At 43.7% G+C, this 70084-nt stretch overlaps 4 protein-coding genes across 35 annotated transcripts; 1 reads left to right on the top strand and 3 right to left on the bottom strand.

Moving 5' to 3' along the window:
- Window positions 1-24332: 24332 nt before the first annotated feature.
- Window positions 24333-30054, bottom strand: LOC139829806 (uncharacterized). 14 transcript variants are annotated; one of them, XM_071821944.1, is made up of 13 exons: window positions 29519-30053; window positions 29143-29301; window positions 28582-28643; window positions 28122-28346; window positions 27878-28006; window positions 27603-27708; window positions 27150-27223; window positions 26553-26789; window positions 25710-25847; window positions 25499-25593; window positions 24948-25187; window positions 24770-24876; window positions 24333-24649 (listed from the first exon to the last, which is right to left on the bottom strand). In XM_071821944.1, the coding sequence occupies exons 1-4, from the start codon at window positions 29912-29914 to the stop codon at window positions 28337-28339; spliced, it is 627 nt and encodes a 208-aa protein (XP_071678045.1). In that variant the 5' UTR covers window positions 29915-30053; the 3' UTR covers window positions 24333-24649; window positions 24770-24876; window positions 24948-25187; window positions 25499-25593; window positions 25710-25847; window positions 26553-26789; window positions 27150-27223; window positions 27603-27708; window positions 27878-28006; window positions 28122-28336. The 14 variants fall into 14 exon arrangements, with proteins under 14 accessions (XP_071678045.1, XP_071678053.1, XP_071678049.1 ...); XM_071821952.1 differs by having other exon boundaries at window positions 24333-24595; XM_071821948.1 differs by adding an exon at window positions 26438-26509 and having other exon boundaries at window positions 24770-25187; window positions 26578-26789.
- Window positions 30055-30452: 398 nt separating this feature from the next.
- LOC139829803 (uncharacterized) lies at window positions 30453-36381 on the bottom strand. Of its 10 annotated transcripts, XM_071821936.1 has the most exons (14): window positions 35833-36379; window positions 35457-35615; window positions 34896-34957; window positions 34436-34660; window positions 34192-34320; window positions 33917-34022; window positions 33463-33536; window positions 32891-33102; window positions 32751-32822; window positions 32023-32160; window positions 31812-31906; window positions 31260-31499; window positions 31082-31188; window positions 30453-30961 (listed from the first exon to the last, which is right to left on the bottom strand). In XM_071821936.1, the coding sequence occupies exons 1-4, from the start codon at window positions 36226-36228 to the stop codon at window positions 34651-34653; spliced, it is 627 nt and encodes a 208-aa protein (XP_071678037.1). In that variant the 5' UTR covers window positions 36229-36379; the 3' UTR covers window positions 30453-30961; window positions 31082-31188; window positions 31260-31499; window positions 31812-31906; window positions 32023-32160; window positions 32751-32822; window positions 32891-33102; window positions 33463-33536; window positions 33917-34022; window positions 34192-34320; window positions 34436-34650. The 10 variants fall into 10 exon arrangements, with proteins under 10 accessions (XP_071678037.1, XP_071678034.1, XP_071678035.1 ...); XM_071821933.1 differs by lacking the exon at window positions 32751-32822 and having other exon boundaries at window positions 32866-33102; window positions 33917-34105; XM_071821934.1 differs by lacking the exon at window positions 32751-32822 and having other exon boundaries at window positions 32866-33102; window positions 33917-34094.
- A 385-nt stretch (window positions 36382-36766) lies between these two features.
- On the bottom strand, window positions 36767-42659 carry LOC127307382 (uncharacterized). 7 transcript variants are annotated; one of them, XM_071821929.1, is made up of 13 exons: window positions 42144-42659; window positions 41768-41926; window positions 41208-41269; window positions 40749-40973; window positions 40505-40633; window positions 40230-40335; window positions 39776-39849; window positions 39179-39415; window positions 38336-38473; window positions 38125-38219; window positions 37574-37813; window positions 37396-37502; window positions 36767-37275 (listed from the first exon to the last, which is right to left on the bottom strand). In XM_071821929.1, exons 1-4 carry the CDS (start codon window positions 42537-42539, stop codon window positions 40964-40966), a joined length of 627 nt encoding a protein of 208 aa, XP_071678030.1. In that variant the 5' UTR covers window positions 42540-42659; the 3' UTR covers window positions 36767-37275; window positions 37396-37502; window positions 37574-37813; window positions 38125-38219; window positions 38336-38473; window positions 39179-39415; window positions 39776-39849; window positions 40230-40335; window positions 40505-40633; window positions 40749-40963. The 7 variants fall into 7 exon arrangements, with proteins under 7 accessions (XP_071678030.1, XP_071678026.1, XP_071678028.1 ...); XM_071821925.1 differs by having other exon boundaries at window positions 37396-37813; XM_071821927.1 differs by having other exon boundaries at window positions 36767-37221; window positions 37396-37813.
- Window positions 42660-43652: 993 nt separating this feature from the next.
- Window positions 43653-49227, top strand: LOC127307380 (uncharacterized). 4 transcript variants are annotated; one of them, XR_007855452.1, is made up of 7 exons: window positions 43653-45240; window positions 45339-45507; window positions 45850-46462; window positions 46601-46682; window positions 46766-46877; window positions 47262-47344; window positions 47453-49227. XR_007855452.1 is itself a non-coding variant. In XM_071821924.1 (7 exons), exons 2-6 carry the CDS (start codon window positions 46213-46215, stop codon window positions 47325-47327), a joined length of 411 nt encoding a protein of 136 aa, XP_071678025.1. In that variant the 5' UTR covers window positions 43653-45240; window positions 45339-46212; the 3' UTR covers window positions 47328-47344; window positions 47453-49227. The 4 variants fall into 4 exon arrangements, 1 of the variants encoding a protein (XP_071678025.1); XR_007855451.1 differs by having other exon boundaries at window positions 45614-46462; XR_007855453.1 differs by having other exon boundaries at window positions 45339-45718.
- The last annotated feature ends 20857 nt before the right edge of the window (window positions 49228-70084 follow it).

Here is a 70084-nt window from a genome sequence, read left to right as displayed (position 1 = left end):
TTCAGGATCAGGTTCAGCAGGTCCACCGTTTCTTCGACAAATGCTATAAAGTATTGAGAATAATCTGGAAGACGATGTTCCCATTGAACGGGGTTCCTCCCACATTACTGACATTAATGTCTGAGTTTGGGAACATCATGAAGATCCGAAGGTTGATCCGTTCGCAAGTTATTGCCGGGGCTCAGTCTGCTTTTGCTCTTCTTTTGGCAAAACATCCAACCATAGATCTGATAGCCGTCGTAAATGCTGAAGGTGATGTAAATCATCTTTTCGACAAGGCTTTTATCCCTTCTTGCATTGTAGCCGATAAGCTAGAACATAACTCAAAGGTAGACGAAAAGATTGCAGAGGAAGAGTCCTGAAGAAATCTTTATGCTTAAACAATTTACACTCGTTGCACCCGAATATTCGGGTGTGCTTGACCTGATGGGAATTGTATATATGTATAACCTTTTTAACTGCATGTAAATGACGTTGGCTATTTTCATTAAGTGGGGTAAATCTTAATTACCCGTTGCACATCTGTATTACAATGTATACATATGTTTTGATGGGGTTTGTTGCATAGAAATCAAAAAAATTCCTACCGCAAAGATGAATAAATCCAAGATCTAATCTATGGAACACCCAAGATCTAATCTACAAGATCGAAGCAACGAGATGGAGATGAGACTAACCCTCGAAGATTCCAAAGCTTACGAGATTAATCTCGTTGTTGGTGTAGACGATCGTCCCCGGTGCTGCAATCCGGCAACACTTCCGTACTAGGTCACGTGTATGGTGTCGATGATGCCCTTCCTCTCCCCGTTCTAGCGGGCAGCGGAGGTGTGGTAGATCTCCTCCAAGTTCTAGCAGCACGACGGCGTGGTGGTGGTGGTGGAGGAAGAAAAGCTGCAGGGCTTCGCCTAAGCCAGAGCAGCTTATGGTGGAGGAGAGAGGCGGCCAGAGGAGGGGACAGTGGATGGGATGGTGGCCGGCCACGCCCTCCCCTCTTTATATAGGGGCCAGGTCGGTGGGGTGGCCCCCTTTCCCATCTAGGGTTAGGGGGGCGGCGGCCAAGTGGGGGGAAGAGGGATTTCTTCCCCCCCAAGTTGATCCCCCTAGGGAAACCCTAGGGGTTGGCCGGCTGGGCCTTGAGGGGCATGTGCCCCTGGCCCATTAGGCTAGGGAGCACCGCCTCGGCCCATGCTAGGCCTCCTAGGGTCATGGGCCCACTGGTGGGACCCCCGGAACCTTCTAGAACCTTCCCGGTCATCCACCGAAAAAATCCCGAACTTTTCCGAAACCTAGAAATCAACTTCCCTTATATGAATCTTATTCTCCGGACTATTCCGGACCTCCTCATGACATCCTGGATCCCATCCGAGACTCCGAACAAACTTCGTCTCCATACCATATTCAAATCTACTTATGCGACATCGAACCTTAAGCGCGTCACCCTACGGTTCGCGAACTATGCAGACATGGTCGAGACTCCTCTCCGAGCAATAACCAATAGCGGGATCTGGAGATCCATAATGGCTCCCACATATTCAACGATGACTTAGTGATCGATTAAACCATTTACATACGATGCCGATTCCCTTTGTCACGCGATATTTTACTTGTCCGAGGTTCGATCATCGGTATCTCCATACCTTGTTCAACCTCGTTACCGACAAGTACTCTTTACTCGTACAGTGGTATGTCATCTCTTATGATCCAATCATATGCTTGCAAGCTAATCAGACGACATTCCACCGAGAGGTCCCAGAGTATATCTATCCGTCATCAGGATGGACAAATCCCACTATTGATCCATGTGCCTCAACTCACACTTTCCGAATACTTAATCCCATCTTTAGAACCACCCATTTACGCAATGGCGTTTGATGTAATCAAAGTACCCTTCCGGTGCAAGTGATTTACATGATCTCATGGTCAAAGGACTTAGGCAACTATGTATCGAAAGCTTATAGAAAATTGAACTTAATGACTTGATCTTATGCTATGCTCATTTGGGCGTGTGTCCATTATATCATTCAAATAATGACATAACCTTGTTATTAATAACATCCAATGTTCATGATCACGAAACCATGATCATCCATTAATCAACAAGCTAGTTATACAAGAGGCTTACTAGGGACTCCTTGTTGTTTACATAACACACATGTATCAATGTTTCGGTTAGTACAATTATAGCATGGTATGCAAACATTTATCATAAACACAAAGATTTTATAATAACCACTTTATTATTGCCTCTTGGGCATATCTCCAGCAGTCTCCCACTTGCACTAGAGTCAATAATCTAGATTACATTGTAATGTACCTAACACCCATGGCATTCTGGTGTTGGTCATGCTTTGCCCTAGGGAGAGCTTTAGTCAACGGATCTGCAACATTCAGATCTGTGTGTACTTTGCAAATCTCTACTTCACCATCTTCGATGTACTCGCGAATCGAATGAAAACGCAGCTTGATATGCTTTAGCTTCTTGTGTGACCTTGGTTCCTTTGCATTGGCGATGGCACCCGTGTTGTCACAATAAATGACTAACGGGTCCAATGCACTAGGAACCACACCAAGCTCAACAATGAACCTCTTCATCCATACCGCTTCCGATGAAGCCTCTGAAGCCGCTATATATTCAGATTCTGTTGAAGATTTCGCCACCGTGCACTGCTTGGAACTGCTCCATCTTACTGCCGCACCATTCAATATAAACACGTACCCAGACTGAGACTTAGAGTCATCAGGATCGGTGTTCCAACTTGCATCGGTGTAACTGGTTACAACGAGCTCTTGGTCACCACCATAACAAAGAAACATATCCTTAGTCCTTTTCAAGTACTTCAGGATATTCTTGACCGCTGTCCAGTGTTCCATTCCTGGATCACTCTGATATCTGCTGGTCAAACTAACAGCATGTGCGATATCCGGTCTAGTACACAGCATGGCGTACATGATAGAGCCTATTGCCGAGGCATAGGGGATCTTGCTCATCCTCTCTCTTTCATCTGCCGTAGCCGGACCTTGAGTCTTACTCAAGACCTTACCTGGCAACATAGGCAAGAGCCCTTTCTTGCTTTCATCCATTCTAATCTTCTTTAGAATCTTGTCCAGGTATGTACTCTGTGAAAGGCCTATTAGGCGTCTTGATCTATGTCTATAAATCTTGATGCCTAAAATGTACGCTGCTTCACCAAGGTCTTTCATTGAAAAAGACTTATTCAAATAACCTTTAACGCTGCTTAATAGTTCTATATCATTCCCAATCAATAATATGTCATCTACATATAATATCAGGAACGCTATAGAGCTCCCACTCACTTTCGTGTAAATACAGGCCTCACCATGAGTCTGCACAAACCCGAAGTCTTTGATCACTCTATCAAAGCGTCGGTTCCAACTCCGAGATGCTTGCTTCAGTCCATAAATGGAACGCTGAAGTTTGCATACATTGTCAGCATTTTTAGGATCGACAAAACCTTTGGGTTGTACCATATACAACTCTTCCTCAATATCACCATTAAGGAACGCCGTTTTGACATCACTCTGCCAAATCTCATAATCGAAAAATGCAGCTATTGCTAACAAAATCCTCACAGACTTTAGCTTCGCTACAGGTGAGAAAGTCTCATCGTAGTCAACTCCTTGAATTTGTCGGAACCCCTGCGCGACAAGCCGAGCTTTATAGACAGTAATATTACCATTAGCATTTGTTTTTCTTTTGAAGATCCATTTATTCTCGACAGCCTTGTGGCTATCAGGTAAGTCTACCAAAGTCCATACTTGGTTATCATACATGGATCCCATTTCGGATTTCATGGCTTCTTGCCATTTGTTGGAATTTGGGCTCATCATCGCTCCTTCATACGTCGTAGGGTCTTCATCATTGTTATCCACAATCATGACATTTAGACAGGGATCATACCAATTAGGAGTGGTACGTTCCCTCGTCGATCTACGAGGGTCAGTAGCTTCATCGTTCGAAGTTTCATGATCATCATCATTTGCTTCCTCTCCTATCGGTGCAGGCTGCGCAGGAACTTCTTCCGGCACTGCGCTACTCTGATCTATGAGAGAAGGTTCATCAACCTCGTCGAGTTCTACTTTTCTTCCAGTCACTTCTTTAGTGAGAAACTCCTTCTCAAGAAAGGATCCGTTTTTGGCAACAAAGATTTTGCCTTCGGATCTGTGATAGAAAGTATACCCAATTGTTTCTTTAGGGTATCCTATGAAGATGCACTTCTCCGCTTTGGGTTCTAGCTTGTCCGGTTGTAACTTCTTTACATAAGCTTCGCAACCCCAAACTTTAAGGAACGACAGCTTAGGTTTCTTCCCAAACCATAATTCATACGGTGTCGTTTCAACGGATTTAGATGGTGCCCTATTTAAAGTGAATGCGGCTGTCTCTAATGCATAACCCCAAAACGATAACGGCAAATCGGTAAGAGACATCATAGACTGAACCATATCTAAGAGAGTTCGATTGCGACGTTCGGACACACCATTGCGCTGTGGTGTTCCCGGCGGTGTCAACTGTGAAAGTATTCCGCATTTCTTTAAATGCATGCCAAACTCATAACTCAAATATTCGTCTCCACGATCAGAACGTAGAAACTTAATCTTCTTGTTACGTTGATTTTCTAATTCACTTTGGAATTCCTTGAACTTCTCAAAAGTCTCGGACTTATGTTTCATAAAGTAAATATACCCATATCTACTCAGATCATCCGTGAAGGTTAGAACATAACTATAACCACCGCGCGATGCTACACTCATTGGTCCGCACACATCGGTATGTATGATTTCGAATAAGTCTGTAGCTCGCTCCATTGTACCAGAAAATGGAGTTTTAGTCATTTTTCCCATTAGACATGCTTCGCATCTGTCAAGTGACTCAAAGTCAAGTGACTCAAGAAGTCCATCGGAATAGAGTTTCTTCATGCGCTTCACTGCAATATGACCAAGACGACAGTGCCACATATAAGTGGAATTATCATTCAATTTAATTTGCTTAGCATCAATGTTATGAACATGTGTATCACTACTATCGAGATTTAACAAGAATAAACCATTCATCTCAGGTGCATGGCCATAAAAGACATTACACATATAAATCGAACAACCATTATTCTCAGACTTAAACGAATAACCGTCTTGCATTAAACAAGATCCAGATATAATGTTCATGCTCAACGCAGGTACCAAATAACAATTATTGAGGTTTAAAACTAATCCCGAAGGTAGATGTAGAGGGAGCGTGCCGACGGAGATCACATCGACCTTGGATCCATTTCCAACGTGCATCGTCACCTCGTCCCTCGCCAGGCTTCGTTTATTCCGCAGTTCCTGTTTCGAGTTACAAATGTGAGCAATCGAACCAGTATCAAATACCCATGCACTACTATGAGAACCATTAAGATAGACATCAATAACATGTATATCAAATATACCTTTCTTCTTGACGTGGCCGCTCTTCAGATCGGCCAAGTATTTGGGGCAATTACGCTTCCAGTGCCCCTTCCCCTGGCAGTAATAGCACACAGTCTCAGGCTTAGGACTAGCCTTAGGCTTCTCAGGAGGCGCCGCAACTTTCTTGCCGCCCTTCTTGAAGTTTCCCTTGTTAGGCTTGCCCTGTTTCTTGAAACTGGTGGTCTTGTTGACCATCAACACTTGGTTCTCCTTCCGTATCTCTACTTCAGCAGATTTCAGCATGGAGAAGAGTTCAGGTAAATCTTTGTTCATGTTCTGCATGTTGTAGTTCATCACGAAGTTCTTGTAACTTGGTGGCAGTGATTGAAGGACACGATGAATACCCAGCTGGTTAGGGATCATCGATCATCCCCAAGTCACTGAGCTTCTTCGCGTGGCTGGACATGGCGAACAGGTGCTCACTAACGGAGCTGCCCTCTTCCATCATACAGCCAAAGAACTGTTTCGAGGCCTCATAGCTCTCCACGGCCGCATGAGTTTCAAAGATAACCTTGAGCTCACGCATCATCTCACAAGGGTCGTGGTGCTCAAAACGCTTTTGGAGCTCTGCCTCTAGGCTGCACAGGATGGCACACTGAACTTCGGAGTACCGAGTCACCCGAGTCTCGTAAACATTCTTTATGTCCTCGGATACTGCTGGAGGTGGTGGGGGACCTAGCGGTGCATCGAGCACATATTGCAGGCTTCCACCAGTGAGGAAAATCCTCACATGACGGAACCAGTCAGTGAAGTTGCTACCATTTCTCTTAAGCTTTTCTTTCTCTAGGAACTGGTTAAAATTGATGGAGGGGGCGCCATGATCTACAACATATTTGCAAAGAGTTTAGACTAAGTTTATGATAAAATGAGTTCAATTTTAATTCTTAAATTAACTAGGTGAACTCCCACTCAAAACAACATCCCTCGAATTGTCTTAGTGATTACACGAACCAAATCCACTACACCAAGTCCGATCTTCACGAGAAAAGATGTAGCTTCAAAGGCGAACACTCAAAGTGTTCATCATATCATTCATATGACTCATGCTAGGCTCGTCAAGGCAGCCTTAGTATCCGCGTGTGCAAATCTGGCTTGCACCCGTTGTATGCACATGTAGAGTCTATCACACCCGATCATCACGAGATGCTTCGAAACGACAAGTCTTAGCAACGGTGCATACTAAGGATGAACACTTTATTATCTTGATATTTAGTGAGAGGGATCATCTTATAATGCTACCGTCGCGATCTAAGCAAAATAAGATGCATAAAAGGATTAACATCACATGCAATTCATAATATGTGATATGATATGGCATTTCTTCTTGTGCTTTTGATCTCCATCTCCAAAGCACGGACATGATCTCCATCATCACCAGCATGGCGTCAAGGTCAGTGGCGCCGCTTCATGGTTGTCCACCACTTATATCTACTATAACAACTACTTGAAGTAAAGCTATTACATGATGAATAGACACGCAGGTCTTTAACAAAAATTAAAGACAACCATTAGGCTCCTGCCGGTTGCCATAATACAACAATGAACATCTCATACATCAAGTATAATCATCATCACATTATGGCCATATCACATCACCAAACCCTGCAAAAACAAGTTAGACGCCTCTAATTTTGTTTGCATATTTTACGTGGTTTAGGGTTTTCGAGTAAGATCCAATCTACCTACGAACATGAACCACAACGGTGATACTAGTGTTGACAATAGAAGTGCAAATTGTAATCTTCACTATGGTGGGAGAGACAGACACCGGCAAAGCCACTTATGCAATACAAGTTGCATGTCAAGCGTGGAGCAAGTCTCATGAGACGCGGTCATGTAAAGTTAGCCCGGGCCGCTTCATCCCACCATCCCGCAAGATGCAAAGTACACAAACTAAAGCAACAAAAGCATCAACGCCCACAAAACCATTGTGTTTTACTCGTGCAACAGATCTATGCATAGACATGGCTCTGATACCACTGATGGGGTTCGTTGCATAGAAAACAAAATTTTTCCTACCGCAAAGACGAATAAATCCAAGATCTAATCTATGGAACACCCAAGATCTAATCTAAAAGATCGAAGCAACGAGATGGAGATGAGACTAACCCTCGAAGATTCCAAAGCTTACGAGATTAATCTCGTTGTTGGTGTAGACGATCGTCCCCGATGCTGCAATCCGGCAGCACTTCCGTACTCGGTCACGAGTACGGTGTCGATGATGCCCTTCCTCTCCCCGTTCCAGCGGGCAGAGGAGGTGTGGTAGATCTCCTCCAAGTTCCAGCAGCACGACGGCGTGGTGGTGGTGGTGGAGGAAGAAAAGCTGCAGGGCTTCGCCTAAGCCAGAGCAACGTATGGTGGAGGAGAGAGGCAGCCAGAGGAGGGGACAATGGATGGGATGGTGGCCGGCCACCCCCTCCCCTCTTTATATAGGGGCCAGGTCGGTGGGGTGGCCCCCTTTCCCATCTAGGGTTAGGGGGGCGGCGGCCAAGTGGGGGGAAGAGGGATTTCTTCCCCCCAAGTTGATCCCCCTAGGGAAACCCTAGGGGTTGGTCGGCTGGGCCTTGAGGAGCATGTGCCCCTGGCCCATTAGGCTAGGGAGCACCTCCTCGGCCCATGCTAGGCCTCCTAGGGTCGTGGGCCCACTGGTGGGACCCTCGGAACCTTCTAGAACCTTCCCGGTCATCCACCAGAAAAATCCTGAACTTTTCCGAAACCTAGAAATCAACTTCCCTTATATGAATCTTATTCTCCGGACTATTCCGGACCTCCTCGTGACGTCCTGGATCCCATCCGAGACTCCGAACAAACTTCGTCTCCATACCATATTCAAATCTACTTATGCGATATCGAACCTTAAGTGCGTCACCCTACGGTTCGCGAACTATGCATACATGGTCGAGACTCCTCTCCGAGCAATAACCAATAGCGGGATCTGGAGATCCATAATGGCTCCCACATATTCAACGATGACTTAGTGATCGATTGAATCATTTACATACGATGCCGATTCCCTTTGTCACGCGATATTTTACTTGTCCGAGGTTCGATCATCGGTATCTCCATACCTTGTTCAACCTCGTTACCGACAAGTACTCTTTACTTGTACCGTGGTATGTCATCTCTTATGATCCAATCATATGCTTACAAGCTAATCAGATGACATTCCACCGAGAGGGCCCAGAGTATATCTATCCATCATCAGGATGGACAAATCCCACTATTGATCCATATGCCTCAACTCACACTTTCCGAATACTTAATCCCATCTTTATAACCACCCATTTACGCAATGACGTTTGATGTAATCAAAGTACCCTTTCGGTGCAAGTGATTTACATGATCTCATGGTCAAAGGACTTAGGCAACTATGTATCGAAAACTTATAGCAAATTGAACTTAATGACTTGATCTTATGCTACGCTCATTTGGGTGTGTGTCCATTATATCATTCAACTAATGACATAACCTTGTTATTAATAACATCCAATGTTCATGATCACGAAACCATGATCATCCATTAATCAACAAGCTAGTTATACAAGAGGCTTACTAGGGACTCCTTGTTGTTTACATAACACACATGTATCAATGTTTCGGTTAATACAATTATAGCATGGTATGCAAACATTTATCATAAACACAAAGATATTATAATAACCACTTTATTATTGCCTCTTGGGCATATCTCCAACATATTTATCGGCAGCAAAATGTTTGAGTGATCAGCTCGTGTTGCAGGTTTTGCTAAACCTGTTGTATGTGCAACTTTTGCTTTCAACCGACGTATGACTTGACAGCAGCTCCCGAATAAATCGGTGAAACTAGACCTGTCGATGACCCTGTCGTTCGTTAGTACTTATGTAGTTTAAAGTAACGAACATAGGTCGTTTTTGTATGTGTTTCATGATCCTTGCTATCTGCGGCTCTCTTATATTCTCGAGGCGTCTGTAGCAAAGTAGAAAAGGCGAAATTCCCACCGATTTTGCCTCGTAGCACTCGTAATTTCAGAGGCTTTTTAGAGTGCAATTCTGGGGGTTGTTTCAATTAGACCAGTGTTCGCTATAATGTACGAACGAAAGGTCTTTATAATCTTGTTCAGGTACCCCGAATTACTGCAATACTTCAGAAAAACAAAATTTGAGTCTTCATTAATAACATAAGTAAGAACTAAGGGGCTAAAATGGGCCCTTATTAAAAAGCAAAAAAGCTAAAAATAACGACACCCATCCTTTTAAGCGAGAGGAGGGTTCTTCTTATCTTCGATCTTATCTAGCGTGCCGATGGCTTTGGATGCATTACTGGCATCATCAGGGGTGCTTGCAACAAGTGTTGTAGTTTTGCTTCCTTCGATAATGACTTTGCCACCAGCTGCCGAAGGTTCTACTGTCGAAGCTTTCAGAGCGAGATCGCTCGGTTTCTTCTTCAGCTTTTTGATGCGTTCGTCCTCCTTATCATCGAGTGTTGCTGAATTAGAGGGGTAGTCATCAATTTCTTTCTTCAGTCCGAACTTGGCAGCAATCTTCTGAAACTCTCGATCACAATTATCTGAGCGTGAAAAACTTCCATAGACTGTGATGTTTGTTCCATTTTTCCCAGGCATCTTGAGCTTGAGATATGCATAATGTGGCACAACCATGAACTTGGCATAAGATGATCTCCCGAGTATAGCGTGGTACTGTGATTCCTAGTTTACTACTTCAAACTCGATCTTTTCCTTCCTGAAGTTGTCGGGTTTCCCAAAGACAACGTTCAAGTAAACTTTGCCAAGAGAGTACGCCGGTAAAGTGGGGAGAATCCCGTGGAAATAGGTATCTGTTTCTTCCAGCATCCTCATCGTAATTCCCATATTTTTAATTGTGTCGAGGAATATCAGGTTTAATCCGCTTCCACCGTCCATGAAGACCTTGCTCATGTTGAATCCTCCAATTTGTGCTTCAACTACCCTGGCGGCATGTCCTGGCTTTGGAATTGTCATCGGGTGGTCCGCTCTACTGAATAGAACGCTCTGAGACGACCAGTCGATGTATTCAGGAATGTTGGCCATGATACTCTCCGCCAAGTTTATCTCCTGGGTAAGCTTCTTCATCTCCCGTCTCGAGACACCAGTTAGATGGATCATGATCATTTGTCCACGTGGTGGCGGGAAAGACTCGTTAGAGTTGCGAGACTGGACCTGCTGAACTTGGTGCTGAGGTGGTGGTGGTGGTGGTAAATTCTGCTGCTGCTGCTGCTGGATAAGCTTCTGCATCTCAATGAACTGTCGACAATCCCTGAGCAAGTGACTCGACTTTTTCTTATTGTCCTTAGGATCAAAGTACGCGTGCAAGTAGCAAGGAGCGTTTATCTGTTCGACAAAGGGCAACTCAGGGGTCCTTGGGGGCCATGGTTTGTAATTGCCACGGTTCCCAGAGTTACTCCGATTGCCGTCCTGTTGATCGTCTCGCCTGTCATAGTACCGATCATCTCGTCAATCAGAATATCCCGCAGCTACTAAGTTATTGTCGTCGTAGCTTCGGTCTTTTCTCTTCTTGCGACGATCCCTTCGGCCACCCGAGTCATGCCTCGGCTGATAATCGTCTTCGTCGTCACTGCGTGGTCGTGGCCTTCGTACGCTGTCCTCGCCATCAGCCCAACTGTTGGCGATTTCCATTAACTTAGTTATGGTCTTTGGCTTCTTACGTCCGAGCTCCTCTATGTAGGTTTCGCGTCGAATACCATCGCTGAAGGCGTCGATTGCTCTGTCGACGGAAACGTCCTCGGCAGCGTTCAAGAGCTTAGTAAACCTCCCGATGTACGCGCGCATCGACTCCTTTGGTTTTTGCTGGCAGTGCCGTAATTCGTTGATTCCGACAGGCCTCTTGTATGTTGCTTGGAAGTTCGTGACGAAGGCATCTACCAAATCATCCCACGACTTAATGGACCCCTTCGGCAGGCCTCTTAACCAGGCTCGTGTCGAGTCCTTGAGGTAGAGTTGTAAGCACTGCATTGCCGCTATTTGGTTTCCTTTGTGCAAGATCATAGTCTGCAGGTAGTCATCTATCCAAGACCTCGGCTCCTGTTGTCCGTCGTACTTGGCAGTGTCAATGGGGGTAGCTTTGAACCTTTTGGGTGGCATAGTCCCACGAATCTTGTAGCTCAAACAATCAGCTCCCCTCATCTCGCCATCGTACTCCTGACTTTCTTCGGATTCATCGTTGTCGTACTCTTCCCTTGCAGCTCGTCGTCGCCTGGCTCTGTCGATTCTACTCTGGGTGATTTCATCTCAGGCGTCCCTTGAGCGGTGCTTCGAACCGCTGGCTTGAAGCGTAGATTTATCTTTTGGTGGAACTAGACTGTTTCCCAGGATTGCTAGGCTTTCCAGGGCACCCCGATGGGCTTGAGCCATGGGACCTTCGGGTGCTGGTTGCTGGTTGATAGGTATGCCGTAAGATTGGCGGTTGTTCCCTCGACAGTCTTTGGCCTTAACATACCCGCTGTGTCTGTGGTCATGAAGGACTTGGTTAAATTTGACGTTATTTCCCTAGCATCCTCTTCCGAGAGTTGGGACAGCCTTGATCGATGTTTTCCTGCGCCTTGGCTGCTTCGAGACGCACTTCTCCGTGAGCCCCTCCGTCGTTCACTAGATTGATCCGCCGCTAGGAAACGTCGCTCGAGGGTGGCTTGCTCGTTTGACAGTCGCTGCCAATTTTTCTCCAAGATAGTGCGATATGCATTGAGGGTCCAAATAGAAGTTCCGGCGGGGAGTGGCTGATACGTCTTCGACGTATCGATAATTTCTTATGTTCCATGCCACATTATTGATGTTATCTACATGTTTTATGCACACTTTATGTCATATTCGTGCATTTTCTGGAACTAACCTATTAACAAGATGCCGAAGTGCCAGTTGCTGTTTTCTGCTGTTTTTGGTTTCAGAAATCCTAGTAAGGAAATATTCTCGGAATTGGACGAAATCAAAGCCCAGGGGCCTATTTTCTCACGAAGCTTCCAGAAGTCCGAAGGAGAGACGAAGAGGGGCCACGGAGGGGCCACACTATAGGGCGGCGCGGCCCCCCCCCTTGGCCGCGCCGGCCTGTAGTGTGGGGCCCCCGTGCCGCCTCTTGACCTGCCCTTTCGCCTATAAAAAGTCTCCGTGACGAAAACCCCAGTACCGAGAACCACGATACGGAAAACCTTCCAGAGACGCCGCCGCCGCCGATCCCATCTCGGGGGATCCAGGAGATCGCCTCCGGCACCCTGCCGGAGAGGGGAATCATCTCCCGGAGGACTCTACGCCGCCATGGTCGCCTCCGGTGTGATGTGTGAGTAGTCTACCCCTGGACTATGGGTCCATAGCAGTAGCTAGATGGTTGTCTTCTCCCCATTGTGCTATCATTGTCGGATCTTGTGAGCTGCCTAACATGATCAAGATCATCTATCTGTAATTCTATATGTTGCGTTTGTTGGGATCCGATGAATAGAGAATACTTGTTATGTTGATTATCAAAGCTTTGCTTATGTGTTGTTTATGATCTTGCATGCTCTCCGTTATTAGTAGATGCTCTGGCCAAGTTGATGCTAGTAACTCCAAGAGGGAGTATTTATGCTCGATAGTGGGTTCATGCCTCTGTGAATCTGGAGGAGTGACAAGAACCACTAAGGTTATGGATGTGCTGTTGCCACTAGGGATAAAACATTAGTGCTATGTTCAAGGATGTAGTCACTAGTTACATTACGCGCAATACTTAATGCAATTGTCTGTTGTTAGCAACTTAATACTGGAAGGGGTTCGGATGATAACCTGAAGGTGGACTTTTTAGGCATAGATGCAGTTGGATGGCGGTCTATGTACTTTGTCATAATGCCCAATTAAATCTCACTATACTCATCATGATATGTATGTGCATGGTCATGCTCTCTTTATTTGTCAATTGCCCAACTGTAATTTGTTCACCCAACATGCTGTTCGTCTTATGGGAGAGACACCTCTAGTGAACTGTGGACCCCGGTCCAATTCTCTTTACTGAAATACAATCTACTGCAATACTGTTCTACTGTTTTCTGCAAACAATCATCTTCCACACAATACGGTTAACTCTTTGTTACAGCAAGCCGGTGAGATTGACAACCTCACTGTTTCGTTGGGGCAAAGTATCTTGGTTGTGTTGTGCAGGTTCCACGTTGGCGCCGGAATCTCTGGTGTTGCGCCGCACTACATCCCGCCGCCATCAACCTTCAACGTGCTTCTTGGCTCCTCCTGGTTCGATAAACCTTGGTTTCTTTCTGAGGGAAAACTTGCTGCTGTGCGCATCATACCTTCCTCTTGGGGTTCCCAACGAACGTGTGAGTTACACGCCATCAAGCTCTTTTTCTGGCGCCGTTGCCGGGGAGATCAAGACACGCTGCAAGGGGAGTCTCCACTTCTCAATCTCTTTACTTTGTTTTTGTCTTGCTTAGTTTTATTTACTACTTTGTTTGCTGCACTAAATCAAAATACAAAAAAATTAGTTGCTAGTTTTACTTTACTTGCTATCTTGTTTGCTATATCGAAAACACAAAAAAATTAGTTTACTTGCATTTACTTTATCTAGTTTGCTTTATTTACTGTTGCTAAAATGGCCAACGCTGAAAATACTAAGTTGTGTGACTTCACAACCACAAATAATAATGATTTCTTATGCACACCTATTGCTCCACCTGCTACTACAGCAGAATTCTTTGAAATTAAACCTGCTTTACTGAATCTTGTTATGCGAGAGCAATTTTCTGGTGTTAGTTCTGATGATGCTGCTGTCCATCTTAATAATTTTGTTGAATTATGTGAAATGCAAAAGTATAAGGATGTAGATGGTGACATTATAAAATTAAAATTGTTCCCTTTCTCCTTAAGAGGAAGAGCTAAAGATTGGTTGCTATCTCTGCCTAAGAATAGTATTGATTCATGGACTAAATGCAAGGATGCTTTTATTGGTAGATATTATCCCCCTGCTAAAATTATATCTTTGAGGAGTAGCATAATGAATTTTAAACAATTAGATACTGAACATGTTGCTCAAGCTTGGGAAAGAATGAAATCTCTGGTTAAAAATTGCCCAACCCATGGACTGACTACTTGGATGATCATCCAAACCTTCTATGCAGACTAAATTTTTCTTCACGGAATTTATTGGATTCAGCTGCTGGAGGTACCTTTATGTCCATCACTCTTGGTGAAGCAACAAAGCTTCTTGATAATATGATGATCAACTACTCTGAATGGCACACGGAAAGAGCTCCACAAGGTAAGAAGGTAAATTAATCGAAGAAACCTCTTCCTTGAGTGATAAGATTGATGCTATTATGTCTATGCTTGTGAATGATAGGACTAATATTGATCCTAATAATGTTCCATTAGCTTCATTGGTTGCACAAGAAGAACATGTTGATGTAAACTTCATTAAAAATAATAATTTCAACAACAATGCTTACCTAACAATTCTAGTAACAACTATAGGCCATATCCTTATAATAATGGCAACGGCTATGGTAATTCTTATGGGAATTCTTACAACAATAGTAGGAGTTCACCCCCTGGACTTGAAGCCATGCTTAAAGAATTTATTAGTACACAAACTGCTTTTAACAAATCTGTTGAAGAAAAGCTTTGGAAAATTGATATACTTGCTTCTAAAGTCGATAGTCTTGCTGCTGATGTTGATCTTTTGAAATCAAAAGTTTTGCCTAATGAGAATCATCATAATAAAATTACTACTACAGCAAATGCCATTCAAGTTAGAATTAATGAGAATATAAGATTAATGGCTGAACTGCGTGCTAGGTGGGATAGAGAAGAAAATGAAAAACTAGCTAAAGAGAAGAATATAGCTAAAGTTTGGACTATTACCACCACTAGTAATGCTAATGCTACACATGTTGCTGCACCTCCTACTCATACTAATAAAAGAATTGGTGTTAGCAATGTTTCCACTTCGAATGCAAAGCACGAAAAACTGCCTGAAACTGCTAAAACTGCTGAAACTGCCTGTGATAAAGCTGCTGAAATTTTTTCCAACATTGGGGATGATGATCCCATTGCTTTAGATTATAATGGTTTGAATTTTGATGATTGCCACATCTCTGAAGTTATAAAGTTCTTGCAAAAACTTGCTAAAAGTCCTAATGCTAGTGCTATAAATTTGGCTTTCACGCATCATATTACAAATGCTCTCATAAAAGCTAGAGAAGAGAAACTAGAGCGTGAAGCCTCTATTCCTAAAAAGTTAGAGGATGGTTGGGAGCCCATCATTAAGATGAAGATTAAAGATTTTGATTGTAATGCTTTATGTGATCTTGGTGCAAGTATCTCTGTTATGCCTAAGAAAATTTATAATATGCTTGACTTGCCACCGCTGAAAAATTGTTATTTGGATGTTAATCTTGCTGATCATTCTACAAAGAAACCTTTGGGTAAAGTTGATAATGTTCGCATTACCATTAACAATAACCTGGTTCCCGTTGATTTTGTTGTCTTGGATATTGATTGCAATGCATCTTGTCCCATTATATTGGGAAGATCTTTTCTTCGAACTGTTGGTGCTATCATTGATATGAAGGAAGGTAATATAAAATATCAATTTCCTCTCAAGAAAGGTATGGAACACTTCCCTAGAAAGAGAATGAAGGTACCTTTTGATTCTATTATGAGAACAAATTATGATGTTGACACTTCATCTCTTGATAATACTTGATACACACTTTCTGCGCCTAGCTGAAAGGCGTTAAAGAAAAGCGCTTATGGGAGACAACCCATGTTTTTACCTACAGTACTTTGTTTTTATTTTGTGTCTTGGAAGTTGTTTACTACTGTAGCAACCTCTCCTTATCTTAGTTTTGAGTTTTGTTGTGCCAAGTTAAGCCGTTGATAGAAAAGTAAGTACTAGATTTGGATTACTGCACAGTTCCAGATTTCTTTGCTGTCACGAATCTGGGTCCACCTCCCTGTAGGTAACTCAGAAAATTAAGCCAATTTACGTGCATGATCCTCAGATATGTACGCAACTTTCATTCAATTTGAGAATTTTCATTTGAGCAAGTCTGGTGCCATTTTAAAATTCGTCAATACGAACTGTTCTGTTTTGACAGATTCTGCCTTTTATTTCGCATTGCCTCTTTCGCTATGTTGGATGAATTTCTTTGATCCACTAATGTCCAGTAGCATTATGCAATGTCCAGAAGTGTTAAGAATGATTGTGTCACCTCTGAATATGTCAATTTATATTGTGCACTAACCCTCTAATGAGTTGTTTCGAGTTTGGTGTGGAGGAAGTTTTCAAGGATCAAGAGAGGAGTATGATGCAACATGATCAAGGAGAGTGAAAGCTCTAAGCTTGGGGATGCACCCGGTGGTTCACCCCTGCATATATCAAGAAGACTCAAGCGTCTAAGCTTGGGGATGCCCAAGGCATCCCCTTCTTCATCGACAACATTATCAGGTTCCTCCCCTGAAACTATATTTTTATTCCATCACATCTTATGTGCTTTTTCTTGGAGCGTCGGTTTGTTTTTGTTTTTGTTTTGTTTGAATAAAATGGATCCTAGCATTCACTTTATGGGAGAGAGACACGCTCCGCTGTAGCATATGGACAAGTATGTCCTTGGTTTCTACTCATAGTATTCATGGCGAAGTTTCTCCTTCGTTAAATTGTTATATGGTTGGAATTGGAAAATGATACATGTAGTAATTGCTATAAATGTCTTGGGTAATGTGATACTTGGCAATTGTTGTGCTCATGATTAAGCTCTTGCATCATATGCTTTGCACCCATTAATGAAGAAATACATAGAGCATGCTAAATTTTGGTTTGCATATTTGGTTTCTCTAAGGTCTAGATAATTTCTAGTATTGAGTTTGAACAACAAGGAAGACGGTGTAGAGTCTTATAATGTTTTCAATATGTCTTTTATGTGAGTTTTGCTGCACCGGTTCATCCTTGTGTTTGTTTCAAATAAGCCTTGCTAGCCTAAACCTTGTATCGAGAGGAAATACTTCTCATGCATCCAAAATACTTGAGCCAACCACTATGCCATTTGTGTCCACCATACCTACCTACTACATGGTATTTTCCGCCATTCCAAAGTAAATTGCTTGAGTGCTACCTTTAAAATTCCATCATTCACCTTTGCAATATATAGCTCATGGGACAAATAGCTTAAAAACTATTGTGGTATTGAATATGTAATTATGCACTTTATCTCTTATTAAGTTGCTTGTTGTGCGATAACCATGTTCTTGGGGACGCCATCAACTATTCATTGGTTGAATTTCATGTGAGTTGCTATGCATGTTCGTCTTGTCTGAAGTAAGGGCGATCTACACCGAGTTGAATGGTTTGAGCATGCATATTGTGAGAGAAGAACATTGGGCCGCTAACTAAAGCCATGATCCATGGTGGAAGTTTCAGTTTTGGACAACAATCCTCAAATCTCAAATGAGAAAATTATTAATTGTTGTTGAATGCTTAAAGCATTAAAAGAGGAGTCCATTATCTGTTGTCTATGTTGTCCCGGTATGGATGTCTAAGTTGAGAATAATCAAAAGCGAGAAATCCAAATGCGAGCCTTCTCCTTAGACCTTTGTACAGGCGGCATAGAGGTACCCCTTTGTGATACTTGGTTAAAGCATATGTATTGCGGTGATAATCCAGGTAGTCCAAGCTAATTAGGACAAGGTGCGGGCACTATTGGTACACTATGCATGAGGCTTGCAACTTATAAGATATAATTTACATGATGCATATGCTTTATTACTACCGTTGACAAAATTGTTTCATGTTTTCAAAATCAAAGCTCTAGCACAAATATAGCAATCGATGCTTTTCCTCTATGAGGACCATTCTTTTACTTTCAATGTTGAGTCAGTTCACCTATTTCTCTCCACCTCAAGAAGCAAACACTTGTGTGAACTATGCATTGATTCCTACATACTTGCTTATTGCACTTATTATTTTACTCTATGTTGACAATATCCATGAGATATACATGTTACAAGTTGAAAGCAACCGCTGAAACTTAATCTTCTTTTGTGTTGCTTCAATATCTCTACTTTGAATTATTGCTTTATGAGTTAACTCTTATGCAAGACTTATTGATGCTTGTCTTGAAGTGCTATTCATGAAAAGTCTTTGCTTTATGATTCACTTGTTTACTCATGTCATATACATTGTTTTGATCGCTGCATTCACTACATATGCTTTACAAATAGTATGATCAAGATTATGATGGCATGTCACTCCAGAAATTATCTGTGTTATCGTTTTACCTGCTCGGGACGAGCAGAACTAAGCTTGGGGATGCTGATACGTCTCCGACGTATCGATAATTTCTTATGTTCCATGCCACATTATTGATGTTATCTACATGTTTTATGCACACTTTATGTCATATTCGTGCATTTTCTGGAACTAACCTATTAACAAGATGCCGAAGTGCCGATTCTTTGTTTTACTGCTGTGTTGGGTTTCAGCAATCCTAGGACGGAAATAAACACGGAATTGGACGAAATCAAAGCCCAGGGGCCTATTTGCTCCCGAAGCTTCCAGAAGTCCGAAGGAGAGACGAAGAGGGGCCACGGAGGGGCCACACTATAGGGCGGCGCGGCCCCCCCCTTGGCCGCGCCGGCCTGTAGTGTGGGGCCCCCGTGCCGCCTCTTGACCTGCCCTTTCGCCTATAAAAAGTCTCCGTGACGAAAACCCCAGTACCGAGAACCACGATACGGAAAACCTTCCAGAGACGCCGCCGCCGCCGATCCCATCTCGGGGGATCCAGGAGATCGCCTCCGGCACCCTGCCGGAGAGGGGAATCATCTCCCGGAGGACTCTACGCCGCCATGGTCGCCTCCGGTGTGATGTGTGAGTAGTCTACCCCTGGACTATGGGTCCATAGCAGTAGCTAGATGGTTGTCTTCTCCCCATTGTGCTATCATTGTCGGATCTTGTGAGCTGCCTAACATGATCAAGATCATCTATCTGTAATTCTATATGTTGCGTTTGTTGGGATCCGATGAATAGAGAATACTTGTTATGTTGATTATCAAAGCTTTGCTTATGTGTTGTTTATGATCTTGCATGCTCTCCGTTATTAGTAGATGCTCTGGCCAAGTTGATGCTAGTAACTCCAAGAGGGAGTATTTATGCTCGATAGTGGGTTCATGCCTCTGTGAATCTGGAGGAGTGACAAGAACCACTAAGGTTATGGATGTGCTGTTGCCACTAGGGATAAAACATTAGTGCTATGTTCAAGGATGTAGTCACTAGTTACATTACGCGCAATACTTAATGCAATTGTCTGTTGTTAGCAACTTAATACTGGAAGGGGTTCGGATGATAACCTGAAGGTGGACTTTTTAGGCATAGATGCAGTTGGATGGCGGTCTATGTACTTTGTCGTAATGCCCAATTAAATCTCACTATACTCATCATGATATGTATGTGCATGGTCATGCTCTCTTTATTTGTCAATTGCCCAACTGTAATTTGTTCACCCAACATGCTGTTCGTCTTATGGGAGAGACACCTCTAGTGAACTGTGGACCCCGGTCCAATTCTCTTTCTTGAAATACAATCTCTCGCAATCGTTCTACTGTTTTCTGCAAACAATCATCTTCCACACAATACGGCTAACTCTTTGTTACAGCAAGCCGGTGAGATTGACAACCTCACTGTTTCGTTGGGGCAAAGTATCTTGGTTGTGTTGTGCAGGTTCCACGTTGGCGCCGGAATCTCTGGTGTTGCGCCGCACTACATCCCGCCGCCATCAACCTTCAACGTGCTTCTTGGCTCCTCCTGGTTCGATAAACCTTGGTTTCTTTCTGAGGGAAAACTTGCTGCTGTGCGCATCATACCTTCCTCTTGGGGTTCCCAACGAACGTGTGAGTTACACGCCATCAGTGGCGTGTTGTTAAATATAGCCGCCCGAGCTGCTACCCATTCTTCCTCCGCGATGGTGTAATCGCTGTCGTTGTTGCTAGCATTGTTTTCAAAGTTACATCGTCTGCTAGAGCGGGGGGTTCGATCTCCTTCTTCTCCTCCGTTTGCCATGTTTGTGGCATAGATTTGATGATGGGCCGTTTTCCAGGTGGTCATCTTGGCGGCGCTTTTGATGCTTTCCTCTCCCGACGAGTATCGGGTGCTGCAGATGAATGGGGTGTCACTCGATCCCAATCCGTGCTTGGTGTCGCAGTTCAAGCAGTAGTATGAGGTCATATCTGACGACCCAGAGTCATCGGGTCCAGTCGACATTAACGATACCGACCGAGGCGTCGATGGTGGGGACGAACTCATCGAATCCGTTAAGTCGGCTGAAAGATCAATCGATGATGACATGATCGACCCTGCTGCCGATGGGGACGATTTCCTTGCCGATCTGGGGACGAACGGCTCCAGCAGCAAAAGAACTCCTTCTGCGTTGACATTGCAGTGGACGCTTCCGATCGTCATGCCCAGATTTTCTTGCAAACCCGAGAAAGTCGAGCGAGATGAATCGTTGTGCGGGGTGAACTCATAGGAGCCGAATCGAATCGGGCTCCCCGAGCTTGGTGATGCCGGCGGTGTTGATGATGCTGCCGACGACATGGCCGGATCTGCCGATTACGAATCTTGTTCCAACAGGGTTCCCACAGACGGCGCCAATTGTCGAGGGTACTCCTCGGCAATGCCCTCCATATGGGGCTTAGGGTTGATGGAATCCTGTAGGCTGACACGAGACATCGGTTATCAAACAAGCGAGGAGAGCGATTTACCTAGGTTTGGGGCCCTCGATGAGGTAAAACCCTTACGTCCTGCCTGTCTGATCTTGATTATGAAAATCTCGAGTTACAATGGGGTGCCGAAGGTTTCGACTATGATCTCGTCGAGAGTCTAAGTTCTGCAGGGACCTAGCTCTAGACTATGGTGTTTATGGTTGCTAAGATTGCGTGTGTCCTCGGCAGCCCCTCTCCTGGCCCTTATATTTGGAGCCAGATCTCGAGAGATCTGTCCGGATACGACTAGGTTACAAAGATTCCTAGTTCTAAACTTTCCTTTTATTCTTCGTCTTCTTGCCTTGCTCTTCAAGAATCCACCTTGTGAACCGACGCTATGGCCCACCTAGCCTTCGGGTGTCTTCATGGGCCTCCGATTGGGCCGCAAGGGGTAATACAATAGTAGTTACCCGAAGGGTAATGCCCACGTCAACTCCCCATCTCCCCTCCTTTATATTTGACACCACCTCTTAGGGTGGAATCATCACCACCACACCACACTTCTTTTTCTTTCTTCCTCCATTCTTTTGCATGGACCCATCCTTTCTAAATTGGGATTTCTATTTTCGTGCCCCTGGTTCGTTAGTTGTACTCTGTTTTCCCCAGTCCCTTAGTTTTTCCTTAGTTTTCCGCTCCTCTAGTTTGAAACACGCACAAGTGCTGGAACAGCCGGTAGCCGTCAGGTCAGAGGCCTTGACCGTTTGTCTGACCGGGTGGGGCCGCACAGGGGCAGCTCCTCCCTGACCGTCTCGTGCTGACGGGTAGGTTCAGGAGACACGTCGGAGCAGCCATCCATCTATCGCTGACGTGTGGGCCGTTTTATTTCATGATTTTATACGCGGTGCTGCCAATGACAAATGGGGCCGCTCTATAGGGCTGCCGCAGCCAATGACCAGTGGGGTCGTATATTTTTCAGGAAAAGACATATATTTCCGCTCTGTGGGCTGCCGCAGCCAATGACCAGTAGGGTCGTCTATTTATTTAGAGAAAATCATATATTGCCGCTCTGTGGGGCCTCTGCAGCCAATGACCAGTGGGGTCGTATATTTTTCAGGAAAAGACATATATTGCCGCTCTGTGGGGCTGTCGCAGCCAATGACCAGTGGGATCGTCTATTTATTTAGAGAAAATCATATATTGCCGCTCTGTGGGGCCTCCGCAGCCAATGACCAGTGGGGTCGTATATTTTTCAGGAAAAGACATATATTGCCGCTCTGTGGGGCTGCCGCAGCCAATGACCAGTGGGGTCATCTATTTATTTGGAGAAAATCATATATTGCCGCTCTGTGGGGCCTCCGCAGCCAATGACCAGTGGGGTCGTCTATTTTTCAGGGAAAGACATATATTGCCGCTCTGATATATGTCTTTAGAGAATATCATAGAGAGAAGCAACAAGTTCACTAATTAATTATTCTTAAGCTAGACCGGAGAACCGCTGGCAGATCCTTCCCCACCGTCGGACGGAGCAGCCATCGCCGACGCCTCGTCGCGCCGCCGGCTCTGTCCCCCGGCGGCGTCGGACGGACTGCGGCGCTGCACGTCAACCACGGCTCCAGCACTTGTTTCGTCCGCACGCATTGTACCCACCGCAGGAAAGTCCGCCGCAAGAAGATCCGCCGCCCACGACGACCGGGATTTTTTCCGCGCACCAATTGGTAGTATAGCTTGGTAAGACCTCCGCTTCTGCCTCCCCCGCCCCCTAATCGATTTGGTTCTCGTAATTTATTGGAGTTTGCAGGTACGAAATAGTCCTCAATGTCTGGTCGTAGCGGGTACACCGGCGAGGGTGGGGATTCGATCATGTCGTGGCCACGTTCTACTTCTCCTACCTCGTCGGAAGTGCAGGTATCTAGCTTCAGCTCTCTGTACTACCGTTGAATTTGAAGTGCCGCCATGGCCTGTTGGAGTGATTTCAGTTGTTCTTTTTTCCATTATTGTTACAGTTAGCCAGGCAAGCCGATGATCCATGGTACATTGCATACCAAGATGAATCAACCCAGTGGTGTAGCCAGAGGATGGATTTGGAGGAGAAGGTGGCCAATTTAGGTGATGAATTGGCCCGTAAAAACCTGATTATATTCGAGCTGAAGCGTACTGTGGAGGAAGAAAAGAAGAATTCAGAGCTTATTCGCAAGGAGAAGTTGAGAGTTGAGACAGATCTTGCCGTATTTGATCAAGTGGTAGAAAATCTAGAACATGAACTTAAAGTGATGGGAGAGGAGAAAAGTAGATTCATCTGGGCAGTTTTATTAGGTGTCATCCCTGTCCTAGCAGTTATGTGGTTCTGGTAGACGATTTAGTATAGAATTGTTATTCAGTAGATGTCTCTAACCACTGTATTTTGTTGTGGCTCTAAGCACTGTATTTTGGCGTACAATTTCCTAGTTGTGCTAAGTAATGCGCACGATAATTTTAGCATGCATGAACATTTTATAAAAGTGAAGGGATCCCAAAAGTGAAAGCATGTACCAGCCTCCGGATCAAATACATATCAATATCTTCTCAATCAAGTTGGGATAGAATTCAAATCATACATACGGATGTACATGGACACATCAAGAACGTGAAGAAGCTTTTTTTGAGATGGAGGTAGTAGTTCGAACAATTTTATCCCAATTGGAAATTGAAAAATACAAATTTATCATAATTTATCCCAACTAGTGGAATGCCCGTGCGTTGCCACGACCCTTAAATTACTTTTTCCTCACAACACGTGTCGAACACAATATATGAGAAATATGTGCACACTCATGTTAATATATTATTTCAAAACTGGTCAAATTTATGTTGGGTAGATTTGCAATTAGAAAAAGTATAGTATATTTCAATGCCATATGTATATAAAGCAACAATCTATCTAATATAACCAACATAGTGCATCGTGAATTATTATCTTCTATGAGACAGTAACGGCAATCCTTCCTGTTTAATTCATCTCTGTTTAATCGAACACAAAATGGTTGGTAGTTTAATTCGTGCAATAGCAAGCAGCTCACGGAGCAATTCCTCTCAATTTCTCCGAGACAATCTTGCTCTCATTTCTTCTAAGACACATCTTTGAATCTCTCAATGTCACGTGCATACCAACATGGAGAAACAGACGCACCAAACAGCACTCAAACTCTCCCATTTCATCTTCATCCTTTGAAACGTCATGTTGGAGATATACTCATAAATCACTGTAACCTAACATATTGGAAAACAAATAGACTCGCAGAGATTGGTCCTGGGTGGCCACTTGAATGATTTCCTTTAGGATTCAAAGACGGGTGGTCACTCTGCATATCATGAGGAAACCTGTTGAACACCTTGCTTCTAGGTTTGGAAGATGAGCTTCCTCTTCCGTCGTCTGTCCCACCACCACACCTTCCGGCCCTGCCCCCGAGGAATCGCATTGCCAATGTGATTGTGCATAAGCTACAAATACATCTATCGAACAATAATAATCATACCATTATAACACGCGGAAGGGATGAGAGGTCAGCTAGGCAACATTGCAGTGATGAGATTCATGTCGCTGATGGGAAAAATGAAAGAGGAGAACTGTACCGTTTTAGGCGGTGGCGGCGTGGTGGCATCACCAAGTGCTCCAGGTTGAGAAGTTAGGATATTTCACATTTTCATCTGACATAACGCAGGCGGTGCCGATCCTGAACCTGCTGCCAGAGAGTGCCTGCATCACTTGTGCAAACTACAGAGTACAAAAGTCTGATCGACAAGGGTGTACCTCATCTGCAGCTGGACATACGGCCTGCTCATAACTCCCAAATGGTTTCACTTTCTGAACATACCGCTCTCTGTTCTGGAGGAGAAGCTGCCTATGCTCAAGACCTCACTGACGAAAACGAAGGATTCCTCCGCCAACGGCTTGGATAAACAGCCTCACTTGTACGCCGTCTGCAGGAGAGGCAACGACTCATATAGCGCCGTCCAGCTTCTCCACGAGAAGGGCTTCCACTCCGCAACCCTGCAAGACTTAAATATTTTATTTCTGCTACATTTACAAAATACATGGTTCCATATTTCTCATGAAAAAAAACCACATGCATCTCCTGTCTGAAGAAACCACAAGGATTCTAATAAATCCTAGCAGACTAATTTGAAGGTGTCGTCATCACTTTTGATTGCCATCATGTGAGCATTGCTTTAAAAATCAGATGCATCAAGTAAAATTGCACATCTACTTTTTCCAGAGATTCATTCATGGCAATTAAACCTGGATTACACATGTGCTTTTAGGCGAGAACAGAGTGCTTGTTAAAGCAAGTATTACCATACCTTGATGGGAATGCAGTAGGCATCGAGGAAAGTAAATATGAACCTGCCACAAGAACAATCCAACTACCGAGCAAACACAAATCTGCATTTGAGAACTGAGAGAAAACAAGTAGAAGGTTAAGTAAAATAAGAGTTCATGGTTTCGCAGAAAAAGTATAATTGGGAGTAGAAGCAAAACCCAAGACCTCAATCACAATTAATGCGTGCATACCTCCAACTTCGGTTTGGTCTCCATCGGCGACAAAATAGAGCACAAAGGAGATCGTCCGTGATGATGGGCTGAAAGCCTGATGAACTACTTAGCCGACAAAGATTCACACAAACTCGTATAAATTTGCCTCCTTCTTTCCTATAAATTTACAATCACAAGGCGATATTAACAATACACGCAAAAAAACTATCTGGGGAAATTATTTTTTGCCTCTTAGGTGTAACTTCAAATTACACACAGTATCATTACTAACCTGTGACTACATATTTAGCAACATTAAAACTGATGAAGTTGCAATGAGAAATAGAAAGAGTAGTTGTTCACTTTGAAATCGTGTAGAAGAACCAGCCAATATTGAGGACATCATGTCTCAATAAGCACACTACCAGAACCAAAAACTTGGTGCAGATTTAACTTGAGCATGGCACATGTAACATGTGTACCATACACATGCCATTTTTCTGTCTCGTCCATTGAGTTTGCCCACAATTAATTTGCAGTTCACATATTTTATTTTTGACGGATAGGAAGGAACTTCAGTAAACCTGTGGCTTCCTACATATAAGGTTTGATACAGTACTTGGTAATGCCCGAGTGACACATTTAGCCTACCGTTAAAAATAAGTAATGGAAACTTAAGGACTTATCCTGGGTGGATGGGACTTCAAATTGAGTTCGTTCGGTATAGAATTATCAATTTAGTAAGAGAATACGAAAGAAAATTGAACCTGAAGTGCATCTTCTTGTGAACACTGTATTTGATAACAACAAGTGCACCTTTAAATAATGTGGTTCTGAAACTGAAAGTGTAAAGACCCAATTACAATATGCCACTATTCATACCAAAATTGGAGGAGTGGGTACTGACTGAGCAGGACGTTAACGCCGAGGTGGTAGCATCAGATGAGCCAGTGAATGCTGTTTTGCTGGTGCTACTAGAGCCTTGAGGTCGGTTGTGATGTCGAGGTCGGAAGAGGAGAAGCGGGGATGTTGGGATTACCCAGTGGCGACCACATCCTTGCCACCCCACCTCCGATGTCATGTGCCGGGCAACAGCCTCTCCGGATGTATTCAGATGTACTGCAATAGGTAGATGCTCCTTAGGAGAATTGTCATCATTATTAAAGCATCATGCTTTCAAGATATCATAGTTACAAGAAAATTAACACTAACATGATGCTGTGAACGAATGCAGAAAATGAGCAATTGAGCACCATTAAACCCAAGAAAATGCATAGCGTCTCGAACATTTAACATTACAATTTTCCGTTCCAATGTTTCTGGATTTCTTAACTTTGAACAAATCTGCAACATATTTGGATATTGTTTGTTGTTCTGGGTTCCCAAGACCATAGTTTGACCTAGTCCCACAAGATATATATCAAATTCCTTATCACAACGCATGAAGAAAATCAGTATGCATATTTGCAACATTCTTACCTATCAAATGCCGCAGGAGCAAATAACTGGTCATTATCAATTTTTTCAGATGTGAGTCGCTCCAACTGCTCTACCTGCAGGAAACAATCATTGTAACAAATTTCAGTGCCCATCTGCGAACCTGTGACACATAATGCTCACAGCAGGACCTGATACGTAGCTATCAATTTCAGTCATGTGCATGGCACGGCAATGACATGATATGCTTATAGCAGGATGTGCTATCAATTTCATTATGTTCCTATGAATTGCGTACACATAGCATGGGAAAGGGACATTCACAAACAGAGAAACCCATCAGAGACATGAACTGGGAGGTTGTTCAAATTAATTGGGATAAATTGGGGAAAAAGTAAGGAGTAAAAAATAAAATGAGCAACTAATCTGCAGGTTCTGCGATACGGAAAGGCTGGGATTTGTTTTTCAGATGGAAGAATGACCGCATGTTTTCACCTCGATAGGAGGCGCAGGAGATCGCCGTCGGGTCCTCCTTCACTCTTCCGTTTGAAGACGACCACTTCGCACCCTTCTGGCCTTTCGCCCCCATTGAGAAGCAGGACTGCACCACAGGAAGACCCGAAGGGGAGGAGGGAGTGAATGGGCGACTTTGTGCTATTGCGCCCAGCCGTAACTAAAGGAAATCTTAGGCTCAAACAAATAAGAAAGAATAAAAGGACCAAGTAGATATATCTTTCCCAATTATATTTCGAACACTAACAGAAGCTCACCACATTGGAAAAGGATCCACGACTCTACATTCTCTCCTTTAAACTCTTCTTACCATCGAACACTTGTATTTCAGCATTTTTAGGGATCCCACATGCACACAAAAATGCAACTCTAGCTCACATATACAGCTGCACACAAAGCGAATTCAGAATTTCAGAAAACTTTAGGCCTAGATCAGTCTAGCATCCAGTACAAAGTAGATTGAGGTAGCAGCAAAGAATGGAAGTTAATAATGGACCATACCAGCGGTACTGGATGGGCTGCATGAGTATGACCGCATGAGGCTGGCCTTGCAGATCGCAATCTTCTCAAAGTCCAGAACGGGGAGGAGGACATGGTGGTTGGGCAGATTGCAGACGTCGCCAGTATCGGCGCTATTATTTGCTCATTTAGGATCAAGTGGTAGTTACAAGTAAACTTGCCATATCTTGATAGAAAATATTTTGGTTGAAGTGGATTCAATCTAGACTGCTCAGAAAAACACAGAACAAAAAGAGTTATTTTTTTTTCGTAAAATCACACGTACTATGTCATCGAAGAAAAATGACTGTTTGCATGATCTAGTTTGCTGGGAATTGCCTATAAATATATCGTATACGCCAATTTTAGAAACTTGGATGATATATTCTCACACGGTCACACTAAAGCTTGTACTATAAGATGCTACAAGTAACAGCAGACTTGATTTTGTACAGTATTTTACCTTCCTTCTTCACTGATGATTTTTTTCCTTAGGAGTTGACCATTGCTTCTTAGCAGTAGGACCTACAAATAACGATAGAAAATTAGGAACCTGAAAAAGTAGAACACGAAAGAACTCGTGTGTATGTGGCATTCAAAATAGACCAATTTCATATTGATCACCTAACATATAGCAGATGTTTTCTACATAAAATTCATGCTATAGTAATGATCTAAAGACGAATCATTTACAAAAAAAAAATAGTCTGACAACAGATACGAGAGCATGCTATTATCTGACTGCCATGGCAGAATTGATCAATCATGCTTACGCATTTTATTTGGAAGAGCAGACTCATACACTTACAGATTTGAGCATAGTATTATATTCATTAGGAGAAAATAGATTTTTTTATATCAACCAAGAACGCCTATGCATTTGATTCTACAATTGCAAAACCTGGCTAGCACACATATCAACAATGGATGTACTGGTTCAACTCTAAGAAAAACATATATGTGAAAATCAAAAGAAAATAATCTACAAACATAACTGAGGTGATTAAGGACACAATAAACCAACCTGATTAATTAGATTATCTTGCAGGCTGCAGCAACTTTCCTGATGGTTCCTCGGGAAAAAAAAGCATGGATCAACAACCATGCAAGACTTATCAGCGAGGATGTTTTGTATCTCTTTCATCTCTCCGTTTCTTCTTGCTTCCTGTGGCAGCGATGAAGTCTGGTTTGCAAAATAATGTGGAAACAAGTTCAAAATTCTGGTTTGAGATCGATCAACCATTGCAGGAATAAGGTAGAGGAGGAGAGGCCTAATGCAAGGGCAGAATGCGGGGTAGGGAGGCATTGCTCAGGATCTGATGAACAACAGTTCTCAAGCAACAACTGATTTGAAACCCTATATAGACCCAGTTAAAGAAATACTCGACATATAGATTCACCTTAGGTACTGCTTGACGACGCTGTGAGTTGTTGAGAGATCGATTTAAGATTTTCGTGCTTGACTTGGTGTACGCGCGAGGAGACTGGTGCGGCGATGGGGGAGCTTCGTGCCAAAGATGTCCTCGCACGGAGCATGTCGGCGTCACATCGAGGAACAGCGGCGGCTGCGTCCAGGCTGTGCTATTGGCGGAGGCGACCAGGCCACGAGTTGGGGGCGCCGCCTTGGTGTACGCCCCAGCGAGGTGGCAGCGGGGGCGTCCAGGCCAGCAGGGCACGGACCGGCGGCCTGGGGCATCCAGGCCAGCGGGGCAGGGCCGGCGACGGGGACATGCATGCCAGCGGGGCAGGGGCAGGGCCGGTGCCGTCCATGGCTTCAAGGTGGGGGACGACGACATCGCCCGAGGTCAAGGTGTGGAGCGTCTGGTACTCTGGTTGTCATCGGAGGGAGTTGATGGACGGAGCGGCGAATTGGGGAGGCAGCGTGGAGTTGTGGGCAGGGTTTGCCAAGAACGTGCTATTAAGCGGTTCCTTTCAGAAAAAATTATTTGCTAGTTTTCTTTGGACGATGCAAGACAGGGCGTGGGACGCGGTCCATTTCTTTTCGAACGGGACGGTGGCCAGATGACGTACCAACCATATCACCACCTCTAGCCATTTAATATAGTAGAGACTAGTGGAATGCCCGTGCGTTGCCACGACCCTTAAATTACTTTTTCCTCACAACACGTGTCGAACACAATATATGAGAAATATGTGCACACTCATGTTAATATATTATTTCAAAACTGGTCAAATTTATGTTGGGTAGATTTGCAATTAGAAAAAGTATAGTATATTTCAATGCCATATGTATATAAATCTACAATCTATCTAATATAACCAACATCGTGCATCGTGAATTATTATCTTCTATGAGACAGTAACGGCAATCCGTCCTGTTTAATTCATCTCTGTTTAATCGAACACAAAATGGTTGGTAGTTTAATTCGCGCAATAGCAAGCAGCTCACGGAGCAATTCCTCTCAATTTCTCCGAGACAATCTTGCTCTCATTTCTTCTAAGCCACATCTTTGAATCTCTCAATGTCACGTGCATACCAACATGGAGAAACAGACGCACCAAACAACACTCAAACTCTCCCATTTCATCTTCATCCTTTGAAACGTCATGTTGGAGATATACTCATAAATCACTGTAACCTAACATATTGGAAAACAAATAGACTCGCAGAGATTGGTCCTGGGTGGCCACTTGAATGATTTCCTTTAGGATTCAAAGACGGGTGGTCACTCTGCATATCATGAGGAAACCTGTTGAACACCTTGCTTCTAGGCTTGGAAGATGAGCTTCCTCTTCCGTCGTCTGTCCCACCACCACACCTTCCGGCCCTGCCCCCGAGGAATCGCATTGCCAATGTGATTGTGCATAAGCTACAAATACATCTATCGAACAATAATAATCATACCATTATAACACGCGGAAGGGATGAGAGGTCAGCTAGGCAACATTGCAGTGATGAGATTCATGTCGCTGATGGGAAAAATGAAAGAGGAGAACTGTACCGTTTTAGGCGGTGGCGGCGTGGTGGCATCACCAAGTGCTCCAGGTTGAGAAGTTAGGATATTTCACATTTTCATCTGACATAACGCAGGCGGTGCCGAGCCTGAACCTGCTGCCAGAGAGTGCCTGCATCACTTGTGCAAACTACAGAATACAAAAGTCTAATCGACAAGGGTGTACCTCATCTGCAGCTGGACATACGGCCTGCTCATAACTCCCAAATGGTTTCACTTTCTGAACATACCGCTCTCTGTTCTGGAGGAGAAGCTGCCTATGCTCAAGACCTCACTGACGAAAACGAAGGATTCCTCCGCCAACGGTTTGGATAAACAGCCTCACTTGTACGCCGTCTGCAGGAGAGGCAACGACTCATATAGCGCCGTCCAGCTTCTCCACGAGAAGGGCTTCCACTCCACAACCCTACAAGACTTAAATATTTTTATTTCTGCTACATTTACAAAATACATGGTTCCATATTTCTCATGAAAAAAAACCACATGCATCTCCTGTCTGAAGAAACCACAAGGATTCTAATAAATCCTAGCAGACTAATTTGAAGGTGTCGTCATCACTTTTGATTGCCATCATATGAGCATTGCTTTAAAAATCAGATGCACCAAGTAAAATTGCACATCTACTTTTTCCAGAGATTCATTCATGGCAATTAAACCTGGATTACACATGTGCTTTTAGGCGAGAACAGAGTGCTTGTTAAAGCAAGTATTACCATACCTTGATGGGAATGCAGTAGGCATCGAGGCAAGTAAATATGAACCTGCCACAAGAACAATCCAACTACCGAGCAAACACAAATCTGCATTTGAGAACTGAGAGAAAACAAGTAGAAGGTTAAGTAAAAGAAGAGTTCATGGTTTCGCAGAAAAAGTATAATTGGGAGTAGAAGCAAAACCCAAGACCTCAATCACAATTAATGCGTGCATACCTCCAACTTCGGTTTGGTCTCCATCGACGACAAAATAGAGCACAAAGGAGATCGTCCGTGATGATGGGCTGAAAGCCTGATGAACTACTTAGCCGACAAAGATTCACACAAACTCGCATAAATTTGCCTCCTTCTTTCCTATAAATTTACAATCACAAGGCGATATTAACAATACACGCAAAAAAATTATCTGGGGAAATTATTTTTTGCCTCTTAGGTGTAACTTCAAATTACACACAGTATCATTACTAACCTGTGACTACATATTTAGCAACATTAAAACTGATGAAGTTGCAATGAGAAATAGAAAGAGTAGTTGTTCACTTTGAAATCGTGTAGAAGAACCAGCCAATATTGAGGACATCATGTCTCAATAAGCACACTACCAGAACCAAAAACTTGGTGCAGATTTAACTTGAGCATGGCACATGTAACATGTGTACCATACACATGTCATTCTTCTGTCTCGTCCATTGAGTTTGCCCACAATTAATTTGCAGTTCACATATTTTATTTTTGACGGATAGGAAGGAACTTCAGTAAACCTGTGGCTTCCTACATATAAGGTTTGATACAGTACTTGGTAATGCCCGAGTGACACATTTAGCCTACCGTTAAAAATAAGTAATGGAAACTTAAGGACTTATCCTGGGTGGATGGGACTTCAAATTGAGTTCGTTCGGTATAGAATTATCAATTTAGTAAGAGAATACGAAAGAAAATTGAACCTGAAGTGCATCTTCTTGTGAACACTGTATTTGATAACAACAAGTGCACCTTTAAATAATGTGGTTCTGAAACTGAAAGTGTAAAGACCCAATTACAATATGCCACTATTCATACCAAAATTGGAGGAGTGGGTACAGACTGAGCAGGACGTTAACGCCGAGGTGGTAGCATCAGATGAGCCAGTGAATGCTGTTTTGCTGGTGCTACTCGAGCCTTGAGGTCGGTTGTGATGTCGAGGTCGGAAGAGGAGAAGCGGGGATGTTGGGATTACCCAGTGGCGACCACATCCTTGCCGCCCCACCTCCGATGTCATGTGCCGGGCAACAGCCTCTCCGGATGTATTCAGATGTACTGCAATAGGTAGATGCTCCTTAGGAGAATTGTCATCATTATTAAAGCATCATGCTTTCAAGATATCATAGTTGCAAGAAAATTAACACTAACATGATGTTGTGAACGAATGCAGAAAATGAGCAATTGAGCACCATTAAACCCAAGAAAATGCATAGCGTCTCGAACATTTAACATTACAATTTTCCGTTCCAATGTTTCTGGATTTCTTAACTTTGAACAAATCTGCAACATATTTGGATATTGTTTGTTGTTCTGGGTTCCCAAGACCATAGTTTGACCTAGTCCCACAAGATATATATCAAATTCCTTATCACAACGCATGAAGAAAATCAGTATGCATATTTGCAACATTCTTACCTATCAAATGCCGCAGGAGCAAATAACTGGTCATTATAAATTTTTTCAGATGTGAGTCGCTCCAACTGCTCTACCTGCAGGAAACAATCATTGTAACAAATTTCAGTGCCCATCTGCGAACCTGTGACACATAATGCTCACAGCAGGACCTGATACGTAGCTATCAATTTCAGTCATGTGCATGGCACGGCAATGACATGATATGCTTATAGCAGGATGTGCTATCAATTTCATTATGTTCCTATGAATTGCGTACACATAGCATGGGAAAGGGACATTCACAAACAGAGAAACCCATCAGAGACATGAACTGGGAGGTTGTTCAAATTAATTGGGATAAATTGGGGAAAAAGTAAGGAGTAAAAAATAAAATGAGCAACTAATCTGCAGGTTCTGCGATACGGAAAGAGCTGGGATTTGTTTTTCAGATGGTAGAATGACCGCATGTTTTCACCTCGATAGGAGGCGCAGGAGATCGCCGTCGGGTCCTCCTTCACTCTTCCGTTTGAAGACGACCACTTCGCACCCTTCTGGCCTTTCGCCCCCATTGAGAAGCAGGACTGCACCACAGGAAGACCCGAAGGGGAGGAGGGAGTGAATGGGCGACTTTGTGCTATTGCGCCCAGCCGTAACTAAAGGAAATCTTAGGCTCAAACAAATAAGAAAGAATAAAAGGACCAAGTAGATATAGCTTTCCCAATTATATTTCGAACACTAACAGAAGCTCACCACATTGGAAAAGGATCCACGACTCTACATTCTCTCCTTTAAACTCTTCTTACCATCGAACACTTGTATTTCAGCATTTTTAGGGATCCCACATGCACACAAAAATGCAACTCTAGCTCACATATACAGCTGCACACAAAGCGAATTCAGAATTTCAGAAAACTTTAGGCCTAGATCAGTCTAGCATCCAGTACAAAGTAGATTGAGGTAGCAGCAAAGAATGGAAGTTAATAATGGACCATACCAGCGGTACTGGATGGGCTGCATGAGTATGACCGCATGAGGCTGGCCTTGCAGATCGCAATCTTCTCAAAGTCCAGAACGGGGAGGAGGACATGGTGGTTGGGCAGATTGCAGACGTCGCCAGTATCGGCGCTATTATTTGCTCATTTAGGATCAAGTGGTAGTTACAAGTAAACTTGCCATATCTTGATAGAAAATATTTTGGTTGAAGTGGATTCAATCTAGACTGCTCAGAAAAACACAGAACAAAAAGAGTTATTTTTTTTTCGTAAAATCACACGTACTATGTCATCGAAGAAAAATGACTGTTTGCATGATCTAGTTTGCTGGGAATTGCCTATAAATATATCGTATACGCCAATTTTAGAAACTTGGATGATATATTCTCACACGGTCACACTAAAGCTTGTACTATAAGATGCTACAAGTAACAGCAGACTTGATTTTGTACAGTATTTTACCTTCCTTCTTCACTGATGATTTTTTTCCTTAGGAGTTGACCATTGCTTCTTAGCAGTAGGACCTACAAATAACGATAGAAAATTAGGAACCTGAAAAAGTAGAACACGAAAGAACTCGTGTGTATGTGGCATTCAAAATAGACCAATTTCATATTGATCACCTAACATATAGCAGATGTTTTCTACATAAAATTCATGCTATAGTAATGATCTAAAGACGAATCATTTACAAAAAAAAAATAGTCTGACAACAGATACGAGAGCATGCTATTATCTGACTGCCATGGCAGAATTGATCAATCATGCTTACGCATTTTATTTGGAAGAGCAGACTCATACACTTACAGATTTGAGCATAGTATTATATTCATTAGGAGAAAATAGATTTTTTTATATCAACCAAGAACGCCTATGCATTTGATTCTACAATTGCAAAACCTGGCTAGCACACATATCAACAATGGATGTACTGGTTCAACTCTAAGAAAAACATATATGTGAAAATCAAAAGAAAATAATCTACAAACATAACTGAGGTGATTAAGGACACAATAAACCAACCTGATTAATTAGATTATCTTGCAGGCTGCAGCAACTTTCCTGATGGTTCCTCGGGAAAAAAAAGCATGGATCAACAACCATGCAAGACTTATCAGCGAGGATGTTTTGTATCTCTTTCATCTCTCCGTTTCTTCTTGCTTCCTGTGGCAGCGATGAAGTCTGGTTTGCAAAATAATGTGGAAACAAGTTCAAAATTCTGGTTTGAGATCGATCAACCATTGCAGGAATAAGGTAGAGGAGGAGAGGCCTAATGCAAGGGCAGAATGCGGGGTAGGGAGGCATTGCTCAGGATCTGATGAACAACAGTTCTCAAGTAACAACTGATTTGAAACCCTATATAGACCCAGTTAAAGAAATACTCGACATATAGATTCACCTTAGGTACTGCTTGACGACGCTGTGAGTTGTTGAGAGATCGATTTAAGATTTTCGTGCTTGACTTGGTGTACGCGCGAGGAGACTGGTGCGGCGATGGGGGAGCTTCGTGCCAAAGATGTCCTCGCACGGAGCATGTCGGCGTCACATCGAGGAACAGCGGCGGCTGCGTCCAGGCTGTGCTATTGGCGGAGGCGACCAGGCCACGAGTTGGGGGCGCCGCCTTGGTGTACGCCCCAGCGAGGTGGCGGCGGGGGCGTCCAGGCCAGCAGGGCACGGACCGGCGGCCTGGGGCATCCAGGCCAGCGGGGCAGGGCCGGCGACGGGGACATGCATGCCAGCGGGGCAGGGGCAGGGCCGGTGCCGTCCATGGCTTCGAGGTGGGGGACGACGACATCGCCCGAGGTCAAGGTGTGGAGCGTCTGGTACTCTGGTTGTCATCGGAGGGAGTTGATGGACGGAGCGGCGAATTGGGGAGGCAGCGTGGAGTTGTGGGCAGGGTTTGCCAAGAACGTGCTATTAAGCGGTTCCTTTCAGAAAAAATTATTTGCTAGTTTTCTTTGGACGATGCAAGACAGGGCGTGGGACGCGGTCCATTTCTTTTCGAACGGGACGGTGGCCAGATGACGTACCAACCATATCACCACCTCTAGCTATTTAATATAGTAGAGACTAGTGGAATGCCCGTGCGTTGCCACGACCCTTAAATTACTTTTTCCTCACAACACGTGTCGAACACAATATATGAGAAATATGTGCACACTCATGTTAATATATTATTTCAAAACTGGTCAAATTTATGTTGGGTAGATTTGCAATTAGAAAAAGTATAGTATATTTCAATGCCATATGTATATAAAGCAACAATCTATCTAATATAACCAACATCGTGCATCGTGAATTATTATCTTCTATGAGACAGTAACGGCAATCCGTCCTGTTTAATTCATCTCTGTTTAATCGAACACAAAATGGTTGGTAGTTTAATTCGCGCAATAGCAAGCAGCTCACGGAGCAATTCCTCTCAATTTCTCCGAGACAATCTTGCTCTCATTTCTTCTAAGCCACATCTTTGAATCTCTCAATGTCACGTGCATACCAACATGGAGAAACAGACGCACCAAACAACACTCAAACTCTCCCATTTCATCTTCATCCTTTGAAACGTCATGTTGGAGATATACTCATAAATCACTGTAACCTAACATATTGGAAAACAAATAGACTCGCAGAGATTGGTCCTGGGTGGCCACTTGAATGATTTCCTTTAGGATTCAAAGACGGGTGGTCACTCTGCATATCATGAGGAAACCTGTTGAACACCTTGCTTCTAGGCTTGGAAGATGAGCTTCCTCTTCCGTCGTCTGTCCCACCACCACACCTTCCGGCCCTGCCCCCGAGGAATCGCATTGCCAATGTGATTGTGCATAAGCTACAAATACATCTATCGAACAATAATAATCATACCATTATAACACGCGGAAGGGATGAGAGGTCAGCTAGGCAACATTGCAGTGATGAGATTCATGTCGCTGATGGGAAAAATGAAAGAGGAGAACTGTACCATTTTAGGCGGTGGCGGCGTGGTGGCATCACCAAGTGCTCCAGGTTGAGAAGTTAGGATATTTCACATTTTCATCTGACATAACGCAGGCGGTGCCGAGCCTGAACCTGCTGCCAGAGAGTGCCTGCATCACTTGTGCAAACTACAGAGTACAAAAGTCTGATCGACAAGGGTGTACCTCATCTGCAGCTGGACATACGGCCTGCTCATAACTCCCAAATGGTTTCACTTTCTGAACATACCGCTCTCTGTTCTGGAGGAGAAGCTGCCTATGCTCAAGACCTCACTGACGAAAACGAAGGATTCCTCCGCCAACGGCTTGGATAAACAGCCTCACTTGTACGCCGTCTGCAGGAGAGGCAACGACTCATATAGCGCCGTCCAGCTTCTCCACGAGAAGGGCTTCCACTCCGCAACCCTGCAAGACTTAAATATTTTATTTCTGCTACATTTACAAAATACATGGTTCCATATTTCTCATGAAAAAAAACCACATGCATCTCCTGTCTGAAGAAACCACAAGGATTCTAATAAATCCTAGCAGACTAATTTGAAGGTGTCGTCATCACTTTTGATTGCCATCATATGAGCATTGCTTTAAAAATCAGATGCACCAAGTAAAATTGCACATCTACTTTTTCCAGAGATTCATTCATGGCAATTAAACCTGGATTACACATGTGCTTTTAGGCGAGAACAGAGTGCTTGTTAAAGCAAGTATTACCATACCTTGATGGGAATGCAGTAGGCATCGAGGCAAGTAAATATGAACCTGCCACAAGAACAATCCAACTACCGAGCAAACACAAATCTGCATTTGAGAACTGAGAGAAAACAAGTAGAAGGTTAAGTAAAAGAAGAGTTCATGGTTTCGCAGAAAAAGTATAATTGGGAGTAGAAGCAAAACCCAAGACCTCAATCACAATTAATGCGTGCATACCTCCAACTTCGGTTTGGTCTCCATCGACGACAAAATAGAGCACAAAGGAGATCGTCCGTGATGATGGGCTGAAAGCCTGATGAACTACTTAGCCGACAAAGATTCACACAAACTCGCATAAATTCGCCTCCTTCTTTCCTATAAATTTACAATCACAAGGCGATATTAACAATACACGCAAAAAAACTATCTGGGGAAATAATTTTTTGCCTCTTAGGTGTAACTTCAAATTACACACAGTATCATTACTAACCTGTGACTACATATTTAGCAATATTAAAACTGATGAAGTTGCAATGAGAAATAGAAAGAGTAGTTGTTCACTTTGAAATCGTGTAGAAGAACCAGCCAATATTGAGGACATCATGTCTCAATAAGCACACTACCAGAACCAAAAACTTGGTGCAGATTTAACTTGAGCATGGCACATGTAACATGTGTACCATACACATGTCATTCTTCTGTCTCGTCCATTGAGTTTGCCCACAATTAATTTGCAGTTCACATATTTTATTTTTGACGGATAGGAAGGAACTTCAGTAAACCTGTGGCTTCCTACATATAAGTTTTGATACAGTACTTGGTAATGCCCGAGTGACACATTTAGCCTACCGTTAAAAATAAGTAATGGAAACTTAAGGACTTATCCTGGGTGGATGGGACTTCAAATGGAGTTCGTTCGGTATAGAATTATCAATTTAGTAAGAGAATACGAAAGAAAATTGAACATGAAGTGCATCTTCTTGTGAACACTGTATTTGATAACAACAAGTGCACATTTAAATAATGTGGTTCTGAAACTGAAAGTGTAAAGACCCAATTACAATATGCCACTATTCAAACCAAAATTGGAGGAGTGGGTACTGACTGAGCAGGATGTTAACGCCGAGGTGGTAGCATCAGATGAGCCAGTGAATGCTGTTTTGCTGGTGCTACTCGAGCCTTGAGGTCGGTTGTGATGTCGAGGTCGGAAGAGGAGAAGCGGGGATGTTGGGATTACCCAATGGCGACCACATCCTTGCCGCCCCACCTCCGATGTCATGTGCCGGGCAACAGCCTCTCCGGATGTATTCAGATGTACTGCAATAGGTAGATGCTCCTTAGGAGAATTGTCATCATTATTAAAGCATCATGCTTTCAAGATATCATAGTTGCAAGAAAATTAACACTAACATGATGCTGTGAACGAATTTAGAAAATGAGCAATTGAGCACCATTAAACCCAAGAAAATGCATAGCGTCTCGAACATTTAACATTACAATTTTCCGTTCCAATGTTTCTGGATTTCTTAACTTTGAACAAATCTGCAACATATTTGGATATTGTTTGTTGTTCTGGGTTCCCAAGACCATAGTTTGACCTAGTCCCACAAGATATATATCAAATTCCTTATCACAACGCATGAAGAAAATCAGTATGCATATTTGCAACATTCTTACCTATCAAATGCCGCAGGAGCAAATAACTGGTCATTATGAATTTTTTCAGATGTGAGTCGCTCCAACTGCTCTACCTGCAGGAAACAATCATTGTAACAAATTTCAGTGCCCATCTGCGAACCTGTGACACATAATGCTCACAGCAGGACCTGATACGTAGCTATCAATTTCAGTCATGTGCATGGCACGGCAATGACATGATATGCTTATAGCAGGATGTGCTATCAATTTCATTATGTTCCTATGAATTGCGTACACATAGCATGGGAAAGGGACATTCACAAACAGAGAAACCCATCAGAGACATGAACTGGGAGGTTGTTCAAATTAATTGGGATAAATTGGGGAAAAAGTAAGGAGTAAAAAATAAAATGAGCAACTAATCTGCAGGTTCTGCGATACGGAAAGAGCTGGGATTTGTTTTTCAGATGGAAGAATGACCGCATGTTTTCACCTCGATAGGAGGCGCAGGAGACCGCCGTCGGGTCCTCCTTCACTCTTCCATTTGAAGACGACCACTTCGCACCCTTCTGGCCTTTCGCCCCCATTGAGAAGCAGGACTGCACCACAGGAAGACCCGAAGGGGAGGAGGGAGTGAATGGGCGACTTTGTGCTATTGCGCCCAGCCGTAACTAAAGGAAATCTTAGGCTCAAACAAATAAGAAAGAATAAAAGGACCAAGTAGATATAGCTTTCCCAATTACATTTCGAACACTAACAGAAGCTCACCACATTGGAAAAGGATCCACGACTCTACATTCTCTCCTTTAAACTCTTCTTACCATCGAACACTTGTATTTCAGCATTTTTAGGGATCCCACATGCACACAAAAATGCAACTCTAGCTCACATATACAGCTGCACACAAAGCGAATTCAGAATTTCAGAAAACTTTAGGCCTAGATCAGTCTAGCATCCAGTACAAAGTAGATTGAGGTAGCAACAAAGAATGGAAGTTAATAATGGACCATACCAGCGGTACTGGATGGGCTGCATGAGCATGACCGCATGAGGCTGGCCTTGCAGATCGCAATCTTCTCAAAGTCCAGAACGGGGAGGAGGAAATGGTGGTTGGGCAGATTGCAGACGTCGCCAGTATCGGCGCTATTATTTGCTCATTTAGGATCAAGTGGTAGTTACAAGTAAACTTGCCATATCTTGATAGAAAATATTTTGGTTGAAGTGGATTCAATCTAGACTGCTCAGAAAAACACAGAACAAAAAGAGTTATTTTTTTTCGTAAAATCACACGTACTATGTCATCGAAGAAAAATGACCGTTTGCATGATCTAGTTTGCTCGGAATTGCCTATAAATATATCGTATACGCCAATTTTAGAAACTTGGATGATATATTCTCACACGGTCACACTAAAGCTTGTACTATAAGATGCTACAAGTAACAGCAGACTTGATTTTGTACAGTATTTTACCTTCCTTCTTCACTGATGATTTTTTTCCTTAGGAGTTGACCATTGCTTCTTAGCAGTAGGACCTACAAATAACGATAAAAAATTAGGAACCTGAAAAAGTAGAACACGAAAGAACTCGTGTGTATGTGGCATTCAAAATAGACCAATTTCATATTGATCACCTAACATATAGCAGATGTTTTCTACATAAAATTCATGCTATAGTAATGATCTAAAGACGAATCATTTACAAAAAAAAATAGTCTGACAACAGATACGAGAGCATGCTATTATCTGACTGCCATGGCAGAATTGATCAATCATGCTTACGCATTTTATTTGGAAGAGCAGACTCATACACTTACAGATTTGAGCATAGTATTATATTCATTAGGAGAAAATAGATTTTTTTATATCAACCAAGAACGCTTATGCATTTGATTCTACAATTGCAAAACCTGGCTAGCACACATATCAACAATGGATGTACTGGTACAACTCTAAGAAAAACATATATGTGAAAATCTAAAGAAAATAATCTACAAACATAACTGAGGTGATTAAGGACACAATAAACCAACCTGATTAATTAGATTATCTTGCAGGCTGCAGCAACTTTCCTGATGGTTCCTCGGGAAAAAAAAGCATGGATCAACAACCATGCAAGACTTATCAGCGAGGATGTTTTGTATCTCTTTCATCTCTCCGTTTCTTCTTGCTTCCTGTGGCAGCGATGAAGTCTGGTTTGCAAAATAATGTGGAAACAAGTTCAAAATTCTGGTTTGAGATCGATCAACCATTGCAGGAATAAGGTAGAGGAGGAGAGGCCTAATGCAAGGGCAGAATGCGGGGTAGGGAGGCATTGCTCAGGATCTGATGAACAACAGTTCTCAAGCAACAACTGATTTGAAACCCTATATAGACCCAGTTAAAGAAATACTCGACATATAGATTCACCTTAGGTACTGCTTGACGACGCTGTGAGTTGTTGAGAGATCGATTTAAGATTTTCGTGCTTGACTTGGTGTACGCGCGAGGAGACTGGTGCGGCGATGGGGGAGCTTCGTGCCAAAGATGTCCTCGCACGGAGCATGTCGGCGTCACATCGAGGAACAGCGGCGGCTGCGTCCAGGCTGTGCTATTGGCGGAGGCGACCAGGCCACGAGTTGGGGGCGCCGCCTTGGTGTACGCCCCAGCGAGGTGGCGGCGGGGGCGTCCAGGCCAGCAGGGCACGGACCGGCGGCCTGGGGCATCCAGGCCAGCGGGGCAGGGCCGGCGACGGGGACATGCATGCCAGCGGGGCAGGGGCAGGGCCGGTGCCGTCCATGGCTTCGAGGTGGGGGACGACGACATCGCCCGAGGTCAAGGTGTGGAGCGTCTGGTACTCTGGTTGTCATCGGAGGGAGTTGATGGACGGAGCGGCGAATTGGGGAGGCAGCGTGGAGTTGTGGGCAGGGTTTGCCAAGATCGTGCTATTAAGCGGTTCCTTTCAGAAAAACTAGTAAGTGTGCACGTGCTACACGCACGTTTTATATCAATATAAAACTATTTATTTTGAATCTTAACTTTCTTTTAGTGAGTTTTCTTACCGATCCCCTTAAATATGTATCATGGCCACCAATATGAGCGTGCATGTAACAAACGATCCGCACACATGACTTCACGTAAATTTCACGATCATGCAAACATATTACTTTCTCTGATTCATATTACTTGCCACTAAAATAGGTGTATCTACATTAGTTATAAATTAATTTTATTTCAAAAACAATTACTAAGGAACATTATTTGTTTTCTTATGATGGTTCCCTTTGAAGGTCCACCTATCCTTTTCCCCCATAATGTATCTATACCTGCACCGACTACACCCGGTGCCTCTTCGGTCATGGAATGGAGTAGAGACGGCTAAGATCTGTTGACTGCTATCATATTTATGAAAGAACCTCGTAGTTCACTAAAAATCTAAAGGTTTAATAATCTCATGAGTTGTTAGAAGTGGGTGTTTTGATGCGGAAAGTTCATATCAAATGCACTCAGGAGTTTGATATTTATGATTTTATCCATTGTGGTCATGATGTAATAGGGTAGCACATGCCTTGTCCCAGTATGGGTATAGGGCTGAGACCGAGTGTTCAGGTTGGGTCGATGTGGTTCCTTCTTTTTTATCTGTTTTGGTTGCCAACGATATTGCCGAGCAACATGGTTAATAGAAATTTCATCTTTTTTAAAAAAATAATTATCTAAAATCAATCGGCACTCCAAACTGGTACACTGGATATGTTTCTCCCTTTTTCCCTGTCACACCTCACTCTCTCCCTCTCTCTATTTTCTGCCTTTTCCTCTCCACCCCGAGGCTTCTCTCATGTTTTTCCATGGAAAATAATTACTATCTTTTCACCCAAATTAATCAGTCCACACTCAAATCCAGCATTTCCTCTCCCAAATCCGGCGCTGGTAGAGGAATATTACTATACTAAACGTGAACCAACTCCATTTTTCTCCTAATTTTGAATTTTTCTCCGGATTAACAGCTGTGTGACACGTACCCTTTTACTGGTTTGCTTTTCATCGTCACTTTCATGTGTGCAATTTAGGTGCTCTGTGCTATTTTCCAGAGGTGCTGTGTTGTCCACACCTTCAATGTGTTTTCTCTCTTGGGGATCCTTATGGGTGGATGTAGTCATTTATGGTGGGTCCATGTCTTAATTACCGCCCCACCACTTTGACCACCGCTCTGTCCATGGAGAAAAATCTTGCCCCCACTAGACCCTCCTCTGGTTTCTCTTCTTCACCACACGTCCCGCTCCACCTTACGGCCCCGCATCACCGGCGACACCGCTTGCTGCCACATCAGATGGGATGTCGTGCCGTAGCGACGTCCACCGACGCTCATCTTCATGGCCGTCGCGAGGCTGGTGGCCGCTCCACTCCCTCTCGCAGCCTCCCGCGCCCGTGCCTCGCCGGCGCGGCTCACCTTCGGCCCGTCCCGACGGCAGGGCCGACGCCGCGGAGGTGGACGAGGCGAAAGATCCGACGGTGGCGGCGGGGAAGGGGTGACGGAGGGCAAGGCGAGCTGTTGCGCCGCGGGAGGCTCCGCCACGGCGCCGCCGACAAGTGCGACGAGGTCCGTCGTAGGGAGGGCCGCGCCAGGCAGCCGTCGACTCCGTCGCCTCGCCGCCAGCGAGCATTGGCCGTGAGGAAGAGGCGCGCCACGGGGAGGACTCCGCCACGCCGCCGTCTTTTCTCGGTCTCTTTTCTCTTCTTCGCGCGGATCTTTGCGTGGGGCTGCGCCTGCGCGTGGCGGTCGTCGGATTCATGGTGGTGGAGGGGCTACTGATGGGCGGGGAGCCGGGGACGTGGAGGCCGCTCAATCTCAAAGCGGGTAGTCGGGGCGTCCTCTCTGCCGCGACCGCGTTGCTCGAGGCCGCACTGAGCTGCTCCTCCAACCCGAGTCCACCCCGTCTTCGTCCCGCGGGACGGAGGCGTCAAGAGACAAGCTCCACTTCCCGGAGCTCCGGCCACTGTCGTACCCGGTGGCCGCTCCCTGCGAACCCAGTGGCGATGGGGGTGCGCGTCCGCGTCCACCTGGGCGCCGGCGCCGCGGGAGGAGGACATGACGGCGGCGGTAGAGGCGGAGTGGTGCAGCGCGCCCTCGTGCGCCTCGCCGCTGGCGTACTCGGAGAGCGCGGCGTCCTGCCCCGCGTGCGCCCGACAGCGCGTGCCGCGCGTGCCGCGCCTCCACGGCCCCCTGCAGCAGTTTCTTCTACTCCTGTCACCACGCCACCGCACCCTCCACATCCTCCTTGCACTGCCTGCACCCCATCGCGCCCTCACACGCTGAGCGGCGAGGTCGTGCATGTGCGCACGGACTGGGAGTTTGCGCAGCTGTTGGCCGAAGGTGTACCTCGCGCTGGGAGCTGCCTCCGCCGGTTTGTTAGGGTTGGGGCGCCTTCGCCTTAGGCGCCTCATTGTGTTGGAGCAATCGAGCTAGCTGGCTCAGTCCGTATCTCCGGCGTCATTTGCTGCAACAATACTTTTCCTTGATTTGCATCAGGTACTGTGCTTCGTCCCATGCTATTTCCTTGCCACGGTTTTAATTTCTCCTTAAAATTTTGTGAGAAGAAGACATAATGAAATTACATTTGGTAACAGTTAAGGTTTTTAGAATAAGAATCTGAAGATGGATTGCACGCCTCTAAAGGATTTATCTCGGAATTCCTATGGATGGAAGGTCAAGGTCCGGTTTGCTAGGATCTGGGAGCTCAGAAATACAGATCAGGGGATTCTCTTCTCACTTGATTATGTCGTCGCTGACCAGCAGGTTAGATCTATTTGCACTGCTTTCCTATCTACCAGATTGTTTAGATCTAATGTATCAGTCAATCTGTTCGTGTGCCCGCTCTCGCATCACGTCCCTTTCTTTGTAGTGCCTCACGCTATGTGTGCCTATCTTCCGTTTTTCTTCACATTTTCTTATTCATATGTTTGGTGCGCGACTAATATGGCCTGTTACAAGTCAAATTGATAAATAGGTAAACTTTCTTTATTGTTGTCATCTCTCTCATTGTTGCTCGGCTTAGTGATTCTCTCGATTTGCCACTATATTGCTCTACTTTATTATTACAGAATTTATTTTCCTCTTTGTTTTTGCAATGCTTTACAGAGGAAGGTTTAGTTCTTAAAGATCAGTTAAAGGAAGGGTCTGTTTACATCATGGAGAAATTTGATCTATATGGTCCTAGAAAGAGCTACAGATCGGTTCCTTTGAGGACCTGTTTTACTCTAAGAACTGTCCTGACACCACTGGAAAATTTTCCTATGTTTGCCTATACTGTTCTGCTGTTTAGCATGCTGTCAGATTGCATTGATCAAAATATACTCCTATCTGGCACGAATATGGGTGATCCGAACATTGATTTATTCCTCTATTCTCTATTTTTTTGGGCAGAAGTAGTTTTGTGCTGTGTTCATTTAGCTATTCTATGTATATTTACAGATGTTGTTGGATTGGTTAACAAAGTGACGGATGTCTTTCCTCCCTCTGGTAATGCTAAAAGTCAGAAGCGGCAAAAACATATCACAGATGACAGGTGCTATTCACTGCTATTCTTTATTTTTATTTATTTATCTGGGCAGCCATTTACTACTTCTAATTATTTTCTACTTCATATTGGTGTTATTTTATGAAGCGAGCACGCCATTGTTACTTTGTGGAGGGGAGCAGGCTGATTTATCTGATGATGATGGATTAATGGAGGCATCAAATGAAGAACCAGGTATTGTCTTATTTGTCAGTATGACTGTCAGTATTCAGGTGGTACACTCTCACCTCTACTTTTCGTGCTATCTTCGGCTACAATTTTTTCCTTCTTTCCTTGTTCCTGCTAACTGTGACCTCTAATAATGCGCTACAGGTTTGTTGGCTTTCAAAAGTACATCTGTTACAACATGGTATGTGAATATGCCGATTCCAGAGAATGCCGCTGTCCGAGATAGGTCTGCTCTCTAGGAAACTAGCTCCTGTCGCATGTTGAGGTAGCTACTCTTTTGAATAACATGTCTGTTCTGCATATGCATAGGTCCAAGCATCTGCCGTGGCGTATCGAGTTACACAGTGGAAACCAAGGCCGCACTGAGCCGAAAGTATCGACTATCGCAGAGATTGCGACCTTTGAGTCTAATTATATTATGGTATTATCAACGCCTTACACTCAGTCCTCCCTTGCATTCTCTCCTTAAATCAGTTGGTAACTGTATTTAGGGTAAACGTTACAAGCTATCCATTAGAATTAGTGAGGTTCTCGCAGACAAAGCCTGGTATTACCTAAGCTGCACAGAATGTTGTTTCTGGCTATGGCTACTATACCTGAAAATTTGTGATGTCTTATGTCCTGTGTGCCAGCATAATAGATCACGTTATGGGTTACCTGAGGATTAGTTCATCTTTGCATGATTAATCATCTATCAAAGATGGATCCATAATTATTTGATGCGTTGTAACTTTTCATTGTCTGTACTTTTTGTTGAAATCATATATGGATTCATTATGTTAATGTTAGATGGCTCTCTTTGAAGGTGTGGTATTGTCAAATGCATTCCAATCAGTGTGTTGTGGCTCTCAAGGTTTCCAGGCACCGGTGAAATGAGAGTAAAAGAACGTAAGCGGATTAAATTTATTTGTTGCCTGAGCTTTTCATCTGGAAGAGAGGAATCACGTGAACCAACTGAATTTAACATCCATAATACTTGAATGCTATTTTATACAGATCCTGCTATAAGAGAAGTGACCCTAATCAGATCATATTCACAGATGTTGCCATGTAACATGAGCATATCCGAGGAAGCGAATTAGCAGATCTTTCTCTTCAAATGTATGCAATCAGCCAGTTGTTTGATTTGCCAAGAAACCATTATCAGATCATATTCAGATGCTTTAATCACCTCTACACGTATGCAGTAAGCGAATAAGCACATCAATTCATACAGATACTTGGTCCATATTTTGGGTCTTTGGGAACTCCATGACCCTCTGCAATGTACACATACACCTGGTACTAAACATTCTATGGGTTTATTAGCTGGTTCCCTCTTCTCGGATATATAATTACTGCCCATCATGTTTATTACTCCCCAGCATGGTTCATTTAGGCAGTAATTTTGATATGCTCAGCTCAGAAACTGTATCAGGTTTGGAACCTTTGATATGAGCCTTTTCAGGTAAAGAAAGATGACAATAAGATCCTATATGACAGATGAAGGGTGTGAAATCCCTGCTGTGTAGACAAAAGCTAAGTTTTATGTCCGCGTGACTGCCACTGTCCCTTACTCCTGTTCTATCCCGTGTGGAGTCCTACTTATGTACCGAATAGAGAAGCATTTAGGTTTGTAGTCTACTTACGTGTGCCAACATAAGATTATATTTTTGTTGGTTCCTGGTTGTTTTCTTTGTCTGGAAAACAAGGTATATATACCTCTTCTGCTTTCTTTTTGCCTCCCTTTTTAGATCTATACACACTCTCTTATATTACTTATAAATTTGATCAGTATGTTATTTGCCTCTGTTTTTTGCGCCCGTACCATCACAGGCGGTGTTTCCGCTACTGTAATATACAGTTACATATACATTGCTGAATGTTTAGTTGATGTTCTTTGGTCCGGTTGGCGATTAAAGAAGCCGCTTGCTCTATATGATATTGAGCATGGCTTCGTTATTTTGTTTCAAACCTTATGAGCGAGTTGATATTTACCTTTTGTGCTCCCATCAGTTGAGGAATTAGTCATTCTCTTCCGTTCATTAGAATACAAGAATAGTACTCCTTACTGTTCTCCTTGTTCTGAAATTAGCAGGAACATATATACATGTTGTATTATCTCCTAATGCTATGTTTAATCAAATTGATCTTCTTTGCAAGGTGAACTATTGCCTAATACTGACAATCTACTATTGAATTTCTTTTGTGGGGTGTTGCTTCTTCACCAACTTGACAGTAATTGTTTTCCATTTTACATGTAGGTATGCATCGACAGGAAAGAGCTACTGCATTTTATTATATATTTTTTGCTAGCTTGACCATACCAGTGCATCTCAGGAAAGGGAATCAAAAATATGGCACTGTGTGTGTGGTGCCAACTTTAGTGACACCACTCTGAAGAGGCCCTTACTCTTCGTTATATGTAGAAATTGAAGTTGGCTTTTCGAGAAAGGCTTATTTCAGTTCAATGATTCAGGGATTTTGGTACATGTTAATAGAGAATCTTATGAAGGTTCATGTATGGTGCAAGTGCTTAGGCAATTTGTTATTTTCTTTTACCACATAGACAGTATTTCAACATTTCATACATCTCCGTGCGGCTCTCTATCTTGGAGCTTTTATAGTGTCCGATGAATATTTGTAAGCTGCTCCTCTCTGAATGGGCATGGGCACTTACAGGTGATCTTAAAATTCTTCACATAATCAGACAAAAAAAGCCTGTTCCACAGAAGTGGAAGAAGCAATTCTTATTTGGGTTGATGTCTAAAAAATGTTACATCTCACTCAAATATGTCGTGTTCTGTACTTCTGACTTGTGTCACTTGCAATGTTATATGCGCCTGAAAAAATAGTGTATATCATTAGCTTACTTGGTGCTTCTATTGTTTTCTGACTAATACATTTTGTGCAGGGATAGATAAGATAGTTTAAGTTCATGTCATCAATAGTCATGTTTCGCATTGATCTTATTTGATCTCAAGCACCTCTCCAATTTAAAAACTAAGAGAGATTGTTTCAACAGTTATAAGTTTTTTCTGACTGGACAGTGCATTATTATGTTTACTGTCAGCCCAGTTAGTTAATTCATGTGCATATGATTTTCAAGTTCACATCAACATGGAACCTAAGGTTCAGTTTTGTACATCTTCAAATTTAGCCGCCCTGCCAATTGGTGGTACTACCAATTGTTTGGCGACGGAATTGGCCCCCTAGACATTCCCACGAATTGGCCAGAAAATACAGTTCAACCGAGCCAAAACTTTGGCTTGAACCAGATAATAACTAGATTTCATAGGCGTGCCAAAAAATTTTTTTTGGTAAGGCCAGCTTTGGCTCAAATCCAAACAGACCCATAATTTCCAAGTTGTCTAGAGGCTCTTTGTGCGAGGATCTGCCTTTTTGTCCGGCTGCGTACATTGCACGCGACCCACTTTGCCCGACATCGTCACCTGGATCAAGCTCGAGAAGAGCATCATTGCTAAGTCCATGCCGCCCACAATCCAGCCACGACCGCTGACATTGCATCTTCCTCGGCAACGGAGTGGGTGCCAAAGGAAGCCTATTCGCTTTACACAGGCAACATCGAGATTGTAGACATATCATCCGATGGAGAAGACGGGAGTGGCTAAAATAGAGTTCGAGCATGGAGTTAGAACATTTTGTACCATGTACTATTGTAGTGGGTGATGTTCACCGTCTTTCTCTATGCCCTTCCGCTATCATTGTATCCCATTACTTGATTCCAAGGTTAACTTTTTATGCACATAACTTCAGTATGTGAACGCACTATTTAAACAAGGAAATATTTATCAATTCAAGTGTGGCCTTAAATTATTATTACCACCGTCGGTGCGGCGGCCATATTTATCAATTCAAGTGTGGCCATTCTACCACTGTATTACACAGTTGGCGCGGCGTGCCGCCGCGCCCTTCCATGCTAGTACCTATATATGAACTTTCGGTTTCTTCTCCACAGCTGCTCGAGCTCACAGTCAGCCATGGATGGAGCCCACCATGGGATCGATTGTCTCCCCTTGCGAGATGGCGTGCCTGGACCGCTGGACGCGGTCTCCCCTGCAGTGTAGCTCCCCTCTTCCAGTCTAGTTCCTTCTCCTTCTCTTCCGTTTAGGTCTGTCCCCCACCACCGTGGTACCGCCCAGCGAGGTCTTGTGCCCCCTCTTCCCATCGCCTGGTCCCTAAGACTGACACTACATCTCGAGCTCGGCATTATTGCGGGTGACCCAGCGCTAAGCGCCGACGGAGGCAGAGACGCTGCCATGTCTCCACCGGATCCTCGGCCAAGGCACGTTGGAGGGCTCCACGACGCCGGCCTTGTCCCACGGGACAAGCCGATGAATCAGAGAAAGCATCCAGTGGGCGCTGTTCCGGCCCGGGACCTCCTAATTAGCACAATCCCAGCGGGCTGGTGCTGCCGCCACACGGACTCTCCAACAAGGAGTGCCGTCGCGTCCGTCGTTGGGTACCCCTGCGCGGCATACTTCTTAGGCGGTGAGGAATCTCAGATGCCCGTTAGGACATCTTGAGTGTATAAATTTACTAAGCTTTGTACATTCAAAGGGATGTATCCAATCCTCGATCAATAGATATATATACTTCAGATATATGTTTGTTCTTATTATTTATTGGTTTTGTAGTTTATGTGCAACAATATGAATACTATTCCTGTTACATCTGATGATTGTTTTTCATCCAAATGTGAGTTTTGGACAGTTAGCTTTACGCCTGAAACAGTTTTCGTTAGTGTTTCCCAATCTTTTCTGTGAAACTATTAATCAAATTGGGTCTTCAAATGGCAGTATAAGTTAGCAGATTTGGACACTATGATTAATTCCTAGTCTGATGAAGCTACTATTCCAATGCAGGACAACCTGAGAAGGATCATTGGAGTGAAATAAAGGGAGGACAAGGGAAATATAAAGACAACAATAGATGTTTTATCCTGTCAGGTATGTCAAGTTCAAGTTATGTTCGAATTGGTTATAAATTGGATGGCAGCTATTGAATTCTTAAAAATAAGAAAACCGGATGCTATGCAAGGTAGGACCTATAGTTATGTATAGAATAATGTTGTTCTGAGACTGCTGGCAACATTTTATATCTAAATGAACTTAAGACATTGCATGCTGCATTATTCTTGTTGCAACACAGATTAGTGCATGCCCAGCCTGTCGTGTACAAGGTGTTTATCATTTTTCGAATTTTTATTATGAAGAATATAGAGAAACTGGTCCAGAACCAAATGTGGATGAGTATTAACTGATAAACTGTGTGGAACTTTGTGTAGTCGCATGTCTTTTTAGTGGCAGTTACTTTTTATTTCTACACATGATTATTTTCTCTGATTTTCTCATAGAATTTATCAATGCAAAGTGAGTTGTTGATTTCACAATTATGAAAAGAACCTTCCATGCTTACATTATTCACTTGACTTCCTACCATTTTCTTTTATGATTTCTAATGATCTAGAGAGGTGTAATGTTGGCAAAATGAAACCAGTTATCTCTGTTAAAGTATTTAAGACAGAGAGTGAAGTTGTAGAGCTTAGAAATGGATGACCCCCTGTGGGTTTCTTGGTTTCACAGTTGTGAAAATAACCTCCATGCTTATATCATTAACTTGACTTCTCTACCATTTTTTTAGTTAAAGCTTGGCTGGGGTGTGATTTACGATGATCTAGAGAGGTGTGAGCGCATAGATGCTACCATTTCTACATCTGTACACTATTGTCAACAAGGGGAGCCGATGTTTTATTAGAACCAGCAGGGTTCTGGAGTATGTGAACAAGCCTCTCCACTGTCGTGTTTCTATTTTTTTCTGCAATTGATTATCTAGTAAACTGTGTATTGGGAGGACTTAGTGAATCTCTATATTATGGTTTTCAGGACAATTGTGTATCGTGGTGCATTGGGTGGCAGAGGAGCCAGGGAGGGGAGTCACTATACATGGAGGTTAGAAAGATTTCCACTCTTCCGAGTCTGAACTTGCTTTCAAGATACAATGACATTATTCAGGAAGAAAAAAATAATGAATCATTCAGGCAGAAAAAATAACTCACTACAGCTACGTTGCTCTTTGACAGTTTTCTTCCAGGGCAGGGCTGGAAGTACGGCCGGCGATGGTTGGACGCGATGGCGACCTGTGTCCTCGAGTCGGCGCAGCAACCAGGGCGAGGATGGCGTGTGGACACCGGAGCCAGGGACAGCTCGCTTTGATGTGCCGGCGTGTCCTCGAGATGCCGCGGCCACAGGGTTGAGGACGGTGGACACCGGAGCCAGGGCAGCGTGTTTTGATGGTCCGAGGCCCGCGGTGTCCTCGAGATGCTGCGGCCACTGGGTCGAGGACGGTGGACGCCAGAGCTAGGGCAGCGGGTGGCATGGTGCGGTGCTGATCGGCTGAGCGAGTTCGTGAGCGTGGTGTGGTGACGGCGTTGTCCGACTGGGAGCGAGATCGTGGGCATGTTGGCGGCGTTGATCTGCTGAGCGAGATCGTGGGCCTGTTGTGGAAGTTCCGATCGAGTTGTTTGTGATGCGCGTGGGAAAATGAAAGCGGATTAGCTATGTACGTGTTGTCTGCCGCCCGTCAAACATGGAAAGGATATGAGGCGTTGGATAGTTGGATTGTAGGGCTGAGATGTCTTGGATGGGACTCTCTGGGTCTTTTATTAGTAGTGGTGATTATTTGCTAGTTTTCTTTGGACGATGCAAGACAGGGCGTGGGACGCGGTCCATTTCTTTTCGAACGGGACGGTGGCCAGATGACGTACCAACCATCTCACCACCTCTAGCCATTTAATATAGTAGAGATTTGCGGCGTCGAACACGGCCGCGCAACGATGGGCAAGAAAGGCCGGGACGACGGGCGGCTGAGGGGTTGTCATCTGCGCCATCTGCCGTTGAAGCGATGTCATCGGCGATGGCTTCAATGTTCGTGGCATCGATGACCATTGTCGGAACCGCCGCTGTCTTGGTGTACTTCATCATCGACGGATCTGCGGAGGGCTGGATCGGCGGCTTTGTAGCGCGGTTGTAGACGATGGCTTCAATCGTCTTGGCATCGATTCGCACTCTCGGCACCGGAAGTGAGACGTCAACAGGCTCCGACATTGAAGGCTAGGTCTGCGCCGTCGAAGCGATGTTGTAGGCGATGGCTTCAATGTTCGTGGCATCGATGACCACTGTCGGCACGGCCGCCGTCTTGTTGTCCTTCATCAGCAACGAATCTGAGGAGGGCAACGGAAGTGAGACATCAACAGGCTCCGACATTGAATGCTGGATCTGCGCCGTCGAAGCGATGTTGTAGGCGATGGCTTCAATGTTCGTGGCATCGATGACCACTGTCGGCACGGCCGCCATCTTGGTGTTCTTCATCATTCAACAGATCTGAGAAGAGAAACGAAAGTGAGACAGAGAGAGACATTTCAACTATTTCTGACGGTTAGATCCTCACCGGCACTCTTAGATCCATGCCGCACGCACGGTTAGATCCGCGCCGCCGCACGCCGCCGCACGCACGGTTAGATCCACGCCACCGCACGCACGGTTAGATCCGCGCCGCCGCACGCCGCCGCACGCACGGTTAGATCTGCGCCGCCGCACGCACGGTTAGATCCGCGCCGCCGCGACCGCCGGAGTAAGAGAGGAAATAGGAGAGAGGAAGATGCGACTGGAATATGCGACTGCCAGGGTTGGTAGGTATGTGCTCTGCTCTTCTCTCCGTATGCGTCTATCGTGGTAGAGAGAGATATACATGCCGTCCGATCATAAATGATCGAACGGTGCAAGCGTTCGTTGAGCTTTCAACCAACCAAGATCCGTGTGACATACATCTCGACCAATCAGAGATCAGCCAGTGAGTACAAGTTAGGAAAACTGAGTAGAACTAAGAGGGGGAAAAGTGAGAAAATGTTTATCGGAAGGGCAAAACTGAGTAGGACTGAGTAAAACAAGTGGGCCCGGAGGGGGAAAACTGAGTAACACTAAGTAAAACAGGGGCACCCAAATAATAAAGGGACTAAGGGAAATTGAAGCTTTTGGCATAAAAATTGTAAAATGTGTTATTTGAACAATATATTACATTTTGGCCGACTTGATATTGTTTGCAATTCAAAGATACACAAGTGTGATGAATTTGGACTCATTTGGACAAAGTTTGTAAGCATAGTGGGTATTTGGGAGCTGTATTGAGCAGAAAGCCCTGCATCTTCATATCTAGTAGCTCATGGACTAGGAAGTGGTTTTGAAGCTTTTGGCATAAAAACTTCATATCTCTATATTTCCTTTTCCATTATTATTCCTCTAGGTTGTAGGTAACATAACAAGACTCCATGGGAAGGTTCCACCATGTTTTGAATTATTTTGAATTAAACCCTAAACCCTAAAACCCTAAAACCCTAAACCCTAGAGAAAATGATAAATGTGGCTTAAATGTGGCATACAAATTGTTCATACAAATTAAAATTGTTGAACACAAAGGGATCCCCAATACAAAGGGAACCCCAATACAAATTGTTCATACAAATTCAAATTGTTCATACAAATTCAAATTGTTCAACACAAAGGCATCCCCAATACAAAGGGAACCCCAATACAAATTGTTCAACAGAAAGGGATCCCCAATACAAAGGGAACCCCAATACAAATTGTTCATACAAATTCAAATTGTTCAACACAAAGGCATCCCCAATACAAAGGGAACCCCAATACAAATTGTTCAACACAAAGGGATCCCCAATACAAAGGGAACCCCAATACAAATTGTTCGTACAAATTCAAATTAGTTGTTCAGAATAAAATCTTTCTCATGCTCCTGGTGTGACTCGCTGGGGCCACCACCTTACTCCGGGTAACCCTACCAGGGATATTACCGATGTCTACCTTCCTTTTGCCCTCTTTCTTGTTATTCTTCTTCTGCGAAGCTTGTGCTTTTTCTTCTGCCATCTGCTCTTCAAAGTTAGCATCAAACTGGGCCATACCACTTTCGAGGCAATGTCGATCATACTGTTCCCTCTCCTCTGGACTCATCGGTTGAAGCCATTCTACATCCATCTGTTCCCTCTGCTCTCGATCCATCGGTTCAAGCAGCTCTACATCCATCTGTTCCCTCTGCTCTCGATCCATCGATTCAATCTCCTCATGTTCAATTGCTGCTTCAATCTCCTCTGCATTTGCTGCTTCAATCTCCTCATGTTGACCTGCTACTTCAATCTCAAGTTGAATTACTGCTTCATTCTCCTCTGCATTTGCTGCTTGATACGTCTCAAACGTATCTATAATTTCTTATGTTCCATGCTACTTTTATGATGATACTCACATGTTTTATACACATTATATGTCATATTTATGCATTTTCTGGCACTAACCTATTGACGAGATGCCGAAGAGCCAGTTGCTATTTTCTACTATTTTTGGTTTCAGAAATCCTAGTAAGGAAATATTCTCGGAATTGGACGAAATCAACGCCCAGGGGCCTATTTTTCCACGAAGCTTCCAGAAGTCCGAAGAGGAAACGAAGTGGGGCCACGAGGCGACGCCACACTAGGGCGGCGCGACCAGGGCTTGGGCCGCGCCGGCCTACTGTGTGGGCCCCTTGTGATGCCCCCTGACCTACCCTTCCGCCTACATATAGTCTTCGTCGCGAAACCCCCAGTACCGAGAGCCACGATACGGAAAACCTTCCAGAGACGCAGCCGCCGCCAATCCCATCTCGGGGGATTCAGGAGATCGCCTCCGGCACCCTGCCGGAGAGGGGAATCATCTCCCGGAGGACTCTTCATCGCCATGATCGCCTCCGGATCGATGTGTGAGTAGTTCACCCCTGGACCATGGGTCCATAGCAGTAGCTAGATGGTCGTCTTCTCCTAATTGTGCTATCATGTTCGATCTTGTGAGCTGCCTATCATGATCAAGATCGTCTATTTGTAATCCTACATGTTGTGTTTGTTGGGATCCGATGAATATTGAATACTATGTCAAGTTGATTATCAATCTATCATATATGAGTTGTTTATGTTCTTGCATGCTCTCCATTGCTAGTAGAGGCTCTGACCAAGTTGATACTTGTAACTCCAAGAGGGAGTATTTATGCTCGATAGTGGGTTCATGCCTCCATTAAATCTGGGACAGTGACAGAAAGTTCTAAGGTTGTGGATGTGCTGTTGCCACTAGGGATAAAACATCGATGCTTTGTCTAAGGATATTTGTGTTGATTACATTACGCACCATACTTAATGCAATTGTCGGTTGCTTGCAACTTAATACCGGAAGGGGTTCGGATGATAACCTGAAAGTGGACTTTTTAGGCATAGATGCATGCTGGATGGCGGTCTATGTACTTTGTCGTAATGCCCTGATTAAATCTCATAGTACTCATCATGATATATGTATGTGCATTGTTATGCCTTCTTTATTTGTCAATTGCCCAACTGTAATTCGTTCACCCAACATGCTATTTATCTTATGGGAGAGACACCGCTAGTGAACTGTGGACCCCGGTCTATTCTTTACATCTGAAATACAATCTACTGCAATACTTGTTCTTTACTGTTCTTTGCAAACAATCATCTTCCACACAATACGGTTAATCCTTTGTTCACAGCAAGCCGGTGAGATTGACAACCTCACTGTTACGTTGGGGCAAAGTACTTTGGTTGTGTTGTGCAGGTTCCACGTTGGCGCCGGAATCCCTGGTGTTGCGCCGCATTACATTTCGCCACCAACAACCTTCAACGTGCTTCTTGGCTCCTACTGGTTCGATAAACCTTGGTTTCTTACTGAGGGAAACTTGCTTCTATACGCATCATACCTTCCACTTGGGGTTCCCAACGGACGTGTGCTTTACGCGTATCAAGCTAAATTTCTGGCGCCGTTGCCGGGGAGATCAAGACACGCTGCAAGGGGAGTCTCCACTTCCAATCTCTTTACTTTATTTTTGTCTTGCTTTATTTTATTTACTACGTTGTTTGATGCACTAAAACAAAACACAAAAAAATTAGTTGCTAGTTTTACTTTATTTACTGTCTTGTTCTCCATATTAAAAACACAAAAAATTTAGTTACTTGCATTTACTTTGTTTAGTTTGCTTTATTTACTACTGCTAAAATGAATACCCCTGAAAATACTAAGTTGTGTGACTTCACAAACACTAATAATAATGATTTCCTATGCACACCTATTGCTCCACCTGCTACTACAGCAGAATTCTTTGAAATTAAACCTGCTTTACTGAATCTTGTTATGAGAGAGCAATTTTCTGGTGTTAGTTCTGATGATGCTGCTGCCCATCTTAATAATTTTGTTGAACTATGTGAAATGCAAAAGTATAAGGATGTAGATGGTGATATTATAAAATTAACATTTTTTCCTTTCTCCTTAAGAGGAAGAGCTAAAGATTGGTTGCTATCTTTGCCTAAGAATAGTATTGATTCATGGACTAAATGTAAGGATGCTTTTATTGGTAGATATTATCCTCCCGCTAAAATTATATCTTTGAGAAGTAGCATAATGAATTTTAAGCAATTGGATAATGAACATGTTGCTCAAGCATGGGAGAGAATGAAATCTTTGGTAAAGAATTGCCCAACCCATGGACTGACTACTTGGATGATCATCCAAACCTTCTATGCAGGATTGAATTTTTCTTCGCGGAACCTATTGGATTCAGCTGCTGGAGGTACCTTTATGTCCATTACTTTGGGGGCATCTACAAAGCTTCTTGATGATATGATGGTCAATTACTCTGAATGGCACACGGAAAGAGCTCCACAAGGTAAGAAGGTAAATTCTGTTGAAGAAACCTCCTCCTTGAGTGATAAGATTGATGTGATTATGTCTATGCTTGTGAATGGTAGATCTAATGTTGATCCAAATAATGTTCCTTTAGCTTCATTGGTTGCTCAAGAAGAGAATGTTGATGTGAATTTCATTAAAAACAATAATTTCAACAACAATGCTTATAGGAATAATTTGGGTAACAACTATAGGCCATATCCTTCTGCTAATAGTAATGGTTATGGTAATTCTTATGGGAATTCTTACAACAATAATAGGAATGTACCCCTTGGTCTTGAAGCCATGCTTACAGAATTTATTAGTACACAAACTGCTTTTAACAAATCTGTTGAGGAAAAGCTTGATAAAATTGATATTCTTGCTTCTAAGGTTGATAGACTTGCCTCTGATGTTGATCTTTTAAAATTGTAAGTCATGCCTAATAAGGATAATGAAAATAAGATTGTTACTACAGCAAATGCAATCCAAGTTAGAATTAATGAGAATATAAGATTAATGGCTGAATTGTGTGCTAGGTGGGATAGAGAAGAAAATGAAAAACTAGCTAAAGAGAATAATGTAGCTAAAGTTTGGACTATTGCCACCACTAGTAATGATAATGATTCACATGTTGCTACACCTCCTACTATCAATGGTAAAATAATTGGTGTTGGCAATGTTTCTACTCCTAGTGCAAAGCGTGCAAAATTACCTGAAATTGCTAAAACTGCTGAAACTGCTTGTGATAAAACTGCTAAAAAAATTTCCAACATTGGGGACAATGATCCCATTGCTGTAGATCATAATGGTTTAGATTTTGATGATTGTCACATCTCTGAAGTTATAAAGTTCTTACAAAAACTTGCTAGAAGTCCTAATGCTAGTGCTATAAATTTGGCCTTTACAAAACATATTACAAATGCTCTCATAAAAGCTAGAGAAGAGAAACTAAAACTTGAAACTTCTATTCCTAAGAAGTTAGAAGATGGTTGGGAGCGCATCATTAAGATGAGGGTCAATGATTTTGATTGTAATGCTTTATGTGATCTTGGTGCAAGTATTTCTGTTATGCCTAAGAAAATCTATGATATGCTTGACTTGCCACCATTGAAAAATTGTTATTTGGATGTTAATCTTGCTGATAATGCTATGAAGAAACCTTTGGGGAGGATTGATAATGTTCGTATTATGGTTAACAATAACCTTGTCCCCGTTGATTTTGTTGTCTTGGATATTGAATGCAATGCATCTTGTCCCATTATATTGGGAAGACCTTTTCTTCGAACTGTTGGTGCTACCATTGATATGAAGGAAGGTAATATTAAATATCAATTTCCTCCCAAGAAAGGTATGGAACACTTCCCTAGAAAAAGAATGAAGTTACCTTATGATTCTATTATTAGAACAAATTATGATGTCGATGCTTCATCTCTTGATAATACTTGATTCACACTTTCTGCGCCTAGCTGAAAGGCGTTAAAGAAAAGCGCTTATGGGAGACAACCCATGTTTTTACTACAGTACTTTTGTTTTATATTTGAGTCTTGGAAGTTGTTACTACTGTAGCAACCTCTCCTTATCTTTATTTTATTTCATTGTTGTGCCAAGTAAAGTCTTTGATAGTAAAGTCAATACTAGATTTGGATTACTGCGCAGAAACAGATTTCTTGCTGTCACGAATCTGGGCAGAATTCTCTGTAGGTAACTCAGAAAAATCTGCAAATTTACGTGCGTGATCCCCAGATATGTACGCAACTTTCACTCAATTTGAGGATTTTCATCTGAGCAAGTTAAGTGCCCCTGTAAAATTTGTCTTTACGGACATTTCTGTTTTGACAGATTCTGCCTTTTATTTCGCATTGCCTGTTTTGCTATGTTCGGTGGATTTCTTTGTTCCATTAACTTTCAGTAGCTTTGTGCAATGTCCAGAACTGTTCAGAATGATTATTTCACCTCTGAATATGTGAATTTTCAATTATGCACTAACCCTCTAACGAGTTTGTTTTGAGTTTGGTGTGGAGGAAGTTTTCAAGGGTCAAGAGAGGAGGATGATACAATATGATCAAGAAGAGTGAAAAGTCTAAGCTTGGGGATGCCCCCGTGGTTCATCCCTGCATATTTTAAGAATACTCAAGCATCTAAGCTTGGGGATGCCCAAGGCATCCCCTTCTTCATCGACAACATTATCAGGTTCCTCTAGTGAAACTATATTTTTATTCAATCACATCTTATGTGCTTTGCTTGGAGCGTCTGTTTGCTTTAGTTTTTGTTTTGTTTGAATAAAATCGGATCCTAGCATTCTTTATATTGGAGATATTACGATCCGCTGTTTCGTATGAACACATGTGTTCTTAGCTTTATTCTTAATGTTCATTGCGAAAGTTGAACTACCTCATTCATTGATATATGGTTGGAAACGGAAAATGCCGCATGTGGTAAATGGTATAATGTCTTGAATAATGTGATACTTGGCAATTGTTGTGCTCATATAGATCATGTTTAAGTTCTTGCATCATGTACCTTGCACCTATTAATGAATAACTACATAGAGCTTGTTAAAATTTGGTTTGCATGATTGGTCTCTCTAAGTATAGATATTTTTTGGTTAAGGTGTTTGAACAACAAGGAGACGATGTAAAGTCTTATAATGCTTACAATATGTTTATATGTGAGTCTTGCTGCACCATTTCATACTTGAGTTTTCTTCAAACAACCTTGCTAGCCTAGCCTTGTATTGAGAGGGATTCTTCTCGTGCATCCAAATCCTTGAGCCAAATCCATGCCATTTGTGTCCACCATACCTACCCACCCCATGGTATTTTTCCGCCATTCCAAAGTACATTACTTGAGTGCTACCTTTAAACTTCTATTCTTTGCCTTTACAATATATAGCTCATGGGACAAATAGCCTTAAAAACTATTGTGGTGAAGAATATGTACTTATGTGTCTTATTTCTTAATAAGTTGCTTGTTGTGCGGTAACCATGTTTCTGGGGACGCCATCAACTTTTACCTTTGTTGAATATCATGTGAGTTGCTATGCATGTTCGTCTTGTCTGAAGTAAGGGCGATTTTCATGATCAAAAGGTTTGAGTATGCATATTGTTAGAGAAGAACATTGGGCCGCTAACTAAAGCCATGAATCATGGTGGAAGTTTCAGTTTGGACATAAAACCTCAATCTCTTATGAGAATATTATCTGTTGTTGAATGCTTAAGCATTAAAAGAGGAGTCCATTATCTGTTGTCTATGTTGTCCCAGTATGGGTGTCTAAGTTGAGAATGATCAAAAGCGAGAAATCCAATGCGAACCTTCTCCTTAGACCCTTGTACAGGTGGCATAGAGGTACCCCTTTGTAACACTTGGTTGAAACATATGTTATGCAATGCTAATCCGTGTTAATCCAAGCTAATTAGGACAAGGTGCGGGCACTATTAGTATACTATGCATGAGGCTTGCAACTTATAAGATATCTTATACATAACTCATATGATTTATTACTACCGTTGACAAAATTGTTTCTTGTTTTCAAAATGAAAAGCTCTAGCACAAAAATAGTAATCCATGCTTCCCTCTGCGAAGAGCCATTCTTCTACTTTATTGTTGAGTCAGTTTACCTACTTCTTTCTATCTTAGAAGCAAACACTTGTATCAACTGTGTGCATTGATTCTTACATGTTTACCTATTGCACTTGTTATATTACTTTGTGTTGACAATTATCCATGAGATATACATGTTGAAGTTGAAAGCAACCGCTGAAACTTATATCTTCCTTTGTGTTGTTTCAAAGCTTTCTACTAAGAATTTATTGCTTATGAGTTAACTCTTATGCAAGACTTATTGATGCTTGTCTTGAAAGTACTATTCATGAAAAGTCTTTGCTATATGATTCATTTGTTTACTCATTATCTTCATCATTGCTTCGAATCGCTGCATTCATCTCATATGCTTACAATAGTATGATCAAGATTATGATATCATGTCACTTCAGAAATTATCTTTGTTATCGTTTACCTACTCGAGGGCGAGTAGGAACTAAGCTTGGGGATGCTTGATACGTCTCAAACGTATCTATAATTTCTTATGTTCCATGCTACTTTTATGATGATACTCACATGTTTTATACACATTATATGTCATATTTATGCATTTTCCGGCACTAACCTATTGACGAGATGCCGAAGAGCCAGTTGCTGTTTTCTGCTGTTTTTGGTTTCAGAAATCCTAGTAAGGAAATATTCTCGGAATTGGACGAAATCAACGCCCAGGGGCCTATTTTTCCACGAAGCTTCTAGAAGTCCGAAGAGGAAACGAAGTGGGGCCACGAGGTGACGCCACACTAGGGCGGTGCGGCCAGGGCTTGGGCCGCGCCGGCCTACTGTGTGGGCCCCTCGTGACACCCCCTGACCTACCCTTCCGCCTACATATAGTCTTCGTCGCGAAACCCCCAGTACCGAGAGCCACGATACGGAAAACCTTCCAGAGACACAGCCGCCGCCAATCCCATCTCGGGGGATTCAGGAGATCGCCTCCGGCACCCTGCCGGAGAGGGGAATCATCTCCCGGAGGACTCTTCATCGCCATGATCGCCTCCGGATCGATGTGTGAGTAGTTCACCCCTGGACCATGGGTCCATAGCAGTAGCTAGATGGTTGTCTTCTCCTAATTGTGCTATCATGTTCGATCTTGTGAGCTGCCTATCATGATCAAGATCATCTATTTGTAATCCTACATGTTGTGTTTGTTGGGATCCGATGAATATTGAATACTATGTCAAGTTGATTATCAATCTATCATATATGAGTTGTTTATGTTCTTGCGTGCTCTCCGTTGCTATTAGAGGCTCTGGCCAAGTTGATACTTGTAACTCCAAGAGGGAGTATTTATGCTCGATAGTGGGTTCATGCCTCCATTAAATCTGGGACAGTGATAGAAAGTTCTAAGGTTGTGGATGTGCTGTTGCCACTAGGGATAAAACATCGATGCTTTGTCTAAGGATATTTGTGTTTATTACATTACGCACCATACTTAATGCAATTGTCGGTTGCTTGCAACTTAATACCGGAAGGGGTTCGGATGATAACCTGAAAGTGGACTTTTTAGGCATAGATGCATGCTGGATGGCGGTCTATGTACTTTGTCGTAATGCCCTGATTAAATCTCATAGTACTCATCATGATATATGTATGTGCATTGTTATGCCTTCTTTATTTGTCAATTGCCCAACTGTAATTCGTTCACCCAACATGCTATTTATCTTATGGGAGAGACACCGCTAGTGAACTGTGGACCCCGGTCTATTCTTTACATCTGAAATACAATCTACTGCAATACTTGTTCTTTACTGTTCTTTGCAAACAATCATCTTCCACACAATACGGTTAATCCTTTGTTCACAGCAAGCCGGTGAGATTGACAACCTCACTGTTACGTTGGGGCAAAGTACTTTGGTTGTGTTGTGCAGGTTCCACGTTGGCGCCGGAATCCCTGGTGTTGCGCCGCATTACATTTCGCCACCAACAACCTTCAACGTGCTTCTTGGCTCCTACTGGTTCGATAAACCTTGGTTTCTTACTGAGGGAAACTTGCTTCTATACGCATCATACCTTCCACTTGGGGTTCCCAACGGACGTGTGCTTTACGCGTATCACTGCTCCCGCCTGATCTTCCATTCCAAAAGCTGGGTCAACTCCATTTTTACAAAGCCTAGCAATGTGTCCAGGGATTCCACAACGTTTGCACTTACGTTTTCGAATCGGTGCACCACCCTCTGCACTAGCTCTGATCCTATTCTTCCCCGGCCTACCTGCCGGTCTAGTCAATACTGGAGAGTACAGTTTGAAGCCTGGATCGACTTTCATCCATTGGTCTTTTCCCAACAAGGTAGGACATTCATAGCATATGTAGCCCTAAATCTGGCAACGGAGAAATACTCTGACACATACTGATCAACTTCACCTTCTTCACCCCCTATAACACTCATGAAAAACAATGCGTGTATGCAGGGTATCCCACGGATCTGCCATCCCCTACAATGGCATGTCCTATCAACCAAACTCACTGGATACCTCCACTGCATGTTTTGACTGTCAGTGTAGGTTACCTCAGCCTCCATTCCTTTTCTGACGCATTGCATCCTCAATTGTTTTGCCCTGTCATGCAAAGACTTAATCAAAGATGGGAGCATGAGATGGCCATCATATTTTGTGGATGCAATTCTTTGACGCAGATCGATCTTTATCATGATCGTCTGCCTAATCTTATCAAATATTTGCCACAGCATAAGCCCTTTCAATGACTTGACCTTTGAATGGAAACTCTCCGCAAGGTTACTTGTTACATAGTCTACCTTGCAAATTTCATTGAATTGGCTTCTTGACCACACCCTACCATGATGTTCATCCAAGTACTCCTTCACCCCAGGTTTTTGTTTATACAACACATCCAAATGAAATAGATGCTTCCTAGAGCTGCATGTGTATGAAGCTGGCCATAGGTTGTCAGTAAAAACTTTACCCTTGAATTTCTTTGTAAAATTTTGTACCAAGTGTCGCATACATTCCCTATGCTCCACTCCAGGGAATACTGCTTCTACCGCACTCTCCAAACCTTTGCAAGCGTCTGTGTGGATAACAAGTCCTGGTGGATGACCTATAAGGTCGCGCAAATTCTGCAGAAACCAAGTCCAACTTTCCTCTGACTCAACCTCCAAAACTCCATAAGCAACAGGGAACATCCAATTATGTCCATCAACTGCAGTAGCAGCAACTAGCTGTCCTTTAAACCTGCCATGAAGAGCTGATGCATCCACAGCCAAATAAGGCCTGCAACTGTCCAAAAAGCCTTTCGAGCAAGCTTTGAAACAAACAAAAGCCCTTCTAAAACATTCCTTGTGCATTAACTTCCCGCTTTTCAATTTGTAGGGAACTGTATGCTTGTCTATCGCTACAACACTGCCTGGACTAGCCATCTCCACTTCAGCTTTGAAAGTGTAAAGCAACTGAAAGCTTTCATTCTATGGACCATTGATCTTGTCAAGAGCCATTTCCTTTGCATAGAACATCCTCATGTAAGGTACTTTCATTTTATACTTCTCAACCACCTTTTTCTGGAGTGCTGTTGGACCAAGTGAAGGAGTTTCTCTTAGCCAATCTAGGATTATATCTGCCAACCACCTAGTCTTCGCTATCTTGGTTTTCAGCTCTGGCTCTCCCCCTAGAGGTGGACACCTATGGACCTCCTTATTCTTCTTTATCTGAAACATAATGATAAGGGATGTCAGTAATAGATAACAAATTTTACACTGTGATCTAAAACACACAACTGGTTGGCGTAGTACCTGAACCAAGCTGCTTCTGCGCATTGTGGATGCATGCAGCCTCCACTTACACCTCCTGTATGGGCATTTAACTGTGTACCTACCTGGCTCACTTTTAATAACCTCAAAATTATTCTTAGAGAGAATGTGATATGTAGTAATTGCATTACGGCAGTCCATCATCGTTTGAAACACGGTGCCTTCTGCAAGCTGATGATCCTCCCTGTTCCACTCAATTGTTGGCAAGTCTTCACCTTCGTAATCGGCTAAAACGAGGTTGTCATCATTCTCATTCTTCTCTTCATCATCAGTGTCATCAAATCTGGCACCAAAAGCAATATCTTCCATGTATTGATCCTTCATTGCCTGCTTACTGCATCGATCTACCAATTCAGGAAACATCAACTCATCCTCATCATCTTGTGGAGACTGATCCTCAATGTCTGCATCGTCCTCCACATCGACCGTACGAACGATCTGGCTACCACTAGCACTGGGGACATATGGTGCTGTTGTGGACCTACAAGGAGCTCCGCGGCGCACACTGTTAGCAGAGGCAGCAGCAGTAGAGCGACATGATGCCCGACCACCTGATGATGCCCCAGCACCAGAGAGAGATGATGCCCGGCCCCTGTCCACATGGATACCAATTTTACCGAACCGGCAAGAAGCATTCAAAGCAAAAAAGAATTCCCAGATCGTCGTCGGAAATTAGTGGAACAAATCTTCCCTCCGTGTTGTGCAAATATTCGAAATGAACTGCGTCGTCAGAGCTCCAGCTGTACTTAGCGCAGATGTTAGCTTTCAAATTCCTCAACTAGATGGTGGTTGCAACCACCGCAGGGAAGTAAAACCCACTCTTATAGCGTTTAGAATCACGCGTAAAGCTAGAATCCAGCCTAACCACCAGCCGAAAAGCCAGCGCTGGATCAATCCTATTCGAAAATCAACGCAGTTAGTTGAGCAACAACGATTGGCGCTCAAAAACTGCCTACTGTTAATTCACATAGGCAGACGATGCTTACCCAGATGGAATCCATGCGTTAGATCCCTCCGATTCCCAATCTTCTCCGCGGCTGACGGGAAGAGTTGGCACACCAGATGGACATACAAACTCCGCGACAGGGGTAGATCTAGATCTGGTGGAGGCGGAGCCCTCTCTGCCTCCCGGGGGTGGTGGTGGGGGCAGGGGCGGCTCGGCGGCGGACGACGCCATAAGGTAGGAGGGCAGGACGGCGTGGCGGCGGAGGGGCGGTGTGTGAGCTCCTCCAGTCTCGGGCGGAGTGGAAAGCTTTGGGTGAGCTCCTCCAGTCAACAGTCAACACAGTTCGAAAGAAACAGTCAATTCAACACCAACGCGGCTCCCTAGCCGTCACCGGTAACGGTGAAGGCCTCTGACCAGACGGCAACCCTCCCGTCTGAGCGTCTGCGAGGGGTTTCAAACTAGAGGGAGGGGAAAACTGAGAAAAAACTAAGGGGCTGGGGAAAGTTTAGTAGAACTAACGAACCAGGGGCACGAAAATAGAAATCCCTTCTAAATTTTGGAACATGGGTATGCATGCCATTGCATGGCACCCTTCCTCTCCACTTACCCCTGCACTCTCTCTCTTCTCTCTTTTGTTGCAAACCCTAGGAGGGCATCTCCCCCTCCTTTTGTTTCTCTCTTTTATTCTCTACTTTCATGGCTGGGGCCAAATTGCCCTGAACTTCCCACCCTCTTGCGCCACTCCAACCCTTTGTCCCAAGCCCAGGGACCCCTGGACCCCTCCCTCTCCCTCCAATAGGCCCAACACCATCAGCCCACCCCCTCTAACCGAAAACCTAACGAAGCCAGTGAGGAAAAACGCACGTGAAAAGCATCTCTGGAAGCCTCACGCTTGACTCCCTTCCCTTCCCGCGCGCCCTCCCCTTCTGCTAACGTCCTCCGAGCTACCTCACCCCGCCCTCACCCTCCTACGTCACCCCTGACGCCTGCCCTCGCCAGCCATTGGCCATCGCCACCGCCAGCACCCCCTCCCGTTCCCTTCCCCGCATATAAAAGGCCCCTCCGCCCACTCCCTCTCCTCACACTCCTCTCCACTACCTCCCCATACTCCACTAGGGGCGCCCAAGCACTCCCTCCCTCTGCTGCTCGGCAAGGAGCCCCCACCGTGGTCACCGCAATGGTGATGGGGAGGTGCAGCTCGCCCCCATCGACTCCCTTCCTCCCTCTTGTTACGAGCACCACTCTCACCTTTGCAAGCCCTAACCCAACCCCTTTTGCTGCCCAGGTTCGCCAGAGGGAGCCGCCATCGCTGCTAGGACGGAGTTGCTGCGGAGAAGGGCGTCGAGAAAATGGGAGTTGCTGCGGAGAAGGACGTCGAGAAAACATCATCGGAGAGGAACACGTCCACGCCAGACTAGCCTTTGCACCGCCGCAGAGCACCGCCACCTTGCCGGACTACCCTCGCCGACCCCAGCCTCCCGCCGGTAAGCCCCAGACCGCTCTCTTCTTTTTTCTCCGGCCACCCGCCCGCCTTCCTGCTTGGCGTCGTGAAGACGACGAGGCCTGGCCGCCCGATCGCCATCCGAGGGCCGCATGGGCCAACACCGCCTGGCCTGCCACGGGCCCCTCCTTTTTCTTTAATTTTTTTCCCACCGCCACCTGGAAAAGCCTCCTGGGCCGGTCGAAAACTCCACCCGCACGGCCTAGTGACTCTCGCCCTTTTTTATTCATTTAAAATTTTGAAATTCTGTTAAAATGTGACAAACACCAGAGAGCTTAAAATACTAATAACTCGAGTTTTACTCACCTAAATCTAGTGAAACCAATTTCGTTGGATCACAAAATTCAATACTTTTCCAATGCCACTGGTCTCATATTTTTAGGATTTTTCGATCAATTATGCCATGTGATTTATGCTCTATGTGTAGTTTAGATTCAAATCCTGCTTTAAAATTCTAGGTTTTTAATATGTTTCAATGAAACCAATTTTGTTAGTCTTGTTTTAATGATAGATTACAATTAAAACTGATTTCACTCTCTGTTTAAATAATCCTTGTGTTAGTTAATAGAACTGTGTTGTACATAGCGTATGAACCCAAATTTCTTCTGTAGTTAAACCCTTTTTGTTTGCACCTTTTTTTTGCTTTACCAACTCAAATGTTTGGCTTTGCAAAAAAAAAAACCTCTGCAACTTAAACTTGTTTAACTGTTTTGCTTATGTTTTCAAATGGTGTGGTGATTGTATGTTACTTGCTCTTTTATTTTGCGATGCTAGATTCGAACGCTTGCGGAGTTGAAGGAGAAGAGGACTTTGAAGTATTTGAGGAAGACCAGGTAAAAGTAGCCAGGCAAGCCATCTTTTGATCTCATGCCTCTACCCTATTGCATTTTTGTGCACTATTACACTCTTTGTCCATTGCATTAACTTTGTGTTGATTCTATTCATCTATTTGTTAAACTTGGACTTCCCAAGTTTGATTGGCTCTATTGATACCTTATTATCACCTCACTAGTTGTAGGATACCCTTTGATACCCAATTACCACCCACTAGTTGTATGATGATTAGCATCATGCCCCTTGTTGTAGCCTTGATCATAAGACTTAAACTATAGGTTGGGAACCCCTCGGAAAATGTTGCTCAAATGTTTTAAAACCTTGGGAAGGATTGTTCTTGCCCAAGTGTAAGTTTAAAAGGAAATGGTGTTGCATTTTCAATAGGAAGGTTTGATGGTGGAAAGGAAAAATTATGGTGGAAAAGTTTTAGGAAAACAACACATGGTTCTATGTATTTGCCCGGAAAAACCAACCCGCGCAACCACATTACCCTAAAGTGGGCACGGGCTTAGTCCGTAGTTTGTTGAAGCCTGGCATGGGACACCTCACAACTCTCTAGGAGGGTCACTATGGCCCTTGACGCCAGGTTGCACTCTGGAGGAGGCAATACACTATGGTTGCCTACGGTCGGACGATTACTCGGGGTCTTCTACCGTGGCGCCGGAGACATGCTCAAATTAGGAGGTGTGCTACCGGGATGCCGGGAAGGTTAAGCCCACAGGGAAAGACCCATGCCTGGGAAGATAAGCGAAAGACTTTGACTGATTATCTGAGACTCGCATACTCTTGTATGTCGAACCTGGGATGATCCCGGTGGATTTATCGGTTCTTGTGGGGAAAGTGTGCAACCTCTGTAGAGTGTAAATCTATTCAAATAGCCGCGTCCACGGTCATGGACAGTTGGAATGGTCGTTGCTTAGCTGTGTTCAGTTTTGTTTTAGAAATGGTTTACCAAAGGAAAAAGGAAAGTGTTTTCGGAGTAACGTAAGCGTACGAGAAAGGTTCGGTGGTCATACGGGAATGGCCGGAAGGAAAAATTAGGGTTACCCCATCCTAGTGGTTTTATGTCTTATCTTCTTTTGAAGTATCTTCTTCAACAAAGATACATAGATGCTATATCCACAACATAAATTATTTCTTCCACACATGCTACATACACGAGAGAAACTATCTCTCACTTTGTTGCCTTAGATTAGCGCCTAATTCCTTGCTAGTGCCATA

This window comes from Lolium perenne, chromosome 6, assembly GCF_019359855.2.
Source record: "Lolium perenne isolate Kyuss_39 chromosome 6, Kyuss_2.0, whole genome shotgun sequence".
Lineage (NCBI taxonomy): Eukaryota > Viridiplantae > Streptophyta > Magnoliopsida > Poales > Poaceae > Lolium > Lolium perenne.
Note: the sequence above shows the minus strand (reverse complement) of the source record. Positions and strands in the feature narration are given on the sequence as shown.

What these genes read in the sequence shown, in the direction of transcription:
- LOC139829806 (XM_071821945.1), bottom strand. Translation starts at nt 29,914, where the DNA reads ATGTCGTCGTCCCCCACCTTGAAGCCATGGACGGCACCGGCCCTGCCC. An exon ending in GTCGTCAAGCAGTACCTAAG is followed by an intron (nt 29,302 to 29,518) that starts GTGAATCTATAT and finishes TTTGCAAACCAG; the next exon opens with ACTTCATCGCTGCCACAGGA. An exon ending in AAGATAATCTAATTAATCAG is followed by an intron (nt 28,644 to 29,142) that starts GTTGGTTTATTG and finishes CGTTATTTGTAG; the next exon opens with GTCCTACTGCTAAGAAGCAA.
- LOC139829803 (XM_071821933.1), bottom strand. Translation starts at nt 36,228, where the DNA reads ATGTCGTCGTCCCCCACCTCGAAGCCATGGACGGCACCGGCCCTGCCC. An exon ending in GTCGTCAAGCAGTACCTAAG is followed by an intron (nt 35,616 to 35,832) that starts GTGAATCTATAT and finishes TTTGCAAACCAG; the next exon opens with ACTTCATCGCTGCCACAGGA. An exon ending in AAGATAATCTAATTAATCAG is followed by an intron (nt 34,958 to 35,456) that starts GTTGGTTTATTG and finishes CGTTATTTGTAG; the next exon opens with GTCCTACTGCTAAGAAGCAA.
- LOC127307382 (XM_071821925.1), bottom strand. Translation starts at nt 42,539, where the DNA reads ATGTCGTCGTCCCCCACCTCGAAGCCATGGACGGCACCGGCCCTGCCC. An exon ending in GTCGTCAAGCAGTACCTAAG is followed by an intron (nt 41,927 to 42,143) that starts GTGAATCTATAT and finishes TTTGCAAACCAG; the next exon opens with ACTTCATCGCTGCCACAGGA. An exon ending in AAGATAATCTAATTAATCAG is followed by an intron (nt 41,270 to 41,767) that starts GTTGGTTTATTG and finishes CGTTATTTGTAG; the next exon opens with GTCCTACTGCTAAGAAGCAA.
- LOC127307380 (XM_071821924.1), top strand. Translation starts at nt 46,213, where the DNA reads ATGTCTTTCCTCCCTCTGGTAATGCTAAAAGTCAGAAGCGGCAAAAAC. An exon ending in AAACATATCACAGATGACAG is followed by an intron (nt 46,277 to 46,375) that starts GTGCTATTCACT and finishes TATTTTATGAAG; the next exon opens with CGAGCACGCCATTGTTACTT. An exon ending in GGCATCAAATGAAGAACCAG is followed by an intron (nt 46,463 to 46,600) that starts GTATTGTCTTAT and finishes AATGCGCTACAG; the next exon opens with GTTTGTTGGCTTTCAAAAGT.